This window comes from Aplidium turbinatum, chromosome 5 (genome assembly GCF_918807975.1).
Source record: "Aplidium turbinatum chromosome 5, kaAplTurb1.1, whole genome shotgun sequence".
NCBI lineage: Eukaryota > Metazoa > Chordata > Ascidiacea > Aplousobranchia > Polyclinidae > Aplidium > Aplidium turbinatum.
In genome coordinates, this window is record NC_137476.1 from 11,563,907 (window position 1) to 11,624,854 (window position 60,948).

Genomic DNA, 60,948 nt, shown 5'->3' on the forward strand with positions numbered 1-60,948 from the left:
ACTAATCTAATTATATCAAAAATTGTTGTAGCCTCGCCGTTTATTCGAGATGCTCTAAGTTCCACACAAGAACTTGGAAAGCCATACAAGGTTTCTGGTAAATTCAAGCATCTGTACCTGGATCTTTATTCTGAAGAGTGTTTGCCTCAGACTGCATCAAAACAGAAACTAATTTGTCCAACAAGATGGCTCACACGTGCAGCTGCTATAAAAGTAGTGCTTGATAATAATAAGTCAGTATTGGAAGCCTTGAAAGCAGCCATGAGTCAATTTGATTTACATGCAGAAATTGGCTTTTGAAATCTTTTTCTCGCGGGTCAAGTATGCTTGGGTTATTAGCGGTATTGTCTGTCATTCAGTGTCTGGAACGTTTTACCAAAGCCTTGCAGCTTGCACGGTGACAGTGGCTGGCATGCATCAAGTCGACCGATCTTGAGCACTACAAAATTCTACTACAAGAATCACTCTTTAGTGGAAAGCTACAATCACATGTGGTAGACGATTATCCTGAATTCTCTGACACAGAGTTTCACAAGAACTATACTTCTTTCGAAAGCAGTACAATGGAAAGTCGGTGAAAGATTTTCGAATGATATCCAAGAAGATGCCATCCGCTGTTCAGCAAATGTTTCCGCAAGTGGAACTTTTTGTGCGACTTTTGCTCATCACACCAGCCAGCTCGTGTTCAGCTGAGCGGTCATTTTCAACTTTGCAAAGTGTATATAAACATCGCATTAGACTTGTACCTACTGTATTTGCTTGTTTGTCAGAACAGACCCCCAATCTTTCAAGCTCGCTTCGCTCACAAGTCGCCCCCTCCTACCTTTTCTAGTAAATGTCCCCACCAATTTTAGAGAGCAATCGACGCCCATGCTATGCAGTCACTGAATTTGCAACATCACTTTTAAGTACTGAGGTAGACTCAACAGTCAACAGAGTATTCAGGCAGCGTGCTGCAAAATAAAGAATTTGAGAGTTGAACATTACACATGACAAGACAAATTATTAAGAAACTGAAAAATTGTTCACAACGCACAACTTGGTACTTTAAACATTTTGGTTACTTCCAGCAGTGAGCAATAGAGATTACAAGGATTACAAGACGACAATCCCAGGAAAATTTCCGCCAATAAATCGGACTGGGATATAATATTCCATTTAGCTTCATAATTTGTTAATTCTTCAAGAAAAAAAAAAAAAAAAAAGAAGCTTGCGATGAAGAATAACTTTACTATATTTATTATACTGCAAACCAAGTAGAAAAGCTGTGGCTATACTGATTTTCGATTAGATTTCATACTATATTGGCAATATTGGTAAGTTAATGGTTATATTGGGACTAACGCAATTGCACAGTGAATGACATAGATTTACATAAGTGCGAAGAAAAATGGATTAAATCAGCAACATCCAGCATTGCAACCAATATCATGATCATAACATAATAAACAAAGTAATTTAAGCGACAAACATCTTTCTTTGATGTAAGGTTTTCCAAGTAATGCCATTGCCAATTGGAGAATGGGAAGAAGGCAAAAGCACTTTGAAGAAAAATGATCTGAAAACAACATTAAATCAACATATTGTGCGTGCTAAAGTAATACCAGAATAAAATATAAAATTTCGTGTGAGAAATGTTTGACCTTTACATATAAATGTTAATTTGAAAAAAATTGCACTAGTTTTAAACTACAGTCCATATACTAGTAGCATTGGTTTGGTTTTGAATCTTTACCCTCGGACTGACAAAGACTTGATCAATAGGTTATTCCTGGTAGTTTCGCATACTTGTCGAGGCTCTTGACGCAGGACCGGTTACCGAGATTGGCAGAGTGAAGTTTTCCGATTGTTGAAGTGTTGTTGCCGGGAAATTATTCCATTCACTAGGTGCCGCTGAATGGAGAGCAGTCCTGAAATGCGTTGCTCAAGTGCACACCCCGAGAGTCGAAGCAGCGCGGCTTGATCTTGAGCCGGGCGCGTGAAATGAAAATATTGAAAAAAAAGTGGCCGGACTTTGGCTTGGGCGGTAATCCGGGGAGCAAGTCTTTTAGGCGCTGACAGTTAGGCGCTGGTCTAATAGGCGCGCACACTGTGGCGTCTGGATATTTAGGTGCGGAGCACTGTGGCGCCCGGTCATTTAGGTGCTATTCCTAGTAAAGTCTGTAGATTGTATTAGCTTGGCAGCTTGCCAGAAAATTATATCATGGCTTCAGTGAGTGAAGCTGCTAAAACCGGCAATGCTTTTCACACAAAATGTTACATTGAACAGAAAAATATATTGTTGTTTTATTAGTTGATTTATTATTGTTTTATTTGTTGTTAGTCCAGGTTTGCTTTGGTGAAAGCTTTATCAATAAATTATTGAAGCTTCCGAACATTATTGAGTTCATTTTTAGTTAACTCTTTCGCGACCACGGACGTATACACATGTCTTGGGATTTTTGCCATGATGACCAAGGAAGTATCCCTACGTCCAAGGTTAAAAGGTAGCCTATTTCAAGCAAAAAAATAATGTAAATGATGGCAGATCCATAGTCTTTGCCTGTCCTTTTTTGGCTAATTAAAAAAAAATGTTTTGGCGGTGCAGTTATCAGATGAGGACTTCTTAAAGATGGGGACACAGTGGATTTTTTTTCTTTCACTCATGGGAATTGGCAGTCAAAACTGGCTAGGCAACCCCTTACTTTGGAATTTCTCGATCAAAAAGACTGTAGGCTAAATTACGTAAACTTTTTGCTTAAAATTTTCCAAATTTTTCCATAATCATTCTGCTGTACCTCCTAAAGCATTGCGCGCAGAAACGAAGTAATTTTTTCTTATGTGCAGAATTGTTTTGGCATTCGATTAAAGTACATATATTTTCATATTATTGTATCATGCTTGGGTAGTAAAAATTATAATGGAGTACACTTTTCTGCCAATTTTTAATTTTTTAAAAAATTAGAAAAAATACCTTTTAAAAAGTTGCTAGTTGTACATAGAATGTTTTAAATTTTATTGCAAAGCTTTGCATCTTCGGATAGCTGAAGATGTATGCTTTCATTTGATGTCAAGATTGTGCGTCTACGTCGATCACATGACATGTTTTTACCGCGTAAATACAACAGATTTGTGTGAAAAATGTCTGGTAATTTAGATTAAATATAAATTACTTCTGTTCGGGATGGATTGGCCATGTGACGAGAACGCGTAAGACGCTCTACTACTGTTCACATGAATACATTTCTACAGGGCATATAGGCTACACCTTGGCTACAAGTTGCAAGCATAATGGTGAGACTTCGCTCGTTAAACCTAGTCCGGGTTTTGACGGAAAACTAAGTTACTCTTCACTCAAGCCTACCGCCCGCTTGAGTACAGCCTACGGTACATTTTTTACTGATGTTTAGTTATTATTTGACCTAACTAAAAGTGAACTCAATCTCATACATTTTCGGAAACTTGAATAATTTATTGATAAAGCTTTCGCCGGCGCAAACCTGCACTAACAACAAATAAATGCTGAACACTCGCATTAAAAAAACAACATATTTTTCTGTTCAATATAACATTTTATGTGAAAGTCATTGCCGGTTTAAGCAGCTTCACTAACGGAAGCCATAACATATTTTTCTGTTCAATATAACATTTTGTGTGAAAAGCATTTCCGGTTCAAGCAGCTTCACCCATATATTTTTCTGTGTAATAAAACATTTTGTGTGAAAAAGCATTGCCAGTTTAGGCAACTTCGCTCACTGAAGCCATGACCAACAACGCACACGCATTAACAAAACAATATATTTTCCTGTTCAATATAATATTTTGTGTGAAAAGCATTGCCCTACGCCCCTACCTGCCAAGCTGATACAATCTACAGACTTTAGTAGGAATAGCACCTAAATGAACGGGCGCCACAGTGCTCCGCACCTAAATATCCAGACGCCACAGTGTGCGCGCCTATTAGACCAGCGCCTAACTGTCAGCGCCTAAAAGACGTGGACCCGTAATCCGGAGCTTGTTCCATCACTACATACATGATAAGTGAAGCACAGGCCAAGAGTCTTCAATCCTCATACACAGTCACACCAAAGGAAAAGACCACGCTTGCGTATAACAACCATTCAACGAACGTTTATTTTCAAACGCTATATATGAGTTTGATGACCGTAATTATATGCTTTAACCAGCTATGGGCGGTGGAATGCATAATACGATTTAGCAAGGCTAAATGTCTTTTTAACGACAGCAACAGCCCTGATAAATTCATAACTTGAGACAAGACAGCTTCAATTAGCGGTAATCCATCCCGCCCACGATAAGAATGACACATATTTCTTAAAATTAAACACTCACCTAACATTTCGAAAACCAAGAAAAGATTTCCAATTTTGAACCACACCAAAGTCATATGGGTTAATAAATCTTTCTTTAGCACGTTTCATTCTTTTTCTTTCTTTTCTATTGATTAATCTTTCAATACTGGTTTCCCCACAAGAAATAAGAAGTACATGCCAAGTTGTCAAAATACCCAATGCCACTGTAACGGAACTGAAAATAATTTTTATCAACACGAGATTGGCATTTTATAACCGCAAAAGTGTCCTAGTATTAACGGAAGCGCAAGAGTTTTACTCAGTCAATAAGAGTAATCAGGCACTTTCACACATTATTTTTAAATCTTAGTGCCTCTTCTTCTTTATATGATAAAGGGCCAGTTGCTAGTCTTTCGGTTGTAAATGAAGTCTCAAAATGACTCATGAGTTCTTGGGTGTTGTAAGAAAAGTTTGTGAAACATTTTTCACATTGTAAGCATTCATTACTCAACCAGGAAAAACTAAAAATTACATTCAAATGCTGGTTTCTTACATTGTAATAAGCCTTAGCTGTATGGCACATGTTATCCAATTCTATATATGTTGTATTATTATTTCAACTTAGAGTGAAGAGGGCTAATGCATTTTTTCGTTTTGCATGTCTATTACTCTCATTAATTGTTATTAATGGTGGGACCAAAGGGAACCTCAAATTACATGTAAATATGGTCAATTTACATACATTTTCGTCAGAATTGTTAGATGCTAGGTCATAATTATGAAGAAAAATTCTCATATTGTCCTGCTAGAGGTAAATTTGATCCAATTCATATACAACCAAGCAACCACACGGCATTTAACATAATCGATTAAACTTGAACAAAACTATAAGCTACAAACGTTTTCGGCCATACACACGTTAGCCCTTATCAAGTAACAAAAAATAACTGCTTATCGTATCTACAATGAAAATGAATAACTGATCTAAACACTGAATTGAAAAACGAAACGCAAAATGAAACGGCAGAACATAGGAGAAAGGCACATCACATGGCGTTTAAATTACACCAGGCAAAGACGCATCATATGACGTATCAAGAAAAGACGTTGAGTAAATAAGAAGCACCTGAGGCAAACAACTGTGTATTGAGGCGAGGATTGTATGATTTTATTAGCAAAGCCTCGTGGATTTTAGTGGTTTTTCAATAAGGTGCTGTGGGGGTTTTTGGATTCACGTTCTACGCACTCTCAAGCGGACGAACGTGAATGGAAAAACTGTCTTACAGTTCCCTTTGTGGGTAAAGCATCGAGACGCTTTGTCAGTAATATGTCAAGTTTTATCAAAATGAAGTTCAACGTGGATATTGTTCCAATGTTCCTGTGTATAAAACGTTCAAAGTTGGCTATTATTCTCAGCTAAAATCTAGGACTCCCTCCTACTTGTGTTCAAATGTCGTGTACAAGTTCACTTGTTCGCATGACGCGAATTGTACATACATCGGTATGTCTACGCGGCATTTGGCCACGAGAGTGAGGGAGCACTTAGATTTAACTAATTTGAACAAGCAAAGTGCCATTAAAGATCACATATTCGATTGTCAAACATGTTCAAATAACAAACCATCCTTGGAGTCCTTTAGAATTATGCGTAAATGTTTCACCGAATTCGACACTAAAATCCACGAGGCTTTGCTAATAAAATCATACAATCCTCGCCTCAATACACAGTTGTTTGCCTCAGGTGCTTCTTATTTACTCAACGTCTTTTCTTGATACGTCATATGATGCGTCTTTGCCTGGTGTAATTTAAACGCCATGTGATGTGCCTTTCTCCTATGTTCTGCCGTTTCATTTTGCGTTTCGTTTTTCAATTCAGTGTTTAGATCAGTTATTCATTTTCATTGTAGATACGATAAGCAGTTATTTTTTGTTACTTGATAAGGGCTAACGTGTGTATGGCCGAAAACGTTTGTAGCTTATAGTTTTGTTCAAGTTTAATCGATTATGTTAAATGCCGTGTGGTTGCTTGGTTGTATATGTCTGTGGTTGAAGAAAGTGGCCTCTTTACCAAAATTGTATTGATCCAATTCTGTTTCAAAATTACCACTCACCTGCATAAAATCCACAAGTAAACAATACTTGTACTATAAGATCGAGGCTTGCCCAAACACATGTTCTCAGGAACATAATCTGACTTGGTCATATTTTGCCCTGCAGATATGAAAGTGATTTTCAGATACGTTTTGGTATTTCAGTGATCTTACAGACACAGTAGAAAACGGGTACACGTGTTTTTTTCAACTTATTAAGTGCTGTACCATAAATAGATGTCACTAGCCTATTATAAAAGGATTTATATAACAATACAATTATTCAAAACTTACTGAAAATATTGTTGCTTTGTTGTCCAAAGAAAATAAAAACTGTTTTTTTGGTATTTTCCAACCTATCTTGAAGATGAAAACAGTCTTTGAAAACATGATGAGAAGCGCATGAGACATAAATGGTTCCAAGACACATAAATACACAAAAAGAAAGAAAGTACCGGTGATTGAAATGTCCAATACAATTGTTTAGCCAAGCTGGAAAAATTATTAAACGTTAATTAGTTTATCATTGTACTTGTACATTTGTACAAGTGATATATGGAAGAAAAAGGTTATCATAAACAGAAATCTAGCATATAGTCGTATATATAGTATACTGTATCTGTATATATATATTCGGAATGGCCCGTTTCGGCGAGTCCGATTCGACGAGTCCGATTCGACTAGTCCGATTCGGCGAGTTCCCTATTCGGCGAGAGCCTTTTTCGGCGAGTGCCCTATTCGGCGAGTTTTTGAAATTTTTGAAAGGAAATTATCGGGTACCGTAGCCTAATTACAATTGCCGTTTTTACATAGTTTTAACGTCGCTAAACGTTGAAATCGTGCAGAAAGGAATAAAAATAAAATGTTTGAACTATTAAATTAAAATTCGTCATGTCAGTTCAGTTGTTTTTATTTTTGACCATCATATCAAAAACAATACACGTCGACATAGCAAAGGTGTAAAAAAAGGTAGAAGCGACAAAACGCGAACGTTAAAACGTGCTTGTGACCGAAGTAAGTTATTGAGTTGAAAGAAATTTGGCACGGTCGCAACACCTTCAGAAAAATTTAAGATATGAAGGGAAAATAAAACAAAGAAAATGTTACAAAAAAAATCATGCTTATGTGTATAAGTTAGTACTTTTGAATAGTTAAAATGATTAGTTTGGATCAACAAATGAGAACCCATTGTAGTAACAGAATGAAAAGGCTAACCAAATGTGTGGCCTATCGTTTTAACGTCGCTAAACGTTGAAATCATGTAGAAGAGAACTTTGCTGACTAGGATACGTTGAAACTGAAAAACATTCACAGAAGCCCTACGATACGTTGCATTTTTAAGATAATGTATTCAGACGTTGAATCAATGTACAAATGAAATGTTATGCTAAATGGGTTCTTGGAACAATTCGAAGGGCTTCTGTGAATGTTTCTCAGCTTCAACGTATCCTAGTCAGCAAAGTTCTCTTTTCTACACGATTTCAACATTTAGCGACGTTAAAACGATGTAAAAACGGAAATTTTTGCTGGTTGGGATAACTGGGCTACGGTACCCGATAATTTCTTTTAAATCCAAGCTGTAGGCCACACATTTGTTGATCCAAACTAATCATTTTAACTATTCAAAAGTGCTAACTTACAGACATAAACATGATTTATTTTATTTTTTTTTGTAACATTTTCTTTGTTTTATTTTCCCTTCATATCTTAAATTTTTCTGAAGGTGTTGCAACCGTGCCAAATTTCTTTCCATAGGCGCCGACTTTTCAAAAAACCTTGGGGGGCGAGAAAGGTGATAACGTCATAACCATAGCGCTATTTACTCAATTAAAATAGTCTTTGATTAAGCTTAGTGTCGTGTTTATATTAACAAATAGGTCGCAAACCGAATTTATTAGAAGCGCTGCTTGAAAGGATTAGTTTTACGCACGCAGTACGCCTAGTCGTAAAAATTTTGATATTGTTAGCTCATAATTGGAACTGTTGGAAAACAAGCCGATTCATTTCCTTTTCGTGCGAGTGAACAACAACGATCAAGACAGTGAAGTTATCGAAATAAAACGCAAAAAATCATGATCTCAAGCAGAGTGAAAACCTGGTATCAGTTTTATTAACCTCGTTTCGCTAATTACTTACTTTCAAAGCGTTGACAACGGCGAAGTGTTTTCTCTTCTGTTTTTTATCGAAAGTCTTTATAGTCTTTTATTGAATACGGTAGGCTATACTCGAGTAAAGGTCGAGATGTTCGCAAGTGATTTTCACCTCAAAAAAACAAGTTCAACTAACACGGGACAAGCTGTTGTCTCCAGCTCAGCAATTTTCAAAATGAACGCACTAAAAATCATTGTCGACGTAGATTACGGAGTGTGAAATCGCGTCGGCTTAAGTGAAAGTTTTGAATACGTTTATTTGCAGTGATTCAAACTTAATTTTCAAATTCAATGATTTCTTGTCAATTCTAAACTTTATGCACTTGTTGAGCAATATGCAAAGCTCACGAGACAAAACAGAAAGAGGAGATCATTTTTTTATTTTTGCGTGTAGGATATAATCGTTCTTATTACGTAACATTTCATGATGGTTGAAGTCGATGTCAACCTTAGCGGGCGCATAAAACAATGATGTCAGGTTGGCTAGGTGATAATAGCGGTAAGAGACGTCGTTAATGCAGGCAATATCTGCGACCAAGACCATTAAACACCTTTTCTTTTATCGGTTTTTGATTTAATTCACACACATTGCGAACAAAACAATGCGTTCTGTTGAATCATAATTGATCTCACAGCGGGAAGACCTCGTTGAAAATAGCGCGTCTAATTTAGCTGGTTTACTTAATATTGCAATGAATAGTTACGTGACTATTCCAGCAGTACTCTACCATCTACTTTGAAATTTCCGTACCGTATGAGATAGCCATGCGAGCTGCTGTTTTGCGGGCAAGAGCAACGTAGGCTTTTCTTGCTTTCGGCATTCTTTAAGTCCGTTTAAATTATCTAAATCTCCTTCGCGAAGTGTTTTATATTTGAAACACCACTTGTCATCACCATTTTTGTTGCCCCTCAACCATAAATTTACGGGGGCGCCGGCCCCCCCTGAAGTCGGCGCGTATGTTTCTTTCAACTCAATAACTTACTTCGGTCACAAGCACGTTTTAACGTTCGCGTTTTGTCGCTTCTACCTTTTTTACACCTTTGCTATGTTGACGTGTATTGTTTTTCATATGATGGTCAGAAATAAAAACAACTGAACTGAACTGACATGACGAATTTTAATTTAATAGTTCAAACATTTTATTTTTATTCCTTTCTGCACAATTTCAACGTTTAGCGACGTTAAAACTATGTAAAAACGGCAATTGTAATTAGGCTACGGTACCCGATAATTTCCTTTCAAAAATTTCAAAAACTCGCCGAATAGGGCACTCGCCGAAAAAGGCTCTCGCCGAATAGGGAACTCGCCGAATCGGACTAGTCGAATCGGACTCGCCGAATCGGACTCGCCGAATAGTAGCAGACCCATATATATTACAAGTGTTCAATTGTGTAGAAATCCTAGTGACATAACTGTTTAACCCAGGAACAAATAAATAAAATTACACAAAATTAAATCATGAATACAAAGTAACTTTAAATTTTTTGCAACTTTGCTACACTACAGTCTATAGTAGCAAAAACACTCAGTATAAACAACACTCTGTAGTAGTAGTGCAGTTTTAATCCGGTGATGTCCCTTGGGGTCTGCTACTATTCGGCGAGTCCAATTCGGCGAGTCCGATTCGACTAGTCCGATTCGGCGAGTTCCCTATTCGGCGAGAGCCCTTTTCGGCGAGTGCCCTATTCGGCGAGTTTTTGAAATTTTTGAAAGGAAATTATCGGGTACGTAGCCTAATTATAATTGCCGTTTTTGCATCGTTTTAACGTCGCTAAACGTTGAAATCGTGCAGAAAGGAATAAAAAGAAAATGTTTGAACTATTAAATTAAAATTCGTCATGTCAGTTCAGTTGTTTTTATTTCTGACCATCATATGAAAAACAATACACGTCAACATAGCAAAGGTAGAAGCGACAAAACGCGAACGTTAAAACGTGCTTGAATTCGTCATGTCAGTTCAGTTGTTTTTCTTTCTGATCATGATATCAAAAACAATACACGTCAACATAGCAAAGGTGTAGAAAAAGGTAAAAGCGACAAAACACGAACGTTAAAACGTGCTTGTGACCGAAGTAAGTTATTCAGTTGAAAGAAATTTGGCACGGTCGCAACACTTTCAGAAAAAATTAAGATATGAAGGAAAAATAAAACAAAGAAAATGTTACAAAAAAAAAAAAATAGATCATGTTTATGTCTATAACTAAGTTAGTACTTTTGAATAGTTAAAATGATTAGTTTGGACGGTTGGACCAACAAATGTGTGGCCTACAGCTTGGATTGAAAGGAAATTATCGGGTACCGTAGCCTAGTTATCCCAACCAGCAAAAAATTGTTCCAAGAACACAGTTCATTTTTACATTGTAGTAACAGAATGAAAAGGCTAAACAAATGTGTGGCCTATCGTGTTAACGTCGCTAAACGTTGAAATCGTGTAGAAAAGGGAGCTTTTGCTGACTAGGATACTTTGAAACTGAGAAACATTCACAGAAGCCCTACGATTTGTTCCAAGAACCCATTTAGCATAACATTTCATTTGTACATTGAATCAACGTCTGAATACATTATCTTAAAAATGCAACGTATCGTAGGGCTTCTGTGAATGTTTCTCAGTTTCAAAGTATCCTAGTCAGCAAAAGCACCCTTTTCTACACGATTTCAACGTTTAGCGACGTTAAAACGATAGGCCACACATTTGGTTAGCCTTTTCATTCTGTTACTACAATGTAAAAATGAACTGTTAGGCTAACTGGGTTCTTGGAACAAATTTTTGCTGGTCGGGATAACTAGGCTACGGTAGCCTACCCGATAATTTCCTTTCAATCTAAGCTGTAGGAGTGTAGGTCACACATTTGTTGATCCAAACTAATCATTTTACCCATAGGCGCCTAAGCCGTGGGGGCCAGGCCCCCACGCACATTTCCGCGTGGGAGCAACTTTTTATGCTGCATTGATACATAAAACAATAGATGAACTAGCGATCGGCAGCAGGAAAACATTTTCAAATGCAAACCGCAATAGCTTCGCAGTACATAATCACTAGAACGAGTAGCGATGCTACAATCCCACTCCAGACAAAAAAAATCTGTCATTTTTACGTTGATTTAACGTCTGCAGACGTTGAATCAATGTAAAAATGACTAATTTTGCTGTCTGTGACATAGCAAAAATCTACCATTTTGCGTCGATTCAATGTCATCAGATGTTGAATGCACCCAAAAACAACATAATTTGCTACGTTGACGCAGCGTGCGTTTAACTTAATGCGCTTGCAAACAGCCTCGCTGTCGCTTTGAAAAGTTGAAACCTCTGCAGAGAATTGTCGCGGCAGTGAATCGGTTGCTGTGAAAATGAACTTGAAGTCTCGGCCCGAGGTTACCACTAACCAACGTTACAAGGGCTGGTACAAACCGCACTGCCCACAGTCGCACAAGCGGCATAATCAACACAACAACGGACTCGCGCAAACTGCATGGCGCACACACGTCCGTTGCCATAGAAACCCGATCAAAGGCGGGGAATATGCGCATCTTTTGTTTCATTTGCAACACGGAAACGGGCGTATCGCAGCGAATTGGAACTTGAAAGCTGGTCAGCCATAAGTTGCGATATTGTAGTGAAAAGGGAGCAATGTCAAGTCAAAAACTTAATCAAACGTCTCTCTGTAACTATTTTTCAAGGGCTGTTTACGGATGTCAGCAACTTTTAAATTTATTAAAGGTGACGTGCTGTTGAATTGCTGTAAACATGAATGATTTTGCTTTCAACAGGTATATTTTCAAGCATATGATCAAGTTAGTATTTTCATTCCATTTACAGTATACCTTTTCGTCTCTTGTTTCATGCTAATAAATCTAGTTTGTTGCTAAACTTTATGTTGCGCTTAGCTTAAAGAGTCGCAGTCCATCAACCGCTAGCCAACGCAGACGCATAGCATGTGTTTTGGTCGAGCTTTGTTTATAATAATTAACGGTAGGTCGAACGTAGCGATAACTCCGAGTGTGGCAATAAAAGCAATCCTAGTGTGGCGACATAATTACGTCATCCATCTGCGTGACATTTCGCTGAATTTACGTTGCTGCTGATGAAACACGCTTTCGCCCCCACGGCCAAAAAAATAGTTAGGCGCCTATGATTTTAACTATTCAAAAGTACTAACTTATAGACATATATAAACATTATTGTTTTTGTAACATTTTCTATGTTTTATTTTTCCTTCATATCTTAAATTTTTCTGAAGGTGATGCAACCTTGCCAAATTTCTTTCAACTCAATAACTTACTTCGGTCACAAGCACGTTTTAACGTTCGCGTTTTGTCGCTTTTACCTTTTTCTACACCTTTGCTATGTTGACGTGAATTGTTTTTGATATCATTATCAGAAAGATAAACAACTGAACTGACATGACGAATTCAAGCACGTTTTAACGTTCGCGTTTTGTCGCTTCTACCTTTGCTATGTTGACGTGTATTGTTTTTGATATGATGGTCAAAAATAAAAATAACTGAACTGACATGACGAATTCAAGCACGTTTTAACGTTCGCGTTTTGTCGCTTCTACCTTTGCTATGTTGACGTCACAAATGACGTGTATTGTTTTTCATATGATGGTCAAAAATAAAAATAACTGAACTGATATGACGAATTTTAATTTAATAGTTCAAACATTTTATTTTTATTCCTTTCTGCACGATTTCAACGTTTAGCGACGTTAAAACGATGTAAAAACGGCAATTGCAATTAGGCTACGATACCCGATAATTTCCTTTTAAAAATTTCAAAAACTCGCCGAATAGGGCACTCGCCGAAAAAGGCTCTCGCCGAATAGGGAACTCGCCGAATCGGACTAGTCGAATCGGACTCGCCGAATCGGACTCGCCGAAACGGGCCATTCCGTGTCCCTTGTCCCCGTTAATGAGGGTGGCCGTATTCACCTCGAAGTGCTGCAATCGCCTTCACACCCTGCCCCAACAATCACATCGATCTGTCTAGAACACATCCTCTCTTGTCAAGCCCACCTTGATGCTTTTCTACTCAACTTGCCTTTTCCACGTTCTCTTGGGTCTTCCTTGTTTTCTACAACCTTCTACTGGCAAATCCAGCGCTCTTCTCAAAACATCAACTTCATCCTACTTAAAACATGCCCATACTATTTCACTCCATTCGCCAACTTACCAACATTCTCATTCAACCCAAGCAAGTTTATAAGTTGTTGAGTATTCGTTTTGTCCGTTAGTTGCACACCACACATTGCCCTCACCATCGCTCTCTCAGTTCTTCTTAAAATGGGTCTGCTACTATTCGGTAGGTCCGATTCGGTGAGTTCCTAACCTCTAACCCTAACCCCTAACCCTGAAACGGCAATGATAATTAGGCTACGGTACCCGAAAATTAAAAAAAAATTTGAAAAAATCACTGAATAGGGATCGGACTCACCGAAACGGGCCATTCCGTCTTAAAATAGCCAATTTGCTTTCCCATAAGCACGATGTTTCACTTCCGTGAGACACTCTACAGTAGTAAAACCAAATATTAAGAAAAACTCAGTAAAATCGACGAAAGAGAAAACTTTTTGTTAACATGAAAAAAGTTTATCATCTTTTGTTTAACTTCCACTGCTCCACATGAACCTGTGTCTGTGATTACTGTCGTTTGAACTGAATCTTTCTGAAGCTTCCTAACTCTAAAAACTGGAACATCTAGAAAAGATGAAGATTTATACAGGGTCATCAATATTTAGCGTTACAATCTATTTCATCCATCGAGGTTCTGGCTAAAGAGTCGAGAGTGTCGTATGGAACCATGTCAACTTTACTCCGAAAGAACCTGAAGATGTCTCCATTCAAGCATGCTAAGAAACAACTATTTTCTGCTCAAGTTGTTGATAAACAACTCCAAAGATCCTAGATTCTTCTTTCCTGCATTCAGGATGGCATGCTACCAAATCTCGTTTTCAGTGATGAGAAGAAATTTGATGTTGAACATCACTTTAACACCCAAAACGATCGGGTTTGGTCGAGAGATGGGGATGAAGCATCTCGAGTGGTGACAAGGAAACAATGTGCCGCCTCAGTGATGGTCTGGGCAGCCGTGACAGAGTCCGGTAAAAGACCCCTCTTTTTTGTTGACCAGGGGGTGAAATTGAACCAGCAAAACTATCGAGATGACATCCTCATTGGCGCATTGTTGCACTGGGCCCAGAAGCACTTCAAAAAACGTCCCTGGTCTTTTCAGCAGGACTCTACACCATCACATGGGGCTAAAAAGACTCAGGAGTGGCTTTCCGAGAATGTCCCGCAGTTCATTCCCAAAGAGGAATGGCCCCCATCTTCCCCCGATCTGAATCTCCTTGGTCATACCTTGAGAGCAAGGTCTCGGCCACTCAACATCAAAGTTTGGAAGCTCTGAAGGTGAAACTGCAGAAATAGTGGGCCAAAGTCCCTCAGAAAGTAATTCGTGACACATGCAAGGCTTTTCCTAAATGTCTTTAGTTATTGACGCAGATGGAGGACATATTGAATAATATTTTGTGTATTAACTCTCTATTGCTTTTTCCACAATAATACATTTGCAAAAATTCTAAATTTTCTTTCATTTCATAAATCCAACCAATTTAAGTTGTAACGATAAATACTGATGACCCTGTATAAGATCTACAACAGCAATAACAAAAAGTGTCAATGAAGAAGACGACTTCTACTGAAGTAAACAGGGGTATTGGGGTAGTAACTAGCATATTATTGTCAAACACATAAAAGCAGGTAAACATGGGACAGTACCACATACTTACGACAATGATGGTCCATTTTTAATCGACATGTATTACAAATATTACAATGATGTGTCCGAGGTGGTTTTGGCAGAAAACATCTTTTGCAAACACAAGTTATAGGAGTACCCTCCAACATCTAGAACAATATTAAATTACAGTAGAACTCGGTTAATCCGGATTCTGTTAATCCGGATCTTTGCCTAGTCCGGATGAAACTGGAAGTACAAATGATTTGTAATCTTTTTCTTGAGAAACAGCTTTGGATTATCCGGATTATTTAATCCGGATCTTCGCCTATTCCGGACAAAAGTTGCGCTTTCTCTATCGCTTTATCCGGATTCGCCCGATTTTTTGTAAGTTTTCCATAGAAACTCGTCTTCGGTAACTGTTTTCAAAAGTTTTGAGTGACTACAGATTATTCCGACACGCATGTCTGAAGATGTAACTTTTGCCAGTGTGTTCTTACGTTAGACGCAAAGTCTAAAAATACATTCATTTTACATGCATACTGCATTTCAAAAGAACTCTATCACTGGGTCGCTAATGTGATGATCACGCGTCTCGGAATTGGCAGATGACCACACTAATGCGTTCAATTTCGGTGATTTTTACCGATACCCTTCTATCTTGGTAACGTCAGGCTTGATAGAACTGTCATCGGTTAATGCGCGCCTTCGCCTAATCTGGATGGAATCGCCGGTCAAATCAAATCCGGATTAACCGAGTTCTACTGTATATTATACTTTGAAAAAGCATTTGCACCACAATGCCAAGATAAAAATACAGTAAAATCTTCTTTTTTTTAAAATTGGTATTATTATTGTTAGCAATGCAATTAGAAATGTGATTGGCTGTGACAAACAAAAAAATTAAATATCTATTTTTAGAAGCAAATTGTTACAATAATACAAACGCACACTCAGAGAATTGAACCTTGGCTGCTTAAGTTGGGTCTGCTACTATTCGGTGAGTCCGATTCGGTGAGTCCGATTCGGTGAAAGCCTTTTTCGGTGAGAGCCCTATTCGGTGAGTTTTTTTTTTAAATTATTGCGCGCCGTAGCCTAATTATCATTGCCGTTATAGGGTTAGGGGTTAGGGGTTGGGGGATAGGGGTTAGGGGGTTTTTGGGGTTGGGGGTTTTTGTGTTTTTTTTTTGAATTTTTGTTTGAAAATTATCGGGCACCGTAGCCTAATTAAAACCCCTAACCCCTACCCAAACCCCCAAAACCCCAACCCCCAAACCCTAAAACCCCCAACCCCAAAAAATCCCAACCCCCTAACCCCAAACACCCCAAAACCGCAAACCCCAAAAACCCCTAACCCCCAACCCCAAAAACCCCCAAAACCCCCAACCCCCTTAACCCTAAAAACCCCCATAACCCCTAACCCCCAACCCCAAAAACCCCCAACCTCTATCCCCTAACCCTATAACGGCAATGATAATTAGGCTACGGCGCGCAATAATTTAAAAAAAAAACTCACCGAATAGGGCTCTCACCGAAAACGGCTCTCACCGAATCGGGCCATTCCGGCTTAAGTTTGCCATTTTTTGTTCAAAATTGATCAGTTAACCGAATGAGCTTTCGAGGCGCACTTTATAGCATGAAAAAGTATATGGCCACAGTTGCAACACAACCAACCAAAAACAAGACTACATATTACCAAAAGTCGTAACACTAACAGACATTTCAGACAAGCTCATATCTCAGTGTTAAACAAACAAGCTAAAATTGCCAAAGCATGATCCGACTTGGTACGTTTGCTATAGGACACTTGGCAAAGCTGACTTTTTGGTAAATATTTGAGCTTCTGCAATGTGCATATGCATAAAATGCGCAAAACCAGCAGTTTTCTGACAAAGTTGTTAATGCTTTTCAAAAAATTATAAACAAAAAAACAGGGGACCAGACATATCTGACTCCCCTCAGTCTCCAACCTGAGGAGGAGCCACCTCCTATGCCACATAATCGATGCCTATATACAGCGCTATATCACAGTGCAAACTATGCTCGATGGCACTGTACATAACTATGGTGAGAAAATATAAACCATACGAAAGAATCACTCATATTCTGTAATATTCATACTCACTGATGGTGGGGTTCCAGGGTCTGTCATTACAGCTTTAAAATAATGAAATGAAATCATTAACAGCAAATAGTGGCCATAAAAGAGATGGGTGTATGCATACAAGGAAGAATGCGTTTCCAACACAATGGGAATAATGTACAAATAAAAAATCACAACCACAGATGTGATTAAGGAAGTCACTGCTACCACAAATCCCTGCAAATCAACAAAAATTAATGGTAAAATTCCTTTTTTATTTAAAATTTATTCTGTGTTGTAGTATGTAGTGTACTGTATAGGTGTCAAGTTAAGTGTCAGAAGATAAATTCTTTGCAGAAAGCAAAGACTAAACAGTGTTTTAGCATTTCATCAATTAGCTTGTCATGCTAGTGTCGAAGCCAGATGAGAAAATTTGTCACAGGAAGGGCCAAGGAGGCAGTTGATGAGTAAAGTATGTGTTTTATTACAAGTGTGATGTTTTGAACCCAGATTAATACATTTCATAATAGTTGGTTCAAATATAGATACAAGGGCTGCATAGTGCATATGGTAAACAAAGTATTTTTTAGTCTTATGATGAAAATCTTCGAAATTGTACCCTAAAGTTAGAACAATAATTTACTATAATAACGTTTGCTAAAAACATTGGTTGCATGGCAAATTGATGAGAGTGGGTGCGACTACATTGGGGATTGTTGGTTTGCCAAGGGGTGCCACAAAATATGTTTCTCTTCTGAGCCATAAGACTAAAAACGTTGAGAACCGCTGCTATAGAACAGGGTTACTCAACTAATCTTAACAAAGCCCCAGTTTGACAATTTGAATATTTTTAGCGGTCTGGTAAATAAGTTATTTCACACGCTACCATGAAAGTTAAATTATCTGTACCAAACCACTTTTTTAGGTAAAATGTAACTCAAATTGGATTTCTGAGAAAGTGTTGGGGAGTCTGGGAGTCGAAGTCCCCAGCAACTAGGATAATCACAGTAATAATTGCTTCCTCCCAGTAGAAATCTATTTAACCCTATCTGTAGCGACATGGGGTTTTATGAGGACGCCACATTCTAGTAGTGAAATATATCACAGAAGGAAATATGTTAGAAATGTGAAATTTCTTGACTTTTGATTTTTGTTGTCGCGAATTTTTTAAACCTACACTGGTAATTTTTTTACCTTCCTTCCCTTCACAATAAGCATTTTGTCTCAGGTGGCTAGACATTTTTGTGCAATGCTAGATATATACAATTTAATGTAAGTGCAATATAAATGTTAGTGCAATTACTTTGAAATGTAAAAACGCTAAAAAATACCTTATATTTATGAGAAAATGTAATTTTTTGTTTAGTTTAGGATTAGTTTATGTTATAATTCAAAAATTTCAATTTTGAAGCTATTTTTGGGAAACCAGAATAAAAACCGACTTTCTGACATCTTTTCATCTCAAACACTTTATTTCAATAAATTTGTTGAGTAAAAATTTAATTTAGATATGCACAATACACATGGCTATCATCTTGTAAAATATTTAGGCTTTGTGATTTTCATAGCTCCCGTTATTAGCGCTTAATTAGCACGGGGCTAAGATAGCCCGTGACGTGCTTTCCGCGTACGAAAACAGCTCGTATTAAGATAAGGTTAAAGAAGCCCTGAAACGTGACAATGAGGTTATTCTTCCAAAAGCTCAAGGCCCACCATCAACACCCAGAAGGTCCGGATTCGGACCGTGGTCTGCCAGTTGAGTAGCCCTGCTATGATTGATTGAATCTTTATCCTCGGACTGGGAAAGCTTCTTGCAGAGCTTAATCCTGGCAGTTTTGCATACTTGTAGACGGAATGGCCCGATTCGGTGAGTCCGATTCGGTGAGAGCCTTTTTCGGTGAGAGCCTTTTGCGGTGAGAGCCCTATTCGGTGAGTTTTTTTTTAAATTATTGCGCGCTGTAGCCTAATTTCATTGCCGTTATAGGGTTAGGGGATAGGGGGTTGGGGGTTTTTGGGGTTGGGGGTTTTTGGGGTATGGGGGTTTTTGGGGGTTGGGGGTTTTTGAGGTTGGGTTTTTTTGGGGTTGGGGGTTGAGGGTTTTTGGGGTTGGGGGTTTTTGGGGTTGGGGGTTTTTGGGGGTTTGGGTTTTTTTGGGGGTTTGGGGTTTTTTGGGTTTTTTTTGGGCGTTTGGGTTAGGGGGTTTGGGGTTAAGGGTTTTAATTAGGCTACGGTACCCGATAATTTTCAAAAAAAAATTCAAAAAAATCACCGAATAGGGCTCTCACCGAAAAAGGCTCTCACCGAATCGGACTCACCGAATAGTAGCAGACCCACTTGTAGAGGCTCTTGATGCAGGGCCAGTCACCGAGATTGACAGAGTGGAGTTTCCGTTTATTGAAGTGTTATTGCCAGAGAATTATTCTATATATTAGATGCCGCTGAATGGAGAGCAGTCCTTAACGTGCGTTGCTCAGGCGCACACCCCGAGAGTCGAACCAGCGCGGCTTCATCTTAAATATATATATTAGGGTGTGGCTGGTCCCGACCAAAAATTAAATACCAAAGACAGGCAAGACACAACAATACCACAGGGTTGAGCATGACAACAGTATATATTTTTACATATTTACAAAATAGTTTAACAATCAAACGTTTTCGGCTTAACCTAAGCCCTCATCAGGAATCTGAAAATATTAATAAAATGCAATAAATTGTGGTATTGTTGTGTCTTGCCTGTCTTTGGTATAAAAAAGCAAACTCTCTCCCGAAACTATATTAAAAATTAAATACTTTACTAAATCAACTCTTCTTTTGGCATACTTTGTGGATGGGTGATACAAACTCACCTGCAAGATTTTAGCTGATTTCGACAACATTTAGGTGTAGCACACGGGATTTAAAGATTGTGCAATCACGCAGCATCAAAAATAGTCAAAAATTGCTTGTTTTTTAACATTTTTCAATAATACAAGCATATTTTCAACTATAAAATGTATTGTTGGCCTATGTCAAAGTAAGTATTGTTTGCATTATAATATTTGGGTATTATTGTGATAATTTATTTGCTTTTTCTCCTAATTTCCATAAATTTTTGGAATTTTTTTTCGTTGATGCAACAAAAAACTTTGATTTTTGAAAATTTGTCATTTCATACAGACACAGTACTACACAAACACAGTTAAAACCAATATTAAATATAATACACATTAGCATAGCAACAATGTTTATAATGTATATATACAGAAACCAGGTTTTTGAACTATCTCCAGAGGAACGTTTACGCTGGTTAGGAAGAACCTTTCGATCATTCTCAACAAATTGGAGAATGTTCTGATACTTTTCTTCAGTTTTGGAGTGATGTAAGAAATCAGAAGCAAGCTTTGCCCCTCTTTCAGCAGTATCATTTGAAACGTTCACTGTTGACAATAGCTTTATACTTTGTTGATAGATAAGAAGCATCAGACTCCCAACTTTCAACGGGTAGTTCAAGGAATGCTGTATCAATTTTAAACAAATCAAAAAACATCCATGAATCAGCGCCGACAAATTGATCTAAAGAAGATGACGATGATACCTCCTTGAGAAACTGTGGTTTTCCATAACCTTTTTCAGCAGAGAAACCAATTCGGTTGACGAATTTTGTACCTTTATCAAAGCTCTTAAGTTTTGTTGCAATTTTTTCCTTTGAAGACAAGTTAACCTTTGAACTAAACAGGGAAAATGGTATCAAATCTTCTGTAAGGTACCAGTGATGCTTTGCAAATGACGCGATTGCGATAGTGCAAATTTCTTCATCAACATCTTTATATGCGAAAAATTTACTTATTAGTTCCAGGTCATTGTAAGGTGCATCAACTGCAATTTGACAAGTAAACCACCATGGCACATACACAAACACTATGAAATTTACAAATCGTTTCAACTTTAAAAATTGTGATGATGACAAAATTACATTTTTTTTCAATTCAGTTTTAATCTTGTTTTCAAAACGAACAATCTTAATTGCATACAAAACTCGTGCCATCCACCATGCCTGATGGAGTGCACCAGGCTTTAACATTGTGTAATTATCAAGTTCCACTAAGTTTGAGCCAGCGTATATCAATGAAAGTTGCAACATGTCTCTGTAGTCATCCCTGCACCGAAATCTTATATTTGCAGCCATCATAGAGGTAGCTGTTTCAATTAGTTGTGCTTTACAGTCGTATAAAAACTCTGCATTATTAACATCTTTCCAATTGAAAACATTTAATTCCGCAAAATCCTGATTTGTAATACTGTCCCAGTTTGTTTTAAAGCGATTAAATAAAGTGTAATTTGGTCCTCTGGATGCTTCAATTTTGAGTTTGTCATATACATGAGTTAATATGATTTCACCAACATGGCGTCTGCAAGCAAACCACAGTAAACCTTTATTCAACTCCACTTTTGTGCCCGGTGTTCGATGCAGTTGTATCAAAAACCATTCCTGCAATTGAAGTTTCACTCACATTCCATGTTTTAAGGAGTGAACAGGTAACTTCTGCAATAGAAGGCCCGGTTTGGCCTGCACCTTGGTGTGTGTGCATTGCCGGCACGCCAAGAAGTTTGGAATTTCCATTACCACAAATTAAAATTGGGATCCTCTCAATTGTTTTGTCCTTGTTGTTCAGTGCATCCATTAACTTCCCGTCCAATGTATTAATCCAACTTCTGGTGACTTCCATGTTTCCCGGATGCATTCTGCAATTTTCTTACTTGATGTAATCCTATAACGATATGACTGAGAACAGTGTAGATTCACTTTTTTGGGATTACCAGAGCAGGCAACAATAAATGACTCAAGCAGCGCAGATAAAGCAGTTGGAGAGATATTGTTGCGAATAGCAGTAGAATTTATTACTGGTGACTTTAAAACATCATGGGGAACAAATATGTTAGTTCCAGTTTTTACCGTTCTATCGTGAGACTTTTTGGGTTCTAAACTAACAGCCATGTTATGAACATCCCAATCATTATCCTCAGCTTCTGATTCCGTAAGTATATGTATATTACATAGTGTTGATGTCGATGGTTCTTGGTTCGTAGCTTCAAAGACTTTTTGTTTCGATTCAGTTTGTCTCAATTCTCGCTTCTTTTCAATTTTTGTTTGGACTTTATTTATTCCGGCTATTGTTGCTTTTCGGTTTGACATCATATCCAATAGAAATGCTATGTCTTCCTGAATTTGGACATTTTCTTCTGCCTTTTTACCTACTTTAGATTTGGTCATTTTAGCAATAGGGATTTTTATCCAGAATGGCATAGTCTCATTCATCTTCTGCTTAAATTTTGTCAGCTTTGGATTCTCGCCCTCTCTTCTTTCCAAGCTGAGTTTCATTATTGACTTATAATCGTTAAATAACAATTCAATCCTTTTTATTATGTTATTTTGTGCAATACATGGTATAGTTGTTTTCTCATAGAATTTTAAAACTTCATCTGCAACCTTTTTGGCAGCTGGTCTGATGGTGTCTTGCTGCTTTGAAAAATCATTAGTACGAAAAAATTCCTTCCAAGCAATTAGTGACTTTAATATTTGTTTGTGACTTGGAAGGCGAGCTCCGTGAATAATTCTGTCATCATCATGAGGTAACGAATTAAAGATAAAAAAACGTTGATCCTGGTTTCTGGTTTTTATGCTCATTTTTGATGCTTGATGAATGGTGTATTACATTTAGAGTATTATTATATTACTTTTCTAAACTGACCTGTAAATAGATTGAACAATATTGAACACTTTTCACTGTATGGATGCTGCAGTGTAGCATAACTAATATACTACACATCAGTATCAGTACAACTCGAATAAAATCAATAAAACACGTTATAATGGAAACTGTCATTATATCACTCTACGCTATACTGCACTACTTAGTCTAAACAGGCCTAATAACACTACCTACTAACTGCACTGCTTTGTTTTATTATCTTTATCCTGCATTGCGGGAAAGCGGACTTGAGCGCTATGCATCGGTGTACGCCTTCCGACGTACACCTGACCCACGCTGCAGCCAACGGCAATGTCTGTTTCCGGTTGTCTACTCTACTTATGACTTAAATTTGGTACTACCCATTACTCGAAATCGATCACTGGGTATAGGCAATTATCGTAAAGTTTCTTGCCCAGAGAAACAACACCAAGTGTGACTGGAGTCGAACATGCAGGCTCTCGACTACGAGCCCAACGCGCTAACCACTCGGCCACTGCTGCCAACCACTCTGCCACTACCTACTACTTAACAGGAACAGACTATATCAGTGATTGACTTTAATTAATTGCATACAATACATTAATTACCTTTCTGAAGCATACTGAATTTGACTGCTGTAAAAAGTACATAGACCTATGCAGTGCACAACTGCACATTGAAAGATTTAGCTGTGCACAATCAAGCTAGAATAGATAACAATTGGCTATTATGACATATACCTTAATGGAAATTTACCAAAACATGCTTGTAAAATTCCATGTAATGAGCTATTAGCTGGGACATTGTATTGAAAAACTTAAAAATCATGTTTTTTTAATTAACTTGAAAAATTGAACAGCTGGAACTTACTTTGACAACAAAAAATCTATAAAAATTGAGAAAAAACAAATAAATTATCACAGTAACACCCAAATATTATAATACAAACAATACTTACTTTGACATAGGCCAATAATACATTTTATAGTTGAAAATATGCTTGTATTATTGAAAAATGTTAAAAAACAAGCAATTTTTGACTATTTTCGGTGCCGCATGATTGTGCAATCTTTAAATCCCGTGTGCTACACCTAAATGTTGTCGAAATCAGCTAAAATTTTGCAGGTGAGTTTGTATCACCCATTCACAGAGTATGCCAAAAGAAGAGCTGATTTGAATAACATAAGGGGACCAGCCACACCCTAATATATATAGAACATGAATTTGAAGTACGTAGACGCGGACTAAAGTAGGACACTATCATGCAACAGTTCAATCAACTAATATGTATGCTTACCACTCCAAACCAACGTAGTGCAAAATCAACAATAAAGAAGATAGGTTCAAACAAAGCTTCCACTGTTGAATCAAATGAGTTGTACGTCAACGACTTGTAACAAAGTACCATGTAATCAAGCCTTTGCTTCAACCAGAGAGAAACAAAAGATGACATCACACGGCGACACAGCCCTGCATTCATCCTAAACAAAAACTACATTTTCATGAAAACCTGTATTACTTGGGTTGCCACATATTAAAACCTAAACAATAAACATTCACATTTTTGAAAATTGGCATCTTTAAACCAAATTGGTAACCCTGCTTGACCGAGGCCTCCTAAAACGCTGTTCAATTCAATCTAATTTTCTTTGTCGGAAAAAAACAGCAATGATAAAGTTACCAACAGTGTAGGGCAGGGGTCACCAAGCTTTTTTCTCTGAGGGCCGGATTGCTGCGAGATTAACTGCTGCGGGCAAGCAAATTGCGAAAAGATATATATACAACTATTTAGAATCTCCATTGACTTGGTTATATTGCATTTAAAATGCCTGCCAAACAAAGCCAAAAAAGCAACCAAAGCCCGCCCAGCATGAATTTTGGCGCCAAGAACTATGAAAAGTAGCCCAATTGGGCGTGAAAACGCCCAATCTGGCAACTCTAGAGCGCGAGGAAAAAGAAATAATTCAACTTCTGTTTACACGCTTGAAATCGAGATCTCAAACCGGTGGTGCGATTTGACCACGCTCTCAGTGTAAACACTTTTTTTTCAGTGTGAACACTCGTTTTTTGAAACGCTTTATGATTTGCACTTATGCTGGTCAGCGTGAACTCGGCTTAAGCGCACACTCTGAATGCCGAACCAGCGCCGCTTGATCTTGAGTCGAGCGCTTAACCACTGAGGTAACGGGCCACCCTGATTGTGCCTGAATTTAATATCCTTTCATGTTACAATGGATTGTTTGAATTTTTTCATTTTGTTTGTTTGTACATGGTACTGTCGAAACAAATCTGGCAACACTAAATGAACAAAAATTTTTTGCTTGGTTTTTATCGACTTGCAAATTGTAATTCAGATAATACGAAACGAAGGAACTTTTAGAAATATTTGATAAAACTACCATTCAACGTTTTATAGGCAGAGAAAACTTTTTCTCGAACCGTAGAAAATTTCTCAGATCACCGCTTCAATGCGTGATGGAAATCTACAGATAAATCTGCATCAGGCATTGCAATGCAGAGTGCAAAACAGTGTTGCAGAACACGTTTTCGAATATTAAATTCTCATCAGTGCAACTACGTTTATAAACGCAATAACAACGGTTAAATTTAAACTCAATACAATACATCACAAACATTATAAGGACCAGAGTTGCCAGGTTGGCATAGTTGGCATATTTTATGCCAAATTCCACAAATTTGGCCTTATTTAAAGTGGTTTGGCATCTAAAAATGCTGTTTGGCATATACGTCATAGACATAGTTTGGCATATTTTTGGCCTTTTTATTGTTGTTGGCATCAGGGATGCTTGGTTGGCATTTTTAATGCCAAATTTCACAAATTTGGCATTTTTTCATGTTGTTTGGCATGAAAAAATCCTGTTTGGCATTTTTTCAAAATTATTTTTTCTGAAGAATACTCTCAAGAATGAAGATAGCTAGGTTGTGCAATTGCAGCAAGTGTAGGCTGAGCTTTGTTGCAGTTTTATCCATTTGCACGGTCCATTTTTTACCGAATCCATTACTTGTTAATGAAGAAACCTTCGATTTTGCAGCGTTTTGCCTATTTGGCATTTTTTTAGGTCATTTGGCATTTTTTGACCAGATGCATTATTTGGCATTTTTTGACCAGATTTAGATATTGGATAAAAAATAAAAATGAATCAGCAAAGAGGAAATACAAAGCATATTGCAATAAGCTGAATCATTTGAAACAATCACTGAAAAATCAACATTATAAAACAAAGTTTGAAGAAACAAAAAGTGATTCCAAAAAAACATGGAAGATCATTCATGAGATGATAGAGGGGAAAAGAAATTCGAATAATAAAAAGCTTCCTTCAACTATGACTATAAATGATAAAAGCTATAAAACAGATTCTATTGAATTCATTAATTTATTAAATAATTACTTCACAAATATTGGAACTTCAATGGCAGCTAAAATTCCAAATTCAAATGTAAATTTTGAATCATTCATGTTAAACAGAAAATGTTCTTCTTTTGGCTTTCCTGATATAAATGAGATAGAAGTATCTGATACTATAAGGAGCCTCAAAGCAAATAAAGCTTCAGGCATTTTTGAAATACCTTCTAAATTTATCAAAATGGCTCGTCGTTCGTCGTCGTCGTTTGTATGAACCAGAAAATTTGTGGTCAGCCGAATGGAAGGACTTGGAGCCAACTTTTCGTCAAGTCATCTAGTGTACGAAGGCCTGTTATTCCATTGGGAGGGGAATAGATGGGACACCCAAAGATGATGTGGTTAGCTGTTTGCTCCGTCGCACCGCACTGACAAGCAGCAGAGTCCCTTATGCCCCAGCGTGTCAAGCAAGCATTGAAGCGGCCAACTCCCGTTCTTATTCGGTTCAGTGTCACCCACTCCCTTCTCTGAAGCTCAGAACCAAGTGGGAGTGAAGAGGCAGGAGAGACATCGTATAGAACGAGGCGAGACTTTATTTTTGGCACAGTGCTCAATTCCTCGGACCAGGCATCTGACGTGCTGAAATCAGCGAGCTGGAGTTTTGCAGCATGCCTTACAAAAGGGCGCCGTGATGGTAGGCGTTGTATGATTGGAACATTGAGAGTGGATACGCAATCGTGTAGTATGTGGTTCGGATCAGCACAGGCTTTATTTACCAACGAAGACACCATCGCTTCTCTGCGTACATTAGCGGGTAGGATACCTGACAGCACTGGAAGGTATTGCTGTAGTGTTGGTTTTAAGCATCCAGTAATAATGCACATTGTCTCGTTCAGGCAGGCGTCTAATTTTTTGGTGTGCTTGCTGCGACACCATGCCGGAGCTGCGTATTCCGCGGCACTGTAGGCAAGCGCCAGGCCACCTATGCGGAGGGTAGATGGTTTTGCCCTCCATGTTGTGCCAGCCAAGCACCTCAAAAGTCCATTGCGTGCAGTTACTTTTGCACGCAGGCCTTGGATGTGCTGCTTGTACGTCAGTTGCCTATCCGGTTTCACCCCGAGATAAGTTGGTTGACTCTTGAACGGTAACTGACAACCATTGACTTCGACCTTCAATGTGCTCTCCATTGGACCAGATTCTATTAGTGGTTAGTAGGGCTAAATCGTTATATCAAAATGGCTAATGTAATTATATGCCCTTTTTTAACAAAAGTACTGAATAAATGTGTTTTGCAAGAAATCAAAAAGAGTCTGATATTACCTGTACCAAAAGTTAGTTCACCTTTACACTTTACAGATTTGGGATGCAACCTAGTTCGTACCATGAACAGTTCGTACCGTCAGTTCGTACCTTGAAAAGATCGAGAAAAAAAACAAAAAAAGCCGAAGTTGCTGATACCCTAACTCTAACCATAGAGTAGGCCTAATCTATGCTTTAACCCTAACCCTCGCTGATCGCAGTTTCCACAAACATTTCCCCGCAGTTTTGCAATTTCCGCTAACCACAGTTTCCGCTAACCCTCGAGTTTGTTTCAAATTGTTTGGGGAAACTCCGATCAGCGACTTCGGCTTTGTGCTATTAAACTGCGATCAGCGACTTCGGCTTTTTTTAATTTTTTCTCTCGATCTTTTCAGGGTACGAACTGACTGTACGAATGGTTCAAGGTACGAACTAGGTTGCACCCACAGATTTGCGACCAATTTCTTTATTGACAACTTTTGCCAAAATTTTGGAAAATTTTTTATATAAACGGATGATGAATTTTATTGACAAATATAATATTTTAACCCCAGCTCAACATGGTTTTCGTGAAAATGATTCAACAAGCTTAGCATTGACAAAAATTTATGATGATTTACTTTCTAACTTGAATGATCACAAATACACATGCTCGATTTTTGTTGATTAAGTAAAGCTTTCGATACAGTTGATCATGGCATACTTTTAAAAAAACTTCACCATTATGGATTTTGTGGCAAGTTTTTAAACGTTTTAACATCTTATCTAACAAATAGGATGCAAAGTACAAAAATTAAAGGTAAGAATTCTAATTTCAATGTTGTTAAATGTGGTGTTGTTAAATGTGGTCAATCCTTGGTCCCTTGCTTTTTCTTCTTTATGTGAATGATCTTCCAAATGCATCTTCTTTTTCAACTACACTTTTTGCTGATGACTCAAACTTTCATATGTCAGATAAATGCCTGTCATCTCTCCAAAAAAATGTCAATAGAGAGATGGAAAAAATTGATGTGTGGATGAAATCCAATCAACTTTCATTAAATTATAGTAAAACTACTTATATGATCATCTGTAACAAAAAAAGTGCAGCAGAAAATTTTAATCTGTCCATCAGTGGTCGATCCATCGAAAGGAAGAAATGTATAAACTATCTAGGTGTAACTTTGGATGAGCGATTGACATGGGATAGTCATATTATTAATCTTAGAAAGCAGCTTGCAAAGGTCTGCGGCATAGCATTTAAGCTGAGATACATTGCCCCTTTAACAATATTACAAACCTTATATTATGCTTTGTTTCAATCCAAGATCCAATACTCGATTATAAATTGGGGAATAGCAAACTCTACATTGCTTGCTCCACTACAAGTGTTACAAAACAAGTTCATTCGATCCTGCTTATTTTTGCCGAGGTCAACAAATACAACTGTTCTTTATCACCAATTTAATGTGCTCAGAATTGACGATATTATTAAATTAGAGACTGCAAAATTTATGTACAAATATGTGCACAAAATGCTGCCCCGGGCCTTTGCTGGCTGCTTTATTTTTGTAAACGAAATTCACCATCATAAAACCCGTCATAACCAAAAGAATGATTTATATTTGCCTTCTACAACGTCAAACTCTGGTAAGAAGATGCTATGTTTTAATGGAGTGAAACTATGGAATCAAGTACCAAAAGAAATAAAAGAAAAGTCTTATAATGTTTTTAAATATAAATGTTTATTAAAGAATTTGTACAATGATCACTTCTGAACAGGGTTGCCAGATTTTAAATTGAAAAAAAAGCCAAACCTTCATAAAAAAAAGCCAAAAAAGGCCAATAAAACTGTAAAAAAAAGCCAAACATTAAACTAAAAAAGGCCAAAAACCAGCCAAACAAGTCACTTGTAAAAACCAAGTTTGATAGGTAATACTTGATAGGCGTTCTAACAGTTTGTAATTCATTAAAAAAAAGCAACAGGAGCTGGTAATTAGTGATGATTTTAGCTGTTGCAGTATGCTACCCTTTGCATTTTAAACAATTATGTCTTGGAAATGGTCAATTGCATTGATAGAGCTGTGGCATGCGACAGACAATGCTAGTTTCAGCTCAATCTTCTTTTTGCTTTTTCAGTATCAAGTGCAGTAGCTGCAAGCGTATCAAATAATAAAGAATTTTGAGCTTGTACTAGGGGTAGGCAGTAAAAATGAAGGTATTCAGATTTTACATAGGACTCTTTTTTAAACAATAATATGATATGACAATGCAAAATCAGCAAAAAAATTTGAACTTTAGGCGTTTTTGGCGGTTAGCACCACAAAAACCTGAAATTTGCTTTTTCGGGTTGTAAATTTAACAAAAAATCACAATTTTTTGGAATAAATGGTTTTCAAATGTGAAATACAGCATGAACTTGTCATTTTTTATGCAAATCAGCTCTGTGAAGATGGAATAATAACTCAAAACTAATTCAGAATTTTATTAGTCAAAGAAAAGTCAAAAAAACACAAATAAATGGTAAAAAAGCATCAATTTTTTTATGGTAAAGTGTTCAGAAAAGGACAGGCCTATTGCAAAACCCTGGACACTAGAAGAGATAAAGAATATTATGGTATAAAATGGGGAAGCTTTCGAGGTTAATGCATTTAATGGACTTCTTGAACTGTTGATGGCATCTCAGAGGGGGGGGGGGGGAGGTTAGGGTGATGAAATAAGGATTTGGGTATCTTATTCCAGAGTCGTGCCGCTGAGGGAAAATACCTGAACTGACAGAAAATGACCGCCATCATGACTGACTCTGCGAGTAAATACCTTAATTCATATAATAATAATCCCATATAATAGCCTATTATAATAATGATATAATATTAATCCCATATTCTAATATGCATCCCTAAGTTGATCAAAAAGTACCCTGTCCTATAGTTCTCTGTCTTGTGATTGCCCCAAAATCTGTTAACTACAGACATGAAACAGGTCCAAGCTGTCTGTTATACTTTAGACAGCATCTCGATCATGAAAGTAAATGGAGTTTATCAGTCGCTTCACTTCAGATCACGTAAATATTCCAGCTTTGGTTTTTGCATCTTGCAAAGTTTTAAAACAGCTCTTTAATTGCTTGAATGCTCCGCTCCACCCTCTGTAGAGTTGTTTAAGACCTAGTTTTATGTGCAGAGAAGACATCAGTATTTTTGTTGCATCTACCGGAGGTTGTTGTTTTACATTATAAGGTCCAATCTCATAGGTGGTTCTTGGAGGCCAATTCCTCTTCTTGTGAAAAACGGTGTTTCTGTTATCCCAGAGACAAAGACAGCATCAAAACTTGATAGAACCACCCGGAAGCACCATTATGAAAGCCACCATCTTGAAATCACCAACGACCTCCCAATTGTAGAGGTCCTACTTCAATGCACTCATCACGATTTTGATGTTTTAATATTCTTCCTTTATATAAACTGAGTAAGCCGGAAGAATGGAGGGACACTTGTCTGCGTTACTCAACAATCCAGCTGTGATATTTTAGATGAGCTGTCGATGAAAAGCTTCCAGTCAAGGATTGCAGGAAATGCCTATTTAGCCTGAAAGACTTCTATATCATGGCAGTAGCATAAACCGTCTTTAAATGTGTAGAACACTAAAAAGCTTCTTTGTGAAATAAGTTGAACACTGTCATCCAATAAGTCCCATTGCTCTGTTGTAAAAATGAGTAGCTCAGCATTGGACTTTATCAATGACAATTTTCCGACACTATCACAAGACACAAGGTAGACCAAAACTTTCTTGGGAAGAACTTGTAAAACGTGACCTTGTAGCCCTGAACAATGGACTCTGCCAACCCAATAAATCGCGAGGTGTGGAGGGGAAGACTTAGTTCTTGACAGACAGACAGGCCACACCCTCATGAGGATTAATTCATAGCCTGTATAATCAAAATTGGTTGATGATGATGATCGTTTATGTCTTTTTAATGGCGATAGTAAGGGCGCTTTTCACCAGTAACTCAGAGTTGAAGACAAGACAAACACACTGTGTAGGGGTTGCATCTCGCAAAGCAGTAAATTTAAATAACTTGCTCAAGTAAGGTATGCGACTGCAAAAATGCTCAGCCCTTTTTGTTTCATCACAAAAGTAAAACCTTGCAAGGCTTTGTGTGCAAACAGAATCCAATTGTTACTTAATTATACACATTAGTAGGTAACTATTGCTGGAAGCAGCTGACAGTAAATTTTCAACGTTATGTATAGGCTATGCCTATTTTCATGAGAAATGAGAAAAATTCAAACTAATCTGAGGAACACAAACCTGAAGTTATTGTGGTACAATAAAGATTTTTTGTATTTTTTTGGCAAAATCAAACAGAAAACAGCAATTATTTCTCAAGGACAAAATTTTTTTCTTGTTTTGTTACACTGTGTTATTGATGGTGAGTGGGATGTTTCCCAAGAAGGGAATTAAGAAGTATTTCTGCAAGATTCCTCAAGTATAGCAGGCAGTATCAAATATCATTACTTCATATTTTGGAAATTAAACTCAATTTTAGGTGTTTTTGCCTCAATATCTATGCTTTTTTTACCATTTTTTGGACTTTTCTTAGACTAATATTATTCCAAATTAGTCTTGAGTTATTGTTCTATTTTCACAGAGCTGATTTGCATAAAAAAACGACAAGTTCATGCAGTGTTTTACATCTGAAAACCATTCATTTCAGAAAATTGTGATTTTTGTTAAATTTAAAATCTGAAAAAAGCAATTTTCAGTTTTTTGTGGTGCTAACCGCCAAAAACGCCTAAAGTTCAATTTTTTTTGCTGATTCAGCATTGTCATATCATATTATTGTCTAAAAAAGAGTCCTATGCAAAATCCAAAGTTATTGTCTAAAATCCACCCTGTACTGCCTACCCCTACTTGTACTGGAAGTTTATGTTTATGCTTCGTTGTCTTTTCATGGTTATTAAAATTACTTTTCTTTGGGACAATGGTTGCTTGGCATAACTTGCAAAAAGGGATGCAACCTAATTCGTACCATGAACAGTTCGTACCGTCAGTTCGTACCTTGAAAAGATCGAGAAAAAAAGTTCAAAAAAGCGGAAGTCGCTGATCGCAGTTTCCGCAAAAATTTTTCCGCAGTTTCCGCTAACCCTAACCATGAGAGTAATCTATGCTCTAGTCTAACCGAAAAAATTAAAAAAAGCGGAAGTCGCTGATCGCAGTTTCCGCAAACATTTTAAAATTTTCACCCTGAAAAGATCGAGAGAAAAGATAGCACAAAGCCGAAGTTGCTGATTGCAGTTTCCGCAAACAATTTCCCGCAGTTTGCGCTAACCCAAACCATAGACTCATAGAGCAATCTATGCTCTACCGCTCGCTGATCGGAGCTTCCGCAAACATTTTTCCGCAGTTTCCGCTAACCGCAGTTTCTACTAACCTTCACCCTAACTCTAACCACAGAGTAATCTATGCTCTAACCCTCGCTGATCGCAGTTTCCGCTAACCTTTACCCTAACCCTAACTCTAACCATAGAGTAATCTATGCTCTTCTAACCCTACCCCTCGCTGATGGGAGCTACCGCAAACATTTTGCCTCAGTTTCCGCTAACCGCAGTTTGTACTAACCTTTACCCTAACCCTAACTCTAACCACAGAGTAATCTATGCTCTAACCCTAACCCTCGCTGATCGCAGTTTCCGCTAACCTTTACCCTAACCCTAACTCTAACCATAGAGTAATCTATGCTCTAACACTAACCCTCGCTGATCGCAGTTTCTGCAAACATTTTTCCGCAGTTTCCGCTAACTGCAGTTTCCGCTTTCACTAACTTTTCAGTTCAGTTTGTTTGCGGAAACTGCGATCAGCGACTCCGGCTTTAATTTTAAAATGTTTGCGGAAGCTGCGATCAGCGACTTCGCCTTTTTTTAATTTTTTCTTTCGATCTTTTCAAGGTACGAACTGACGGTACGAACTGTTCATGGTACGAATTAGGTTGCACCCTGCAAAAAGCATCACCTGTGCGCAGGCCCGTAGCCAGCAGGGGGGCCTTGCCCCCCTGAACAAAATTTTGCCCCTCCTGGCAAAATCCCAACATTCTCGAGCAACAGCTACAATTATAATGATTTTGCCCATCTTTCCCGTTGCAGAGCTTTTTCGGCCCCCCTAAAAAAAGGTTGGCCCCCCTTGCTCTGCGGTCTGGCTACGGCCCTGCCTGTGCGTTCATCTTTTTTAAGCTAAGAAAACTCATTTTCCCATTCAGGTAGATATTTCGGTGCTGGTTTAGGATCGGCCGCCTTGGTTAGTGACGTCACAAAAATCTGTGACGTCATGCAAAAAAACGCAACTACTTTTAGGAAGGGTGCAAAAACGCGGAATAGAAGTAAAAGCGGAATGCCTATTGATTTTTAAATATTTGTAGGCATTATTATTGATCTAGCGCTAACTTAAACTGTTACTATTTTGTACCAATTCTCAGCAATTCATTTTTACAATAAAAATACTTGCTTTATTAACGTAACAACTTTCACGTTTATATGTTATCTACAAAACGAGCAATCGTGGTTCAGTATAAGCCGCCCACAGTTTGCTGTGATCGATGAATACTGCCTCCACCAAACATGCTGTAGCTTTCTCATTTCTGCTCGGATTTTAACAATTTTACTATCGTTGGATGGCATTATGCTTCATCTACCCGAATGGATTAATTTCCAATCTAAAGTAGGCACTATATTTATGTAGCGCTAACTTAAACTTTACTATTTTGTAACAATTCTCAGCAATTCAATTTTAACAATAAAAATACCAAACTAACACAAATTAAAAGAGTATGTCTTGTTTTATTAACCTAACAACTTTCACGTTTATATGTTATCTACAAAACGAACAATCGTTGTTCAAACGTAACCGCTCGACGAAGCTTTTTTTCGATCGTGGTTCAGTATAAGCCGCCCACAGTTTGCTGTGATCGATGAATACTGCCTCCACCAAACATGCTGTAGCTTTCTCATTTCTGCTCGGATTTGAGAAATTTTACCATCGTTGGAAAGCACGATACTGCATCTATCCGAATTCATTAGTTGCAAGTTTAAAGTAGGCATTATATTGATCTAGCGCTAACTTAAACTTTACTATTTTGTACCAATTCTCAGCAATTCATTTTTTACAATAAAAATACCAAACCAACGCAAATTAAAAGAGTATGTCTTGGTTTATTCATATGTTAACTTTCACATTTATATCTAATCCACAAAACGAGCAATCGTTGTTCAAACGTAACCGCTCGACGAAGCTTTTTACCAAAACAATGCAAACACAAAGCGATCAGTTTCGAGTGTTCATTACAAGCCGCCCACAGTTTGATGCGATCGGTGAATAGTGCCTCCACCAAATATGCTGTAGCTTTCTCATTTCTGCTCGGATTTTAACAATTTTACTATCGTTGGATGGCATTATGCTTCATCTACCCGAATGGATTAATTGCCAATCTAAAGTAGGCACTACATTTATGTAGCGCTAACTTAAACTTTATTATTTTGTAACAATTCTCAGCAATTCAATTTTTACAATAAAAATACCAAACTAATACAAATTAAAAGAGTATGTCTTGTTTTATTAACCTAACAACTTTCACGTTTATATGTTATTTACAAAACGAACAATCGTTGTTCAAACGTAACCGCTCGACGAAGCTTTTTTTCGATCGTGGTTCAGTATAAGCCGCCCACAGTTTGCTGTGATCGATGAATACTGCCTCCACCAAACATGCTGTAGCTTTCTCATTTCTGCTCGGATTTGAGAAATTTTACCATCGTTGGAAAGCACGATACTGCATCTATCCGAATTCATTAGTTGCAAGTTTAAAGTAGGCATTATATTGATCTAGCGCTAACTTAAACTTTACTATTTTGTACCAATTCTCAGCAATTCATTTTTTACAATAAAAATACCAAACCAACACAAATTAAAAGAGTATGTCTTGGTTTATTCATATGTTAACTTTCACATTTATATCTAATCCACAAAACGAGCAATCGTTGTTCAAACGTAACCGCTCGACGAAGCTTTTTACCAAAACAATGCAAACACAAAGCGATCAGTTTCGAGTGTTCATTACAAGCCGCCCACAGTTTGATGCGATCGGTGAATAGTGCCTCCACCAAATATGCTGTAGCTTTCTCATTTCTGCTCGGATTTTAACAATTTTACTATCGTTGGATGGCATTATGCTTCATCTACCCGAATGGATTAATTGCCAATCTAAAGTAGGCACTACATTTATGTAGCGCTAACTTAAACTTTATTATTTTGTAACAATTCTCAGCAATTCAATTTTTACAATAAAAATACCAAACTAATACAAATTAAAAGATTATGTCTTGTTTTATTAACCTAACAACTTTCACGTTTATATGTTATCCACAAAACGAGAAATCGTTGTTCAAACGTAACCGCTCGACGAAGCTTTTTTCCAATGCATTTTTCAAGGCGATTCGATCGTGGTTCAGTATAAGCCGCCCACAGTTTGCTGTGGTCGATGAATACTGCCTCCACCAAATATGCTGTAGCTTTCTCATTTCTGCTCGGATTCTAACAATTTTACTATCGTTGGATGGCATTATGCTTCATCTACTCGAATGGATTAATTGCCAATCTAAAGTAGGCATTACATTTTTGTAGCGCTAACTTAAACTTTACTATTTTGTGCTAATTCTCAACAATTCATTTATTACAATAAAAATACCAAACTAACACAAATTAAAAGAGTATGTCTTGGTTTATTCAAATGTTAACTTTCACATTTATATCTAATCCACAAAACGAGCAATCGTTGTTCAAACGTAACCGCTCGACGAAGCTTTTTACCAAAACAATGCAAACACAAAGCGATCAGTTTCCAGTGTTCATTACAAGCCACCCACAGTTTGCTGTGATCAGTGAATACTGCCTCCACCAAATGTGCTGTAGCTTTCTCATTTCTGCTCGGATTTGAGAAATTTTACCATCGTTGGAATGCACGATACTGCATCTATCCAAATTCATTGGTTGCAAGTTTAAAGTATGCATTATATTGATCTAGCGCTAACTTAAACTTTACTATTTTGTACCAACTCTCAGCAATTCATTTTTTACAATAAAAATACCAAACCAACACAAATTAAAAAAGTATGTCTTGGTTTATTCAAATGTTAACTTTCACATTTATATCTAATCCACAAAACGAGCAATCGTTGTTCAAACGTAACCGCTCGACGAAGCTTTTTACCAAAACAATGCAAACACAAAGCGATCAGTTAAAAAAATAACTTTGCAAACTTTTACCTGGCACGCCAGTGTCTGACCATACTGGGTATGCCAAGCATTGACAGAAAGTAGGTCTTAGCTCTAGGTTCAGTATTAATTATGTAATTTGGCTGCTGAGCATTTGCTTCTTTCACCTAGGTGGCTATAGTCACCCCTTGACATCAGTGGCGTACCGTGACCACTTTGACAGGGTGTTCACTGACGGCAAAGCAACAGCGGGGGGTCTGGGGGGCCTCCCCCAGAAAATTTTTAAATTTAACATTGAATTTGGTGCGTTTTGAGAGCATTTTCAGCACAAATTCTGAACATGAACACAATTGACAAAACTAATGTTGTCGGAATGGAGAAGAATACAAAATAGATATGTATTTGACAGCGCCTATTGAATGAGACTTAATATCAAACATTAAGTTGCATTTCTAAAGTCACATACTTCAGTTCAGTTGCAACACCTTGAGAAATGTACAAGCGAATTAAAAACAAACAGGTGAAAGTTAAAATAAAAAACAATAGCAAAGCAACTCGATAACACTGGTCAACAAAAAAAACATTTTTTTTTGCATAGGCTTTGAGAACTGATTTAAGGTAACTTTGGGGTGCTGAATCCGAATCTGACCTCAGATTTATCCCATCACGTCAGGTTTGTGAGATATGATAACAGCAAATTGCTACTTTTGTCAAAAGTGGAAGATTTGGCGTTGCGTTTACCACCAACATATGCAGTCCTATAACGAAAGGTTAGTGTTAGATAGGCCAAAACAGCTTAAATAAGGTTACTGAACAAGCATTGCCATAAGCCTGTTTAAATCTTTGTGATTTCATGCAAAACATTGACGGGGGTGGGGTCAGTTATACTTTTAGCCTCCCTTTTGACTTGTTACTACTGGATGGTTAATAATGTTGCTTAGAAAACAAATTGGTATCAAAATTATAGTGGGTGGGTGTATTTCAGCTACTTATGTACTACATGACCTGGATTTCTGGATATAGCACAATGTGTATGTGCAATAAACGCAACGTCAAATCTTCCACTTTTAACAAAAGTAACAATTTGCTGTTATCATATCTCACGAACCTGACGTGACAGGAAAAACTGAGGTCAGATTCGGCACCTCAAAGTTACCCTAAATCCATTAAAAAACTCCAAGCAAGAAAAGTTGTGTTGACCAGTGTAATAAACAAGAAAGTCGATTGCTATGTTGGTCGGCTGTACTTTTATCCGCCGTACTACTTAGTAAAAACGAAAATGTTTAACACCTCGACTACAGAAGGAAAATTCATCTATAGCATAATTCGATTCTTCTTGTTTGTGCAATAAATTTTTGAATTACATCGTCGTAGAAAGCTTGCTTTTGCTTCAGTTCTAGCAAAAGTTCCTTCTCTATTGAAAGCAAGCTGAGCGAGCTCAGTCTTTCTTGTCCTTGTGTGGAACGCAAGCAGGTATGTATTCTCTTTAGAGCTGAGAAGCTTCGTTCTGCCGATGCTGTAGTGCTGGGAATACTAAGTACGAGCTGCGTTAAGTTAAACAATTCGTTGAAGCCAGAACTTAAAGAGTTTTGATGAACATACTCATACATGTTTTGAACAGTTTGTTGCGAAAATTCTGGCAGCGAGTACACAACTTGAAGTTCAGATTTAAGCCGAGAATAATCGAAAATTCCTCCATATATATCTTGTAATTTTGTCATTAAATGGTCAGGGAATTCTTTTTTGAATTCAGGAAACTTGTCACAGCACAGCAGTTGAAAAAACTCGAATTTTGTGACAGCAGTAAATCTTTGATCGATCTGACAACAAACACTGTCGATTATATCCTGATAGAGCAATGAATAAATGACTTTATTAGTTTCATTATCAAAATCTTGATTACGTCTTGGACGCCTGGATGGACCATCATCACTTGAGTCTGAAATAAAAATGGAAAATCTTACTGGGGTGACTGTGTCAATCTAAACAAAAGCATGTTGTCTCAAACTAAACATACAGGGTAAGTACCTAGTTTACTTACAGCCTACCTAATAATAATATAAGGAGAGGTAGTCAGTTTTAAAATGTATAATATACATTATCAGTACGGTAATCGCAGTTTAGTCTAAATCTTGTATATATATAACAGTTTTCTGACCTGAAGTAGCTGAATCCCAAATACAGTTGAAACCAGTATTTCTTTCCTCAAGGAGCTTGACACGGATTTCATCAATTTTATCTTTACAATACATGACATCAAAAGATTTGCATTGTAGAATATCATACAAAACATCAGTCAGTCCAAAAATTTGAGCAAACACATGCAACAAAAAAACTGTTTGAGGTTCTTCCAAAAAATTCAAAAATCCTCTTGCTTTCACCACATCATCATTGTCCCAATTCTCAGATTCCACAATGCTATTAAAAAATAAACTAAGTTGAGATCTGTATTCTTTGACAGTGCTAGATAAACGTGAGGTGAAATTCCATCTTGTTGGAGCAACTGTTGGCAATCTACGCTGCACAAATTCCTTTAAAGCATGGGTACGTTTTGAAGATTTAGTAAAAAAAGCAGCTAAGCCAGAAAGAGTTTTTAAAAATATGCGGCACTGTCGAATACTTTGAAGGCCTTGTTGAAGAACTAAATTCAAAACATGAGCATGACAATGAACAAACAAGGCCTTTGGGTACTTATCTAAAACTCGCTTTTGCAATCCACTCAGCTGTCCACTCATTACACTTGCTCCATCGTAGGTTTGTCCAACCAATTTTTCTTCCAGTGTGAAATCTTTCACAACTTTCTCAACATGCTCCATCAATCCAACTGCAGTACGATCTGCACTTACGTCAGTGAAACCCAAATATCTTTCATAAACTTTTCCTTTGTGTACATACCGAACTACTGTCGAAAGTTGTGACTTCGTCGAAATATCTGATGTTTCATCAAGAATGATAGAAACAAAGTTTGCTTCATCGATTTGTTCTTTGATCGTGTCAAGCATAACATCAGCAATGGCTTTAATTAAACTATTTTGAACAGCTGGAGAAGTTCCTTTAAACACTGTGGCTGCTTGAAGATGGCCATTCAGCACTGCATCATACCCTCTTGTGTAGTCAAGAAGCTCAATGTAATTTCCTCGATTGTTGGATGTTTCAGACTCATCATGTCCTCTAAAAGGTAGCTCTTGCTTTGCTAAGAAGCAAGTTGCATTGATCAGAGTTCTCAAAACTTCTCTGTTTGCTCTTACATTCTCATTATGACGAGACACTTCTTCTAACCTCTGATTACTTAAAGCAGTATCTATTCGTTGTCGTCCAAAAGTACTTAAAGCGAAGAAAGCTTCAAGGTGTCTTTTTGAGGTCTCGTGTTTTCGCACAGCGGCAGTCAAATGATTGAGATCAAAGTAACCCAATTTATTCCAAATTGAAGACTCAGTACAAAACAGAATACAAGGCCAACAAAACAACTTGTTCTTTATATTGCAACCAGTCAGCCAAGATATTTCTTCAAATCTGGATGTAGAAAATGTGCGCACTGTTGTTTTTGTTCCTTGTTTGCACTTGTTTGTTTTTAAATTTGGCATGACGGGTTTTGGTTTTCCTTTCTCTACAATGGTAAGCTTTTCATCAAATGATCGTGATGAAAATGATTTTTCCAACAATGATGATATAGAAATTGCCATATTGAACTGTTTATGAATTTATTAATATTATTGAAATTACTATACTTGTAGAGTGTACAAACGATAGGACTAGTTCAAATTCTTTATCCTGGTACAGCACTTTGCACCGATGATCTTGGAAGTCAAGGATTTAAAGTTTATACGAGTCAATGCATCTCCACAGCAGCTCTATCTGAAAAAACATCAATTTGTCATCAACAGGGATTCACATAAATATAGTTCTTATGTTCATAGTGATATGGGCAACTTTAAAAAGAAATTATTTTTTTGTCCACAAAGTACAATTTCCTATCTAAGTATGCCATTATGATGTTTATGTCCATTTGCAGATAGTGAATACAGCAGCTGTATGTTGTTGTCTATATCTATGCAATGTTCTCTGACTAGTACGTATGTATGTTTTTATATAAGAATAATATAAGAGAATATTTTTTTTACAAACTTAACAGTATGATAGGTCTGGTAGTTGGTGCATTTCAGATGATCATTTTCCTCACAATTTGAAAATACATTAACTAGTAACTCGATATTCAAGTACTCACTTGATATTCAAGTACGGTAGGCTACCTATGTATTAAACAGTACCGGTATGCATCAAACTTCTTTTTTTTAAACTAATTTTTATTGGTAACATCTCCTGTAACATATTAACAGGATGGAAGCTGACCTCATATAAGATCTTTTGCTTCCTTCCTCTCTCAGTTCAGTACATATACTGTAATACCAAAAAATAAACCAATGATTGATTGATTTTCATTTTGTACATACCTACTGGTACCGGTAAATTTCCTAGGCTTGCCACAGTAAAGATGGTGATCAAGATTGCTGCAAAATCATCACTGGCTTGAAAGCTAACAATGCATTTAAAAAAATGCAGTTCAAACTATGGCGTAGAGCTAGATGAATGAAACAAGAGTTAAGTTTGGCAAACAAAATTGCCTTGAATTCTAGGAGGCATCCACTTTGACTAAAAATACAATAAAACATTTGCAAAAGGCCTTTATTTCTGGCTAAAATCTGCCTAATAACTTACTTTTGCAGTAGAAAGCTATTTTTCTGCCATTACCTCACATCAAAGTAGCTTACTTTGACGTCTTTTCACAAACATAGGCTACCTTAGACTGACGTATACTAGGATGCATTGCGTTACGGTACGTCAAAGCCCATCCAAATGTCTGCGCCAAACCGCACGTCACCGCAGACAAGACGCACGCAGTCTAAGCGCTCCAATACACTCGCGTGGAATGTATCGAGCGATGCGATTTGTCGCAGTAAAAACGCATGTAGTATAAACGCAGCTTTAGCCACTAGCCAATTTTTTTATTATCAGTAGCCTACCGGTATCATTTTGTTCATTGGCTTCACATTTTAATATATATATTATATACCGTACCGGTGGTACACCCAAGACGAACCAAACATAGGCAATAATTAATGTGAGACAAACCAGGAGACACAGAAAGCGACTTTGAGTCAGCTGGCACTTGCTACATAATTAAGGTGTTTCAGCAATAAGGTACGGTACAATACCAGTAACATACAAACACTCCAATTACAAAACGATTAGATATGTTGTTTTAGAATGGTGCATCAATGATATTGGCTGTTGCCATAAGCTTTGTTGCAGATTCAGACAAGCTAGTCCTAATTTACTGGCACTTGGAGCATAAAAAACATTTTATCTTATCTTGTTTCCAACTCTGATCACCTCAAACCATAGCTCAAACTCTAAGTCTAATCCAACAAGCTAAAACTTGCTATTGCCTGGGATTCCCCCAATGACGCGCCAAGGTGTGCAAATCAGCGAGTGCACACCCTAGCTGAACTAAAACCATTGCTGTTTTAGCTGCCTTGTGACGTCATTTTTCTTAATTGTTTATTTTAAATAGCACTCGCCAAGGTGTCAGTCATAGACATCTTTAATAAGATGTCTGTGGTGTCAGTGCACACCCAGCTTAAAGGTAATGACCGAAAAAAATTAAAGGCAATGACCTCAAACGTTGGAGTATTAAAATTAGAAGGGGACGAGTTTTGCAATTGAAAAGAAAGCAATCAGCATGCAGCAAGATGTTAGAATATCAGAAAAGTAAAGAACATCGACAACCGATGGAAATTTTCTTTTTTTCTGGATTTCTTGGGGTGTGCAGTGCACACCTTGCACACCCTGAATATACGCCACTGCTTGACATGTAGAAAATATGGTGTGACTTTGGCCACTTTTGTATGATGTTAATCCACTTTTTGTCGTTTATTACAGGATTTTAGTTGTGTTAGTGATCCATTTTCATCAATTTTGGCTTGATGGAGTGCAGATTAATATTTCAAAAATTGACATGCCTATAGGAAATACAAACGGAAACCAGGTGCTAGGCCATATATTAGTGGTACATTTTCGTTCGATTAACTTGATATTTGATACGTAATCACGAGTGCTGATTGTTGAAAGTATTTTAAAAACTCTGAAAGGGGCCAGTGACACCCCTTTTTGGGGTTGGCAATGAGCATGTCTTGAAAAAAGATTACTGCTTATAGTTTTTTTAAAACACTGGAGTGAAAACCACTTATAGTTTGTTTTTTTTTCTAACTCTACGCATGGACCAAATGACTTCAAACTTGGTAACATGTAAGGGCTCTTGATAGCCCTCAATATGGGTTAATTAAAGTTTTCTCCCAGAACCATTGTAAAACTAAAGTAAGCGGTGTCTCATAACTGGACCAAAGTCACCCCATTCTACTTCTCGTATTAAGACAGGCGATGTTAAACTGCTTCAAGACGTAAAATTTGATGCTGTTAAGACTACTGATTTCTGCATCATTAACGGGTTTCTATTGTTTAATCTTGAAAAGTGGTGCTGCTGCGTTTGGCTAAATGTGTAGCCTACTATTTTTGCTTGACCAACTATTATTGTTAAAATCTGAGCAGAAATGAGAAAGCTACAGCACATTTGGTGGAGGCAGTATTCACTGATCACAGCAAACTGTGGGCGGCTTGTAATGAACACTGGAAACTGATCGCTTTGTGTTTGCATTGTTTTGGTAAAAAGCTTCGTCGAGCGGTTACGTTTGAACAACGATTGCTCGTTTTGTGGATTAGATATAAATGTGAAAATTAACATTTGAATAAACCAAGACATACTCTTTTAATTTGTGTTGGTTTGGTATTTTTATTGTAAAAAATGAATTGCTGAGAATTGGTACAAAATAGTAAAGTTTAAGTTAGCGCTAGATCAATATAATGCATACTTTAAACTTGCAACCAATGAATTTGGATAGATGCAGTATCGTGCATTCCAACGATGGTAAAATTTCTCAAATCCGAGCAGAAATGAGAAAGCTACAGCACATTTGGTGGAGGCAGTATTCACTGATCACAGCAAACTGTGGGCGGCTTGTAATGAACACTGGAAACTGATCGCTTTGTGTTTGCATTGTTTTGGTAAAAAGCTTCGTCGAGCGGTTACGTTTGAACAACGATTGCTCGTTTTGTGGATTAGATATAAATGTGAAAGTTAACATTTGAATAAACCAAGACATACTCTTTTAATTTGTGTTAGTTTGGTATTTTTATTGTAATAAATGAATTGCTGAGAATTGGTACAAAATAGTAAAGTTTAAGTTAGCGCCACATAAATATAATGCCTACTGTAGATTGGCAATTAATCCATTCGGGTAGATGAAGCATAATGCCATCCAACGATAGTAAAATTGTTAAAATCCGAGCAGAAATGAGAAAGCTACAGCATATTTGGTGGAGGCACTATTCACCGATCGCATCAAACTGTGGGCGGCTTGTAATGAACACTCGAAACTGATCGCTTTGTGTTTGCATTGTTTTGGTAAAAAGCTTCGTCGAGCGGTTACGTTTGAACAACGATTGCTCGTTTTGTGGATTAGATATAAATGTGAAAGTTAACATTTGAATAAACCAAGACATACTCTTTTAATTTGTGTTGGTTTGGTATTTTTATTGTAAAAAATGAATTGCTGAGAATTGGTACAAAATAGTAAAGTTTAAGTTAGCGCTAGATCAATATAATGCATACTTTAAACTTGCAACCAATAAATTTGGATAGATGCAGTATCGTGCATTCCAACGATGGTAAAATTTCTCAAATCCGAGCAGAAATGAGAAAGCTACAGCACATTTGGTGGAGGCAGTATTCACTGATCACAGCAAACTGTGGGCGGCTTGTAATGAACACTGGAAACTGATCGCTTTGTGTTTGCATTGTTTTGGTAAAAAGCTTCGTCGAGCGGTTACGTTTGAACAACGATTGCTCGTTTTGTGGATTAGATATAAATGTGAAAGTTAACATTTGAATAAACCAAGACATACTCTTTTAATTTGTGTTGGTTTGGTATTTTTATTGTAATAAATGAATTGCTGAGAATTGGTACAAAATAGTAAAGTTTAAGTTAGCGCTACATAAATGTAATGCCTACTTTAGATTGGCAATTAATCCATTCGAGTAGATGAAGCATAATGCCATCCAACGATAGTAAAATTGTTAGAATCCGAGCAGAAATGAGAAAGCTACAGCATATTTGGTGGAGGCAGTATTCATCGACCACAGCAAACTGTGGGCGGCTTATACTGAACCACGATCGAATCGCCTTGAAAAATCCATTGGAAAAAAGCTTCGTCGAGCGGTTACGTTTGAACAACGATTTCTCGTTTTGTAGATAACATATAAACGTGAAAGTTGTTAGGTTAATAAAACAAGACATACTCTTTTAATTTGTGTTGGTTTGGTATTTTTATTGTAAAAATTGAATTGCTGAGAATTGGTACAAAATAGTAAAGTTTAAGTTAGCGCTACATAAATATAGTGCCTACTTTAGATTGGCAATTAATCCATTCGGGTAGATGAAGCATAATGCCATCCAACGATAGTAAAATTGTTAAAATCCGAGCAGAAATGAGAAAGCTACAGCATTATACTGAACCACGATTGCTCGTTTTGTAGATAACATTGCTCGTTTTGTAGATAACATATAAACGTGAAAGTTGGTACGTTAATAAAGCAAGTATTTTTATTGTAAAAATGAATTGCTGAGAATTGGTACAAAATAGTAACAGTTTAAGTTAGCGCTAGATCAATAATAATGCCTACAAATATTTAAAAATCAATAGGCATTCCGCTTTTACTTCTATTCCGCGTTTTTGCACCCTTCCTAAAAGTAGTTGCGTTTTTTTGCATGACGTCACATATTTTTGTGACGTCACTAACCAAGGCGGCCGATCCTAAACCAGCACCGATATTTCCTGCTGCTATCATACATTGCCTTCCACTTTCGTTTTGACATATTATCAACAGCTACAATACTTTTGAACAGATAATAATTAATACGGTACTTTAAATAATATCCTGTCAAAATGGTTACTTTATAAAAATTAACAAGCATCGCCAAAAGAGCAAGACTTCATCCTTGCACACGCTGTCAGTGTGCCCCTGCAGTCTCTGCACAGTGCACATGCGCATCAACAAATAGCAATTCCTCAATCCACATTCCACAGTGAAAGAATAAAGGACAAGTGTTGCCATTGTTGTTTCAATCTTACAAAATACAGTAAATGTAAAAAAAGCCAAACAAATAATTTGCGGCCAAACCAATATGAAAAAAAAGCCAAAATAAAGCCAAAAAGCCAAACCCAAATTTTGTGGCCAAACGACTTCAAAAAAGGCCAAATTTGTGAAATTTGGCCGTAAAAAAGCCAATCTGGCAAGCCTGCTTCTGAAACGTATCATCCGCTTATTTTTCTACACAGTTTTTTTTATGTTGCCCTGTGTTATTCCATTGTTATTGTATTATGTAAAGTGCTGGCATTGTGCTATATATTATATATGTGTTAATGTTCTTAATTTTGGGTCTTTTATTTAAATGTTTGGGTGGCAACTGACTTTGGTGACCTTTTGGTTTTTCGCTGCCATCCTTGTTGTGCGAATTATTTGTGTTTATTGTGTTTTTGTTTTTTGTGTCTTTCTTTTTCGCCAACAAAACAAAAAATAAACTGAACTGAACTGTATGTCATTTTTTCTATAAGTGGACCTGGCAACTCTGAAAGGACATATTCTCAGTGTTCAATTGAATATTCAAATTGTAATTTGTGTGAAGCTGGGGTCGCTATGGCTAGTTAGTAGCGTAGTTACGGTACTAGTTCTACAGACAGTCAGACACAGACTAGTTTTAAGTTACACCAGAGTTTAAGTCAGCGTCATTTGGATATTGCTAACTTTTTAGTGTTTTTACTGATTTTTGACTGAGTTTTTACTGATTGATTGACTGATTCATGCCACCAGGAAAGGAGCTCGGGTGCAACCTAATTCGTACCATGAACAATTCGTACAGTCAGTTCGTACCGTACATAGAGAAAAAATTAAAAAAAGCTGAAGTCGCTGATCGCAGTTTCCGCAAACATTTAAAAAGGGTTAGGGTATCGGATTCGGAGAATCGGTTAGGTATCTGTTTCCTTTTGTTGGTGTTACGTTCGGTATAACATTTCCGGTAATGATCCTAAGAGTTTGCCAAAGTCGCTGATCGCAGTTTTCGTAAACATTTTAAAAGAAGGGTTAGGGTTGATTGGAGTTTCCGCAAACATTTTAAAAGGGTTAGGGTACGGGTGTTTGGATGCAACCTAATTTGTACCAACAAACTGAAAATATCAAGAGAAAAAAATAGGACAAAGCCGAAGTCGCTGATCGCAGTTCCCGTTTTTTCCGCAGTTTCCGCAAACATTTTAAAATTTCCGGTAATGATCCTAAGAGTTTGCCGAAGTCGCTGATCGGAGTTTCCGCAAACATTTTAAAAGGGTTAGGGTTGATCAGAGTTTCTGCAAACATTTTTAAATTTCTGGTAATGATCCTAAGAGTTTTTGTTTGTTTGCGGAAAATTTTAAAATGTTTGCGGAAACTGCGATCAGCGACTTCGGCTTTTTTAAATTTTTTCTCTTGATCTTTTCAAGGTACGAACTGACGGTACGAATTGTCCATGGTACAAATTAGGTTGCATCCAAGGAGCTCAGATGACCTGCCTGGGTACGGTTGAATCGCCTCCGCACGGTTGTTGGGCGCTTCGCTTCCTTGATGCACAAATAGGGCCTATCAACATCTGCGGCATGCAACTGTGGTGCAGAGGAACAGACAGCAGATCACATCCTCTACCACTGCCCGACGTTTACTCCTCCAAGGGCAGTTGGCCTGTCAATGCTGGAAAACTCGACAATCAAGTGGCTGCTCGAAGAATGCCCGGACATTTGACCCCAATGAAATGTAGTCAAAAAAAAACAACCTCTCATACGAAAGAAGAAGAAGACTGATTGAGGATGCGGTTGCACTTGTTGGGATACAGATAATTTTATTTTCATGCAAGTCAGTTGGCTTATTTAGCTTAACTGGAGATGATCTAGCAGATCGATTGTTACCGGTAGCTGTTTGAGAATAAACTGACATGCTTGAAAATAAGTTTGTTTGTATTACAAGACCCTTAGATCAGCATGGCTTCAGGGGTCAAAGATCATGCTTGACACAACATATTGAAGTCCTAGATGATTGGACAACAGCGATAGATTCTGATTCAGGTGTGCATTGTGTATTTGTTGACATTATGAAAGCATTTGATACTGTCCCACACAAGAGATTAGTAGCCAAACTGAAAGCATATGGTGTAGAAGCATCACTCTTGCATGGGATTGAAAACTTCCTGCAAGAAAGATTCACTTGGACTCCAGTAAACTGGAGTCAACCTATTTCGTCCCCAGAACACTTTGTCCCCCAATTTGGGGAGACGAAATGGAGGTACAAAGTGTTCAGGGGACAAAATAGGTTGCATCCACCAAGAATAAGCTTGCAAAATCAGGTTTATTTTTGTTTAAAGTTTATTAAAAGTAGATTGTATATTAAAGCAGTTAAATTGTAGTGAAGAATAATTGATCAATTGCCTGGAATAGTATATGCTGCTTGATTTTAATAATGAATGCTCCACCAGCTTTTGAATCATTTTTGTTATTTGAAGGAGAAAAAAAGTAAGTAGGTTATTAAGACTTCTATTAAGTGAATCATATTTGCTTTGGTTTACAATAGCTTAACTGTCTATATATGCAATATATAATAATATGGTCTCATTTAATTTTAAGCTTTTAGCTTAAAACTTTCAAGACCTGAATAATGTGGTGGTGAACTTGTTATAATCTTTAAGGCCACAATGGAATGAAAATGGAAGATGCCATACTTGAGTTTCGCTCTTGTTTGGGATCATCAGTGGTGCATGCCTTGTTTAATCAACCCTGTTTTTTTTAGAATTTCTATTACAAAAGATACTAAAGTACCAAATGCAGCTCATTTCACAGTCAACAAAGAAGATCATACACTCGGAAATCTTCTTAGATCGTAAGAAACTTTTTTATGTGTACAATAATACAGACTTCAATGTTTCAATAGCATTACTTTCAGTTGTTTGTTTGTTAAAAACAAACTTTCAGTGATGAAATTGAGCCAGGTTTTACCGGTTTGAACAAACCATGTCTTAAAAGGTTATATATGAACTCGTTGTTGATTACGATGTTGTTGTTGCAGGCTATATAGTTTTATGCAAATAAGGTAAAACTTAGCAATTGATATAATTCCTTGCAAATACCAAAATTGCTTCTTTTTATAACACCAAAGTATCGGCCAAAATATCGGTATCAGCCTAAAAAAGTGATATCGGTATCGGCCAAAATATTGGTATCGGTACATCTCTAATTTTGATATATATATACTTTAGTTTCTGTTCGGTAAACTGTTAGATTTTCTGTATCAGTCTTAAAAGTTTTTGATTACTTTTTTGACATGGAATCCCTTTGCCAAATGCTACTCACATTAATACTGGTTGTATTTCCATTTTCCGCTATTACAAAGCCAGTAGATTTCTCGAAGCTTGCAATCATAAAGAATGACTATTGAACCATAGAGAAATAAAACATAGTAACTTTAGCGGGTTTAGCATACTTTATTTCACACAAAATATAACATAATTAAATAAAATAAACTCAAACGTTTTCGACACGTACGTGTGTCCTCATCAGGAATTAAATCTGCAATACATAAAATGAAAAATCGTAAGATAAATTTAACTATGCACTGTAACTGTAACGACACTCTGGACTGAAAGCACAAACTGAACAAATGATACGAGAATGATTGCGAGTAAATTATGCGGTGGGAAACAGATCACGTGAGGTGTAGAGTACAGGCATTGGACAAAACAATTAGAACACACACAAAAGGAACGATGAGCCACAGGCGAATAACTGCCGGTTGAGAGATGGATTGTTACGTTTGATTCTTAAGGCTTCCATGATCTTAGTCTGAAAATCAGATCTGCCTCGAGAGATGATTTTAAATTGGTCGATCGAGACATTGTCAGTGCACGATTTACAAGAGGCGACGTGCTCTTTAATTCCACTTTTAGTTGTTAGGTTTGGGTTTAAGTGCTCCCCGGCCCTTGTCAACAAATGTCTGGTTGACATACCAATGTATGTCTGGTTTGCGTCACGCAAACAACTAAATTTATACACAACATTTGAAGAAAGAGCAAAGGGGTAGGCGACTTCAATTGAAAATATTGGTGCACTTTAAATGTTTTATACACAGGATGAATGTCACATGAAAATTTCTTTTTTATAAGTTTAGCTAGGTTTTTCGCAAAAATTGTTGAGTCTTTTCTTAGGTAGGGTATATTAATGAAATAACTAAAATCTACTTCTTCAGGCGTGTCTTTTGGTTCATCAGCCATGAAGGTGCTTAAGACTTTATTGAAAAAGTGAAAATGACTATTGACTAGCCTAATTAATTTATACATTTTTTAGACAATTGCTGAAAGATCCAAAAGTTTTATTTGCTGGCTACAAGGTCCCACATCCATTGGAGCACAAATTTATTTTACGAGTTCAAACTACTGGAGATTACAGTCCACAAGAAGCTTTCACTAATGCTATAACAGATCTTATCAGTGAAATATCATTGTTAGAAGAGCGGTTTAAAGATGCTGTCCGGGAAAAGCAACAGGGAATGGAATGACACTTTAGCAATAGCTTTTATATCAACTGGTGTATGCAAATGATTGGATTTTTGTTTCCAGAAAAATGGGATGCTGCGAGCATCAATTTTGATGTGTGTACTGTGTAACCACATCACAAATTAAGATGTTTTTTTGATTACATTTGCATCTGTGGGAGCCCTGCACAGTGCACACCGCTGTGTAGACTAACATTTGGTGGCCGCAGCACTGGTTATGTGCTGCATTGGCCATTGTGGAAGATTAATAATAATCATGCTGTGTTTTGCCGTGCTATATCCTTCCCTGATATTAGTTTCAGCATTTTTGTAAAAACAAAAAAATGCATTGGTTTGTAATGTTGCCAATTACATCTAGTTTTCTATGAACGTTTAAGAAACGTTTTAATGACTAGTCTTCTTCGTCGTGTGAGCCTTATGCTAAGTGATTTGCTGAGCAGTACTGCTGAATACAATCATACATACCTGCCTTTTATAGTTAGTGTGCATGCACGATCAAAATACCACTCAAATTCAATGTAGATGCTGTGTCGACTACTGTGCACAAAACGATGACATTTCAGACAATTCAATTCTCTACCAATCTACTTGTAGTTTGAACAGTAGAACTTAGCTGTGTGTTTTTTCAGTTTTTGCGACTTGAACCATGGCCACCTAAAGATATGGCCTGATTTGTCACATTTTGCAGAAATTTCCAGGTTTTTCTAACTTTGGGCGAACGTTTAAATAAATTTTTCTAAAAATTAGATTTTTACGCTTTCTTTATTCTTTTCCCCAGATGACACAATAGGTTTTAACATCCTCACATGTTGAAAAACAAAGAAAATTTGATTTTGTAGATTTTAGTCAGACTGTTAATTTTAATAGCAGTCTAATTTTGCGTTTTTCAACTTACTTTTTCTCATTTGCTACTGCTTCCCCAAGGCAACAAAAAAGTTTTTTGTCATTAGGAAACCGCAAAAAGTAAAAACATCTCAAAAAATGTCAGTCAAGCACTAGCAGTAGCTGTAATCAAAATCTGCAAAATGTGACAAATCAGGCCGCATCTCTAGGTGGCCATGCTTGAACATATGTGTTTTGTCCATTGAAAATAGAAGTACGTGATTGATGATAAAGCTGTTTTTATCCCTTTTATCTTGAAACACAAGATAGGCGCGATATTTCTAAAAACTGTCGGCTCGAATATGCCATATCATAAAGACTAAAAATTCTCTTAGTTGTCACTTTGCGTACCGGTAAATGTATTAGCTAAACATTAAAAAAAAAACATTGTATCATGTGTTTAAATAATATTTCTATTTTTAAAAGAATATTATTTATATGTAACTTTAACCAAAATAGACAGATTGTAACATCTCATTGTTTTGCTGGATTATCGAATTTAATTAACATCGGGAAACATTTGTATTGGCAATTCAACTTCTGCATTTCTGAGCTGTTGTATTTTATATGAGCAGAAAATCAAGGATTTATAAGACAGCATGATTTGCAGTGGCTATCGTGCTGTTCAGTGTTCATACAATAGCTAATAATCTGAGTCAAACACTTTAACCACTTTGTTGTGCCAGGTGACACAAACATTGCGTTTTCATTCATAAATACCGTAATATTTTTTTGTATTGTTACAGACTGGGTTAACTGTGCGCTTTTACCAGTTGATGATATCACTTAGAAAATGTTGCCTAGTTGAGTTGCTTTAAAGTTTTCCCGAACAGCGTTTGCTATCAAATGGAGGGTATTGTAATCACTGGTTTAATACCTCTTGTCATTTCTGTGTATTTATTGCTACTATGCACCGGAAAGAAGAAAAGGTGAGTCCTGACTTTGTAGCAGGCAGACTGGCATCATATAGTACACGAGGAGAGTTTTAACTGTTTTTTTTTAATTTGTTTGGGGAGTAGTTTTTGCAAAAGGATTGATCTATGCAATGGTGCGATTTTTGCTATTGGTGATTTTCAGGAAAATAACTGCAGTACACCTGGTTTTCAGTATCATTGTATAAGTGCAAATTTCAACTGTTGAATTGTATACACTTATGTCAAATGTTAATTTATTGATTTTATAAAAACCATCTTTGTTTCGGTGCACTATTGTGAGCAAATATATTAAATGATCACTGTACGGGCCTTACAAAGCAATTAGTTTAGAAGCTACAACTATACTTGGTGCTTGGTTTGTAAATCAAGCTAACAACATCTTCTTGTGATGTTTGAAGGAAAAAGGTTGAGATCGTACAGCAGGTTTACGCAACTCCGCTGAGGGAATTAGCTAACTCGGAACCTAGCGCTGCTTTCAACACAAGTGAACAACAAAATCAGAAACTTCATACCGAAAATGGAAGCGAACGAAGACAATCCCACACAACATGTGATTACAACAAACGTTCTTTGATTTTTCCCGTCTATATTTCTTGACGTGTTGTATTTATTTTAAAGTATGTTTTTAGCGGTTAGCACACTTTTCTGACGCTTTCCCTGACCTTGTATTTTGCTACACTTTTCAGCGTTTTATGTCATTTCTTTTTTGGTTATGTATGTTTTTCCACATTTGCACAACGTATGTAGCGTGACAACTTATTTGTTTATCGTTACTAATGGAAGATGAGGATGCCAACGTCCCTCCTAAATCAACGATGCCATTATTTATTTTCTGTATGCCACGTAAAAGTGACACCATGTGCATTTGTATCTTAGTTTTGTATTGACATAATCTTATCATGCGTTGCTTTAAACACTTACAGATAGTGTAGCCTATATAATCCTTTCAGCTGGTGTTGTTTATTGATACATCTTAAACAGACCCTAGTATTTTGCGAAATCTCTATATCACTACAGCAGCCTATACTTAAGAACACATCAAATCAGAAAAAACACTTGATGGAACATTTCAAATTTTTTGTTCTATTCTTTGTACCGCACCTATTGTAATATGAGGTCAACGGCACCTTGTAGCAAGTTCATTCGCTAGGTTTTTCAGTGAATAATGTTTTGAAATACGATATTATTTGCACAGCTCAAACCAGTCAATCGCGAAAGTTACCTGCCCCGCCATCTAGTGGAGAAGAAAATGAAAATACTTCAGCATCTAAACGGCGCTCGACTAAGGAGGCAGATGGATTAACAGTTGTCTCCCTAGGTAAGTTGGAAATTAACTCTTTGGCCATCCCAGTGAGGATCTAAGGCTAAGCATCGTGTCGAAGCCTAACTTGATCCAAAAAATGTATTGGTCTGCACTCTGCAACATAAACTTAATGCTTTTGATCAATACGTTTGGAAATGTTTGACACACTCTTCGAATTCGTCCGCCCGTCTTCCGCCCCGATAGCTCAATTGGTTAGCGCGTCACTTCTGGAACGAAGAAGCAAGATCAAGCGGCGCTGGTTCGATTCTCGGGGTGTGCGCTTGAGCAACGCACGTTAAGGACTGCTCTCCATTTAGCGGCATATAATGGATGGAATAATTCCCCGGCAACGAGACTTCAACAATCGGAAACTTCACTGTGTCAATCTCGGTGACCGGGCCTGCGTCAGTGATTCAAAGCCTCTACAAGTATGCGAAACTGCCAGGATTAAGCTCTGCAAGAAGCTTTCCCAGTCCGAGGATAAAGATTCAATCAATCAATTGTATGTTTAAATTGATTGCGATTTGATTGAGGTTCATACCGCATCAGTTTCACATCACTATTTAGAACAAAGCTGTCTATGTTGTTCAACTGCATTTCTGTAACTTTGCTTGGTTAATTGATTGCATCATTTGAAGACATTCGTGCTGTGCGTTATCCACACACGTGCACCTCAGTCTGGTGTCGAACCATGCTGTCGAACCATGGTGTCATCCCCATTCAACCATCTAATTTTAAAATTGTATAATACGAGCTGCTTGAAGCTTGTTCTGTGAGAGAACTTTAAGCTGCGTGCTGATAATATAAAGTTGTGAGATGTTTATTTCTCCCAAAGAGAAAGCTTTTATACAGGATACAAAAATCGTTAAACAAGAATGTTTTTCCCAGTTTCAAACAAAATTATGTTCAACTTACAGAAAATGGATCAATTCCAACAGCACCAGAAGGTGCAGCTGAAATCAACAAGGAAGCAAATGCGATTCAAGTTGGTGCATGGGCTGGACTAGAAAGTTTTCGTTCTGAGTAAATTAGCTGCATCACTCGTTTGCAATTGTGAGATGAAAAGCTCACTGCTAAGATTTACATGAAGTGGCCTGGCAAGGAAGTCGGTCTTTGTGTCTAGTTTGGGCGTGCCGTTAAATCTTCTATCGAAGGCACAACTTTATGTTCTTGAACAGTGTCGAGCTGGCGTCTTTTTGAGCGACGTACCACGGCTCTCACCGCTCTGCTGACAACCGTTGACATGAGGACAATACTAAACCATTGTGTTTTGGGATGAGTATTTGAGTGGTAGCCTACTACTTTGTACGGTTTGAAACTTTTCATTGAGCTCACACATCATATCTGTTTTTCAATTCCAAAGTTTTCATATCAATAACTGTGCTAACGACGCATTGAAAACGAATGTAGTTTTCAACTTGGTTTTTGCTTCATCTTCTCGCTCAGGACGATAAGCACAAATACGCGAGAGTCGACAGCGACCTCGAAATTTCAGAAGCTGTTTCTTTGAAGGGGAAGTCACTTGGCGCGAACGAAGGCAATCAGAATGTATCTCATTATGCTAAGGTGGGCAGTGATATTCTGTGAAAAATTTTTCCCTTTGACCTGTGCATTTATGGTATATTACTAGAACAAGGCAGCAAAAAAATTGCAGAACGACAACATGCTAGTGGCAGGTACTTGTTCCACAATAAACAATGTACTGTTGCAAGTTGTTCATAATTTTCTATTGCACCTCTCTGGTTTGAGCTGTTGGCCATTCATCTTTGTTACCGATTAACTTGCATTTGATTTCTCACAAATTTTAAACGTTACATAAAAATTTATATTTTAGGTTGAACAAGAAGATGACTCACGAGTTTATGCTCAAGTTGACGACAAGGAATTAAAAGTAATTTAGATTTCTTTTGCGCAAATTATTTTTAGCTTGCGTTATAAAACCAATTTCAGTTTTCATTCCATCTTACGATTCTTCAACAAGAAATAAAACACTGTTTTGTTCACATGCCTGTTGAGGTATTGCAACACATCACACGGGTTAAGGAGAGAAGGTTTCTCTTATTGTATATTTTTATGGATTTATGGACTTGCTGTGGTTGAGAAGTACACTGATCTCAAACTAACTTTTGCTTATGGTTTATGACACGGAATAATGCGTCAAAATACTATTCGAAACGCTTTAGCGTTTTTGAATACAGTTTCGTAGTATGGTTGTACAGTATTCTTCACAATCAATACACACTAGCAATGTTTTCGTTATGCATTAAAAAACACACTTGTTACCAACTCAAATCGTTCGTATTTAGATTACCACCGAAACTGAAGACAAGAAGACCATTTGTTGTGCTTCAGTTTCGAATCCAGGTTTTAAGTACACCACTCCCGAGTACGCCACTATTGACAAGTTGAAAAAAGGAATGAGCTTGCAGAAAAAGCCGGGTAGGTGTGACGTCACCGCGTGCAAATTGCTGAAGTCTTTTTGTTTGTTGCGTTATCGTAAAGCGTGAGGCAACAAGTTAAAATGTCCAAAAGGTCAACTTCAAGAAGATGATAAGTATCGAGAATTTGTCAATTTTTTTCTGATACCACCGTACAAATCTTAATATTATCTTTGCCCGTTCAGCCTAACCGTTGTAAATTGGTGGTCATTACATTTGATTTATTTCAGTTTTTCTAATTCTTTGTGAACTACAAGATAACCTCGTCGGCCCATACACATCCGGTTCACAATAAAGAATAGACGGAAATATGTGAAGACGAAATAGCTGTCAGCTGATATCTGAGCTAATGCAGTGCAAGCGATTAGACAGCAGCGGAATTCTTCCAATTTAATATTAGGAAATTATTTTATTGGTAGGATTGCGCTCTTCAGCTAAAATACCAGCTGTTTCGTTTATCACATAGAACCGTATTATACCTATGTGATTTTAACTTTAGAAAAATTTATATGTACCGAGTGGTGATAGCGTCTGGTCCGCGCTACAATAGTTGTTGGTTCGACACTCACCTAAAATGAACGTCTGTGTCTTCGCAAGATACTTAATCACATGTTTGAGGTTGCTAACAAGGCTTGATTGATTTGTTCTTCCTGTCCAGTTGTTCTAAACATTCACTGCCGGCCTTCACCATGAAGACAACTTGATATGATCTTATTTTCTCCTCCTGCAGAGTCCAATGAACCTCCAGCTCCTCCGATCCCGGAGAGGAACTTCGATTGTGACGATGAAATAAACGATGAAAGCGTGCAGCCAGAAAACGGCCGTCGTGCTGCTAATGACGGCCCCAAAAAGGCGAGTTTGAAATATCTAGTTATCAGCATTTAAATCAGTATTTTTGCAACGTCTGCAGTCGTTGAATATATGTAAAAGCAACTGTTTTTCTGCCTGAGTTGTTTCGGTTCAACCCTTCAAAGGTATACCCTATTAGCCTATGGCCACGGTAAGCGTTTCAAGCTTATGATCTGTCGAAAGTAGACATCGCGTCAGAAACTTAGGAATATGCAGTTGTGAAGTTTCATACCGTATGTAGCGAATTGCATGGGTTTTTTCGCGGGAGCCGCATTAGAACACCACAATCAACTTTGTATCTTCCAGGCACCAGTCTACGACAAGTTATGTGTCCGAGAGAGTTTGAATCACATCCGACGGAGGGAGGAGGTAGAAGAAGAAAGAAAACAAAGATACGCCAACCTTCCCAGCATCGATGGAGTGGAGTGTGACGTCACCGATGTATACGAGCAGGTGGGGACGTAGATTGGTTTCACGTTGATTTTACATGATAGGTTTTGTTGACTCATTAGAAGCTCCAACAACTGTATGCTCATTGTTGACTTGCTTTTAATTAAAAAATATCACCAGCAGTGGGTCACATTGAACGGCTATTCAAGGTAACATTGACAATCTTACGGACTGATCGTATCCGGTCATTTTAACGTGAGACTTTAGTCGAAATTTTATTTAATTAGAGGCTTGAAAGCGCAATGGTGCTGTTGCAAAGATTCAAAAAGATGCAATTTTAAAGACATTTTTCTAAACTGAGCCTTTCAATGCATTTATTCACAAAACGTGAAACAAAGTTGAAACCAAGCGATAGAGTAGGACAAGAACATGATGTTAAAATGTGGGTTTTGAAAAGAAGAAGTATTTTAGAGACTGTGCATCAGAATTGTTGCGCTTTTGTTTCTGTAATCGACAAAAATCTCGCTGGCGAATATCGCTCTAACGGACAGAGTGCTATTGATACAGCACCGAATAAATACCCCACATTTCCTGTACGTTGCTTAATTTGATGGAAGCAATTAGTAACTTAACTCGATAGAATTTTTTTCACTTTTGTATCCTAAATTTGCTACAAAAGTTTATTGTACATGTACATTACAGATTTACAGTATAGCTTGTGCAAAAACATTACATCAGAAAACCGACAAGGCAAGGTTTAACGAAACGGGTCATCATGTTTTCAATAGAATGACGTTGTCTTTCCAATAGATTGACGATAGTAGCCCAGGAGCCGTGTACGAGAGTGTGAGCCAACCAGGATCGGCTGATGGGACTTTCCGGTCTAACAATGGTGGCTACTCTACGATTGGTGAGGCGAGTGCTTCAAGTCAGGCACCTGGCAGTCCGTCTGTCCATTTGCAAACACGCCAACAAGTACAACACTATTATGAGCAAATCGATCATGAATCAAATGGTTAAGGTTTAAAAAGTTGCTCAGCTGGAAAACAAGTTTTGTTGAGGCTCAGAGATCAACAACTTTTGTTGAGGCTCAGAGGTCGACAAACTGTTTCTTGGCACGGGGTAAGAACGAAAACTGCATGGTAATGTTTAACTTTACGTGCAGTAGTCTGACAACTAACTCCTGTCTTTTTACGTTGAATCAACATAATGTTACGTCGCCATCGTGCCGAGTGGCGAGGCTCTAGAGGGCCTAGATCAACTGATTTCATTCCATACACTTTCATTGAATGCTTATGACAAGAAACACATTTGTAATGTTTTTTAACATCAAACTATTAAATTGAATTTTCTAATCATTTGAAGTTTCAGTTCTTACCTATGCAGTTTGCTCATAGTTTTCATCACATTGCACTGCACAGAATCATATTGCCATCTTGTCACAGAACATTTTGCATCTGCGCATGCGTTGCCTTTGCATATTTTGAGCGTTTATTGTGGACTGTGGAGGGCAAGCGTTGTAAATCAAACTCCGTATCCCAGCCAATAAATCAATTCTTTTTTACATTAATATCCACGTAGTAGACGTTGAATCAATGTAAAAATGACTTGAGTTATCGGCTAGGATTACGTTGAATGTGATACAAAAATGTTTCTAAGTGGTCACAAACAAGAGAAAATACACAACTACGTTATTTTGAATTCTGTTAGACTTTGTAGTAACTACCTATCCGACAAAAATTGCAATTAGCGCATTGCTCTTTAATCGAGCATCTGTTATTTGACTCTCTGTACAGCTTTGGTCTTGTGTTTTTGAGAACAATATTTTGTGCTGATTGTTTGACAACGTGATTGAATATTATTGTGTTAGCAATTGCGAGCTGTCTGTTATCACAGCTGATGTTGCAAGATACGTACTTGCGAACTGCACTCATTACAACGCACGTGTTCTGCTGCTTATGACTTAATAACGTTGCTATGTCACTGATTTTTACCCATTAATAATCATGCGAGAATTTTTGTTTTTTTATTTTTTTACGATGCTCCAACGCCAGATCCTTGTACAAGTTGAATTTATTCTGTAGATGTGTGTAATCCGAACACCTCTATTATATATTGCTGTTGGCCGATCTTTTTTACACTGGTTCAAAAGCTGACAGACGTTGCAACAATCCAAAAAGAGCTCATTTTTAAAAGGGTAGCTGTTCTCACAAAATTGCAACCATATCTTGCTAACAAATGTCCGACTTCTTTATCGTCCTTAACGAGTGTGGGTGAGTTGGGTTTGTTCTATGGTGCGGAATTTATCTTTTTTTCAAGGAAATTCAATACAAGTGCGAATCACTGAACATACCAAATAGGAGCTGTAGTTTTTCTTGATGATTTATTTGTCTTTTGTAACACCCTTTAAATGTTTTTATTGTGGAACTTCAGATTCTGCAGTTTATTCGTGTGTGCTGGTATGTGTAAGTAGTCGTTAAATTCTTGATGCATTTCGAACAATTTGCTGCTAAAAGTTGGTTTATTTTGACTTTTATTCAAGTGCTATCTCGTAGCAAACTACGAACAGGCAAATGAGGTGCGTCAGCAACAAATCTGTTTTGAGCTTTTAAACCACTGTCTCGGATACTGTTGTTCTTGCAAGATCTAACCATAATGCATTTGACAGTACTTTCTTTAACTTAGTTTTTTAGTAGTTTTCACTCGTAGCCTATGTGTCTTTTTTCAACAACTGCAAAATTTATAGCAGAAAAAATTTAACATTTTTTACCTTTTTGTGCTTCTATTTACAATGGTGTACTACTACAAGCTTAGATTCAATTCACTTGGAAACTTGAATTTAAGAACTACTTGGGTCAAAAAGTACAGCTTTTGAGAAAAAGGAGGTTTAAGGACACATTCCTGATGGAATATCAATTTCAGCAACGCCCTCAATAAATTGTTCGACAAATGTGCTTAGCTTATAGAAAACCCTACATATTATATATCATAGAAAAGAGTATGAAAATTGCAATCAAAATATGGCATTTAAATAGATCAAAAACGTTTGTATGAAAAAAAGGTCAAAAAAATGCAAAAGTAATTTTTTTTTTACTACCGTCATTCCTAACTTTTAACTGACATTGCCGCCATCCCTTACCCATATAATGGTGAAATATTTTCTTCCACGATGTACATATAAAAAATAAATAAATTTTGAAGTTATGTAGCCTACTAGAAAAACTTGATATATTTGCAATTGTTTTTTAATTTAAAGTGAAACCATACAGAAGTAGCAAAAATCTTCTCATAGATCACTTCTCCAGTATATATTGATTATGCCTGCAACATAGCATGGCATTCTGAGAAGAAACAAATAAGTAGTTGAAAACATCAAAAAATAACTTTTGAAGAAAAGAGCATCTGAAAAACACCCATTAAAACACAAGCTGCATTACTCACATTTATCACT

At 37.2% G+C, this 60,948-nt stretch overlaps 4 protein-coding genes across 4 annotated transcripts; 2 read left to right on the forward strand and 2 right to left on the reverse strand.

Moving 5' to 3' along the window:
- Positions 1-1,018: 1,018 nt before the first annotated feature.
- LOC145769980 (palmitoyltransferase ZDHHC16-like) lies at positions 1,019-26,732 on the reverse strand. The gene is made up of 8 exons (XM_082581549.1): positions 26,651-26,732; positions 24,360-24,543; positions 17,394-17,588; positions 15,321-15,438; positions 6,677-6,874; positions 6,404-6,503; positions 4,333-4,527; positions 1,019-1,558 (listed from the first exon to the last, which is right to left on the reverse strand). Exons 2-8 carry the CDS (start codon positions 24,540-24,542, stop codon positions 1,459-1,461), a joined length of 1,089 nt encoding a protein of 362 aa, XP_082437675.1. The 5' UTR covers position 24,543; positions 26,651-26,732; the 3' UTR covers positions 1,019-1,458.
- A 10,219-nt stretch (positions 26,733-36,951) lies between these two features.
- LOC145770323 (zinc finger MYM-type protein 1-like) lies at positions 36,952-40,723 on the reverse strand. Its single transcript, XM_082581923.1, has 2 exons — positions 39,121-40,723; positions 36,952-38,901 (listed from the first exon to the last, which is right to left on the reverse strand). Exons 1-2 carry the CDS (start codon positions 40,643-40,645, stop codon positions 38,273-38,275), a joined length of 2,154 nt encoding a protein of 717 aa, XP_082438049.1. The 5' UTR covers positions 40,646-40,723; the 3' UTR covers positions 36,952-38,272.
- A 7,785-nt stretch (positions 40,724-48,508) lies between these two features.
- LOC145770084 (DNA-directed RNA polymerase II subunit RPB11) lies at positions 48,509-52,323 on the forward strand. The gene is made up of 3 exons (XM_082581674.1): positions 48,509-48,668; positions 48,943-49,032; positions 50,493-52,323. Exons 1-3 carry the CDS (start codon positions 48,616-48,618, stop codon positions 50,701-50,703), a joined length of 354 nt encoding a protein of 117 aa, XP_082437800.1. The 5' UTR covers positions 48,509-48,615; the 3' UTR covers positions 50,704-52,323.
- A 95-nt stretch (positions 52,324-52,418) lies between these two features.
- Positions 52,419-58,762, forward strand: LOC145770501 (uncharacterized). The gene is made up of 10 exons (XM_082582165.1): positions 52,419-52,511; positions 52,916-53,067; positions 53,713-53,835; positions 54,738-54,805; positions 55,267-55,386; positions 55,655-55,711; positions 56,127-56,259; positions 56,989-57,110; positions 57,414-57,560; positions 58,308-58,762. The coding sequence occupies exons 1-10, from the start codon at positions 52,429-52,431 to the stop codon at positions 58,515-58,517; spliced, it is 1,215 nt and encodes a 404-aa protein (XP_082438291.1). The 5' UTR covers positions 52,419-52,428; the 3' UTR covers positions 58,518-58,762.
- The last annotated feature ends 2,186 nt before the right edge of the window (positions 58,763-60,948 follow it).

Coding starts and splice junctions, on each gene's coding strand:
- LOC145770323 (XM_082581923.1), bottom strand. CDS start 40,645: ATGGCAATTTCTATATCATCATTGTTGGAAAAATCATTTTCATCACGA. Junction 38,902..39,120: donor TTGGGATTCAGCTACTTCAG/GTCAGAAAACTG, acceptor TTTTTATTTCAG/ACTCAAGTGATGATGGTCCA.
- LOC145769980 (XM_082581549.1), bottom strand. CDS start 24,542: ATGAATGCAGGGCTGTGTCGCCGTGTGATGTCATCTTTTGTTTCTCTC. Junction 6,504..6,676: donor ACAAAGCAACAATATTTTCA/GTAAGTTTTGAA, acceptor TCATATCTGCAG/GGCAAAATATGACCAAGTCA. Junction 1,559..4,332: donor CTTGGTTTTCGAAATGTTAG/GTGAGTGTTTAA, acceptor TGTTGTTTTCAG/ATCATTTTTCTTCAAAGTGC.
- LOC145770501 (XM_082582165.1), top strand. CDS start 52,429: ATGGAGGGTATTGTAATCACTGGTTTAATACCTCTTGTCATTTCTGTG. Junction 53,836..54,737: donor ATTAACAGTTGTCTCCCTAG/GTAAGTTGGAAA, acceptor TTCAACTTACAG/AAAATGGATCAATTCCAACA. Junction 57,561..58,307: donor TCACCGATGTATACGAGCAG/GTGGGGACGTAG, acceptor TCTTTCCAATAG/ATTGACGATAGTAGCCCAGG.
- LOC145770084 (XM_082581674.1), top strand. CDS start 48,616: ATGAATGCTCCACCAGCTTTTGAATCATTTTTGTTATTTGAAGGAGAA. Junction 48,669..48,942: donor TTATTTGAAGGAGAAAAAAA/GTAAGTAGGTTA, acceptor TGTTTTTTTTAG/AATTTCTATTACAAAAGATA. Junction 49,033..50,492: donor CTCGGAAATCTTCTTAGATC/GTAAGAAACTTT, acceptor TACATTTTTTAG/ACAATTGCTGAAAGATCCAA.